Below are 60948 nucleotides of genomic sequence, written 5' to 3'. Positions count from 1 at the left end.
AAATTCTAGATTTGTCATGTAAAATAAAGCATACCAAGAATCATTTCAGAACTTTTTCCACTTTTAATGTCACCCATAATCTGGACAATTCAATTGAAAAATAAACGGAAATCTTTTGGGGTAGAAAAAGAAAAATAACTTAAATAAAGTGACAAATTAACACACCCTTAAACGAATACTTTGTTAATGTACTCTGAATTTATGACAGCATTCTGTCTTTTTGGGTAGGAGTCAACATGGCACATCTAGAATTGTCAATCTTTGCAGCAGCTCCAGATCTGTCAGATTGAAAGGCATCTCCCTATGCACAGCACACTGATCAGGTCAACATGCTTATCAACTGGATTCAGGTCTGGGCTCTCGCTCGGCGATGCCAAAGCTTTGACCATCTAGCGAAGCCATTCTTTTATTGATTTGGAGGTATACTTGGGGTCTTTTGTCATGCTGAAAGGTGACATTTCTCCTTATCTTAAGCTCTTTATAAGAGGCCTGAAGGTTTGGTTACAAAATTCATTGATATTTGGAACTGTTCAAATTCCTCCACCTTAACTAAAGCCCTAATGCCAGCAGCCGAAAAACAGTCCCAAAGTCCAATGCTGCATCCACCATGCTTCCCTGCGGTGGGTATGGTATTCTTTTGGTTGTGGACAGTACCATAACTTTTTTTTTTCCATGAACATAGGTGTAGGAGAGCTTATTTCTTGTTGTTGTGAATGAATTCCCACCGTCATTTTACTGGGGGAAAAAAAAAAAATCCATGTGTAGTGCAATGGTGAAAAGAAAAAAAATGTTTTTGATTTTTGTCCTTCATTTATATGGATTTCATTGTGCAGTAAAAATTTCCTGGCAACATGATTCTTCCTGGTCAGCATAAGTATGCCAATACCAAATTTTAAAGATATTTGATGTTGCAAATTTTCTGCACCATTTCTACACCCATTAAGAAAATTAGGCTACTTGTGGTTTTTTTTAGTACATTGTTTATTGCGTTTGACTCTTGTTGGTATGTCATATTTTATAACCAAATTTTCACGAGGGTAACATGAGAAAATGGACCCCAAAATATGTTGTGCAATTTCTCATGAGTACGCAAATACCCCATATGTAGGGGAAAACTACTGTTTAGGCGTACAGCAAGGCTCATAAAGGAAGGAGTGATGTTTTGGAACCCAGACTTTGATATAATTGTTGAATTTGGAGAGCTCCTGATGAGCCTAAACAATGGAAACCTCCCACAAGTGACCCCATTTAGGAAACTAGACAGCTCAAGGAATTTATCTAGACGTATGGCGAGTACCTTAAACCCACAGGTGCTTCACATAATTTTACAACGTTGATCTTTGAAAAAGCCAAAAAAATATTTTTCTTACAAAAATTTGTTTTAGCCCCAATTTTTTTTAAATTTCACAAGGATAACATGAGAAAAATGGACCCCAAAATGTATTGTGCAAGTTATCCCGAGTACGATACCCCATATGTGGTCAAAAACTACTTTTGGGAACAGTGCAAAGCTCGGAAAGTAAGAACCGCCTTATTGGAGTTCAGATTTTGCTGGAATGGTATGAGGATGCCATGTCACACTGGCAGAGCACCTGAGGTGCCAGAACATCAGAACCCCCCCCCCCCTTAAAAGACCTCATTGTACAAACTACACCCCCTAATGAGTTCATTTAGAGACGCAGCGATCATATTGACAACACACTTACCTCACAGAATTTATACCATTGGGTGGTGAAGAATGAATAAATTAATTTTTACCACTAAAATGTTGTTTTAGCCCCAAGTTTTTATTTTTCTAAGGTCTAATAAGAAAAATGGACCTCAGTTTGTTGTAAAAATTTCTCCTGAGTGTGCCAATACCCTTTCAGGCACAGTGCAAAACTCAGAAGGGAAGGAGAGCCATATTATAGTGCAGATTTTACTATTATGATTTGCAGGTGCCATGGCCCACTGGGGGAGCCCCTGAGGTGCTAGAACAGCAGAACTCCCCATAAGTGACCCCATTTTACAAACTACACCTCTCAATGAATTCATCTAGAGGTGTGCTGATCATAATGACAGTGTGTCACAGAATTTTATACCATTGAGCGGTGAAGAGAAAATAATTAAATTTTGAACCAGAAAAATGTTTCAACCCCAGATTTCCCATTTTCACAAGCGGAAATGGGTAAAAATGGCACCAAAATTTGTCCTACAATTTCTACTAAATGTAGGAATACCCCATATGTGGACGTACAGTACTGCTTAGCCATACGACAAGACTCGGGAGGGACAGAGTGCTATTCGCCTGCTGGAGCGCAGATTTTTCTAGAATAGCTTGTGGACTCCATATACAGAGCTCCTAAGTGCTACAAGAGCAGAATCCCCCCTGAAGTGACCCCATTTTGGAAACTTATCTATAGGTGTAGTTACGATTTTGACTTCATATGTGTTTTTGAGAGATAGTCAGTATTAACACCAAGAGGCCTATGGTATAGTAGGTTGGAAAAATACGACCTTCAATAAAATATGGACCACAGCTCAATTCACAGCCCATAACATACAGAATATTAGATTACCTCCATGTTCTGTATTTTACCTCAGTATTTGTAAGCCAAAACCAGGAGTGGGTGATAAATACAGAAGTGGTGACGTGTTTCTATTATACTTTTCCTCGGATTGTTTTCACTCCTGGTTTTGGCTCACGAATACTGAGGTAAAATACTGACCAAATACTGATTGTGTGAACATGGCCTTACACAGAAAATGACCAAAAGACCAGTCATGAAAGGTGCAAATTCTTCAGGTTTATTTATTAAATCATCAAATCATTTCACCTTCCGGCAATTTATACAGAACCCTTTATTCCTGAGTGAACCCCAATGGCCTGAAGTAAATAAACTATTTGTAAAAATAAACTTATTAAACTATTACCAAACAGCGTCTTAAAAAAATATATAGTTTCCCCAAACATTTTCAAAAAGAATAACAAAAATGGCACAATATATTTTCAGAAAAGGTGCTCCGGAAACAGAAAAGTGTTCCTCTAAGTTTACTGCAGTGCAAACATTTTTTTTTCCCCTGACTAAATATATCCTGCACCTTATCATGCAAGGCACACGAGCTGGAGCCTTCTTATTCCCTGAGTCAATTCGTTGCCCTTTCACCTAAAGAAAGGAGACGGCCATTTTGTAATTTATTAATTTCACTGGGCCCGAAATACAGGGACGTTGTCGCCCATAGCAACAAGATTCCTGATTTACACATGTGAGAAAAAGAAACCTTTCATCTGATTGGCTGCTATGGGAAACTACCTTCACGTTATGTGTGTCTGCACGGAGGCCACAAAATGTCCGCCTGGAAGCCACAAAATGTCCGCCTGTACTGTGTACAGGTTACAGGCACCTACTGCATAGCCCAAGATATGAAAATCAAAAGTCAAATGGAATTAATAAAAACCTTAAAATATATATATAAAAAAAAGCACAATCACCAAGATCACACATTAAACGCCCTTAAACATGAAGGGGGGGAAAGGCTCTTCGGAGAACTGAAGGGCATGAATCATTTATTTAAAAAAAAGGGATTATTATAGAAGTGGAGGAGGAAAATGGTGCCGAGACTGAAGACAAAGATTTTTTTTTTTCTTTTAAGAAATGTCTGACACAAGCAACACTATTTTATTTATGAAAGGGAACATGCCCAAGATTTTTTGGCCTCACTTTATTTTTTTCTGGCATGGATGTACCACAGCAAATAAGCGACTGCTGTTAACCAGGCTCATCAAACTGAGGAAGTGGAGCCATTATCCATTCTAAAAGAGAAATGGAGGAGTCCGCATTCATATGAATGGCCCCAACAAAGAGTGGATGGGGCAGTGACATAGGGCTATATTGCCACAAAGTTTCCTTCATCAGGATTGTTGGGGGTCCCAGAGGTTGTGTCACCACCGATCATTAAGGGATGGAATATCCTAATATTTTCTCCCTTTAAAGAGGGGCGCTCAGTGCCATAAATACGCATTTTTATTCACCTGGGGTAAATGCTGCCGTTCTCCCGAATCTGGCGACAGTTTTTATTTACTCCTATCTCTCCCTTCTTGAAATATGGCCTTCTCTTCCCTGTATGTAAATCTAGGCTTGTTAGCTAAGGGGGCTGGTCCTCAAAAGACAACCACAGAGAAGAGCTATAGACCAAGCCCCCTTGGTCAACAAAACTAGCTTTATATTCAGGCAATAGGAGGCCATATTTCAGGACTGGAAAGGCGTAGAAACAAAAGAAAAACAGCGCATTCAGGAGAACAGCGGCATTTCACCAACTAAAAAAATAAATTTTAATGAGAAATGAAAGGTCCTCATTAGGGCTGGCCTCAACTTGACAATCCATTTTTCATATGCTCTGTTAGGAAATATTGGCCTCATAGATGAGAAAGGTCTCCTTCTCCGGATAGTCTTCTACTGAGCGACTGCATCAGACTACAGTAAGAACTGCTCCCATCCTAAGGGATTATAGTGGCTCTTGTAAGAGTATTTTATACAGATCATAGTCAAAATTCTGTGAGCTGCACTAAACGCAGTAGTTAAAATGGCAAATAATCTATATTTTAAGTGCAAATTGCCATTTTATGACAATGAATGAGGGTATATTCAGGTTTTGGGGGTTTTTTTAGAGGCAGAAAAATCTGATGAGTTTTAAGACTTTTTCTTTCTTTTCCTGAAGCGGTTTTTGCAGCATTCCCCCCACATCCTTTTAACTTGGTGGTGTCAAGTAGTCTACCTCACAGAAATGACACCACTTTTGTTATTTCCACAGCGAGATTTTCAAAATCTCATTGGAAAAATACTAAAAAAAAAAAAAAAAAAAAAAACTTGCTGTATGTAAAGCAAAATGGATTTTGTATACAAAAAAAAAAAAGGAAGAGTATTGGAAGCATTTTTCTTCAGGATTTTGGAGCAGATCAGCTTCAAAACCATTCTCACAATGGTGTCCTAGCGGGTGTCAAAGCTGCACCTTTTAAAAGACACCCACCTCAGCTAGCGTCTAAGGGCCCAGTTGCACAGGTCCGACAACCTTGGAGCTAACCCGATGAGCCTCTCTCTAATGTAGGGGCATTGTAAGGTGCAGTAATGTCTTCAGAAAGCTAAATATGCGAAAACAGTGTAAAATATGTAAAAAAAACAATCAAAAACAAAAAGAGCTAATTGTCAGCATCAGATCACAAGATAAATCATGTATACAGATTATTTCTATAAGTGCATTTTTCCCCCTCAGATCCCAACCACCAGTGAAATCCAAGCCTTCATTCACCACTTCTGTCAGCCTGTATAAGATCGTATATGGTCACATTAGTTCCCGAGAGTGTTGAGAAGAAGCCGAGACAATTTAGGGCGGCAACATCCTGGCTGACATATTGTATTGATGGCTGTAGATAGATCAAATCTGAAAAACAGAAGAAATGTCATTTTGACTAATGTATAAATTCTTAAAAATATAATACCATAACTTGCGAACTCTTCCAAGAGCAGTCTTCTGTTTGGCTAGATCCTTAGCCTCATTCTGTGGGTGCTGGGGGTACTGTGTCCATCTGCCAACAGTGCCCATAAACCTTAGATATCTCCAGCCATAAACTACTTCAACTGACCGCTTTTTGTATCAGCTTTCCCATACATACAAGTGCTTCTCACTAAATTAGAATATCATCAAAAAGTAAATTTATTTCAGTTCTTCAATACAAAAAGTGAAACTCATATTACATAGAGTCATTACAAACAGTGATCTATTTCAAGTGTTTATCTCAGTAAATTAAAAAGCACCTGCAAAGGCTTCCTAAGCATTTAAAAAGTCCCTTAAGGCCCCGTCTCACATAGCGAGATCGCTGCTGAGTCACAAGTTTTGTGACGCAACAGCGACCTCAGTAGCGATCTCGCTATGTGTGACACGTACCAGCGATCAGGCCCCTGCTGCGAGATCGCTGGTCGTGTCGGAATGGCCTGGACCTTTTTTTGGTCGTTGAGGTCCCGCTGACATCGCTGAATCGGTGTGTGTGACACCGATCCAGGGATGTCTTCACTGGTAACCAGGGTAAACATCGGGTTACTAAGCGCAGGGCCGCGCTTAGTAACCCGATGTTTACCCTGGTTACCAGCGTAAATGTAACAAAAAAAACACTACATACTCACCATCTGATGTCCGTCAGGTCCCTTGCCGTCCGCTTCCTGCTCTCCTGCTCTGACTGAGTGCCGCCGTACAGTGAGAGCACAGCACAGCAGTGACGTCACCGCTGCGCTCTGCTCTCACTGTACGGCGGCACTCAGTCAGAGCAGGAAGCAGACGGCGAGGGACCTGACGGACATCAGATGGTGAGTATGTACTGTTTGTTTTTTTTGGTAACCAGGGTAAACATCGGGTTACTAAGCGCGGCCCTGCGCTTAGTAACCCGATGTTTACCCTGGTTACCCGGGTGCTGCAGGGTGACTTCGGCATCGTTGAAGACAGTTTCAACGATGCCGAAGTCGTTCCCCTTATCGTTGGTCGCTGGAGAGAGCTGTCTGTGTGACAGCTCCCCAGCGACCACACAGCGACTTACCAACGATCACGGCCAGGTCGTATCGCTGGTCGTGATCGTTGGTAAATCGCTATGTGTGACGGGGCCTTTAGTCTGTTTCTGTAGGCTCCACAATCATGGGGAAGACTGCTGACTTGACAGATGTCCAGAAGGCAGTCTTTGACACACAGAGTAAGCTACAAAAGGTCATTGCTAAAGAAGCCGGCTGTTCACAGAGTGCTGCCTCCAAGAATATTAATGGAAAGTGGAGTGGAAGGAAAAAGTGTGGTAGAAAAAGGAGCACAAGCAACCGGGATAACCGCAGCCTGGAAAAGACTGTTAAGAAAAGGCTTTTCTTGCCCTGATGAAGTCTGTAGTACTTTGAAACGCGTAGACTAAATAAAGAATAAATGTGTGTACTTTGTTTGGATTTATTACATGGGATGCCAGCAGCGCAGATTATCCACAATTCCTCCTTATCTGTGTTTTCCCGCTCTGAAGACCCATTGGACCTGCAGCAGCTGGATGTATAAGTGATTCAAATGTTGTGTATACACAAATAAATGAGGTTTAGTATCATCCCACCCTGGACAACATCTGCAAGGAGTTTGTATGTTCTCCCCGTGTTTGCGTGGGTTTCCTCCAGGTTCTCCGGTTGTCTTCCACATTCCAAAAACATACTGATAGGGAATCTAGATTGTGAGCTCCATCGGGGACAGTGATGATAATGTGTGAAAAACTGTAAAGCGCTGTGGAATATGTTGGCGCTATATAAAAACAAAAAAAAGAGAGAACCTTAAACAGTTTTATCTCCCTTGGATAAAACCTTATTGCGCTGTATTTTTCCTCCTAGTTTTTTTCTGTTCACTTATGATAGAGTATAACACTTGCACGGAGATACAAACGCACACGCTCCTTGTATCACTGACAAGTCATTTTTACTTGGTTTCTTGTTGTTCCTGTGTAATATTTCTTTATTCTTCATTATCTTCTGCTTGCTGTGGAGTACAGTGTGGATTTTCTTTTAATCATTTTAGCGACACAATAGAAGTCCAATTCTATTTTTATGGTTGTCCAATAGTGCAAAAATCGATGACACTGTCAGACTTCTATTACGGACAGGACACTTCTTCCCCTCAGTCTTTTTAGCTCTGTGAATTCCCCTCCTGTCTTCAATATCACATCCTTCATCCCATTTTGCTTTATAAATCGGCAATGAACAGATTGGTGTAGCACAGGGCATAGGGTTACCTAAACGTGAGGTTTATTATATTGCCCTCCCAGGCTACACATGACGACTGATTGGTAGTAAAGCAATTTTATATGAAACATCCCTAAAAGAATTACAGCATTTGTCGCACCCCACATTCTTGCCATTCTCACCTTATTATCCAATTTCTGGTACTCCCCTGAATTCGGACGCTTTTTGTCTCCAAAAAGTCCTCCTTCCAGTGCAAAAATGAATCTCTGAGAAAGGAAGGAAACAAGCAAGAAGTTACACATTAAACATATCAGCACTAAATGTTACCTGTGATCATTAGAGAAAAAATGATTAGAGGAATACCTGACATGCCAACCCTACAGAGAGTGGGCTCAGATGTAAGAGGCAGAATGGGGCCATGAATAACAGTATTATGAAGAATTACACAAAGAAATCAATGTCATGTACGGAGGAGCCGGGTTCATCCAGAGCGAGAGCCTCCTCAGTGTAATGCATGAGGGGTCCTCAATGGAATACCCCCTGCTAATAATTCAGAATTGGCAAGGCTTTCAACACAACACAACCCGTCAACACAAAAAAAATAAAAAATAAATAAAATTGAGTTGTTCACCTTTTGCTGTGATAGGCGTTTTTTGTGATAGACCATGGACAGCACGGCAACTAGGATTGCTAAGGTAACTAGGAAGGCCCAGAAATAGACGCTTCCTGACTTCTCTGTGTGCTTGTGTTCTCTCATTTCAGGTGGAAAGATTTCTTTTTGGACTGGCCTTTCTTCAAGGACATCATCGGTATCCACATCATCGTCTATGTAAACATCCAATGCATCATACTCATCGGGGTCCTCTAGTCTTTTTTTAGCCTCATCTTGCTTCTTTGTTGGGAACCATTCGAAGTCCTGGGGAATCTTCACTTCTTCACCCCTCTCCCACCAGGGCTCCTTAGCTTTTTCCTCTTCCTCCCACCAGGGTCTTTCAGCTTTGGTCTCTGCTCCCCACCAGGGCTTCATTGTTACAGGCCATGCCCACCACGGAGCCTCATCTGCTACTTTATCCGCCTTCACATCAGACTTTTCCCACTCCTGGGGCTTCTCCCCTATAACCTCTTCCGGTGCTTTTAAGTCCCATTGTGGGCTTTCAGTTTTGGGCACTGCATCAAACCATGTCTCCCACAGGGGCTTCTCCGCTTTGGAATCTCCATCCTCCTTGAGCTCCTTCGCTACAGAATCTGTCTCCATCCAGTCATCCTCTTCTTCCCACCAGGGCTCTTCTGATTCATACTCTTGTTCATCCTCAGAGTTTCTGTCATCATAATCTGCTATTTCTTGTGTGGTGTTCACATTTGTCCCATCTTCTTGGACAATCTCTGCCTCCGGCTGGCTCTCGAGTTGGGTGCCATTTTGTGGCCCAGTCAAGGAATTCTCCTCGACCGCCTTCAAATTTTCCATGTCATCTGACTGGTCCACCTCTACTACCTTCCATTCGCTCAACAGAATTTCTCCATCAGTTGTTTCTATGGGTGCAGCTGTAAAAAAAAAAAAGACAACATAATATATGAATACATAGCAGGCCTCTCGGTAACAAATCCATGATATTAACGTCATCATGAATGAAGAAGCATCAGGCACATTGACCATATAAAAACAGAGACATGACAGGTCACTATTGTATCACTCTTAACATCAGGTTCCATTTAACGTTTAACAAAACGCCCCAACATTAGCCAATACAGCATCGGGGTCTATTTTGCCCCTTAAACAGTTCAATACTGGGCCATTCCCCCCTCACCCCATGTTCATGAGCAAACACATCCCCCCCAGACATGTTTTTAGAAGCTCAAGTTCTTTTTTTATTGCTTGTTTAATCAATTTTTTTTTCCTTTAATATGTGGGGACTTATTTTTTATATTAAATATAAATTTTTACCAAGGGGAAAAAAAAAAGTAATAACCATTGCCGATTCATTATGAACGGAGTTTTGTATACCAGTTTCACTGAATTTGGCAAATCTTAGTCCCGGGCACCTGTCACCAAGAGTCGTGTCCATCTTAATAAATTTGGTGCAGATTTTAGCAGCTGTGCGCCACTGCGGGAAATTATACACCACCTTTGTGATGTAAATTATGATGAATTTATGGGGCGCACTTGGCCAGGACCCAGCTGGGCTACGCCAGTTATTTAAAAAAAAAAAAAAAAGTAAGGCCAAATGTAAAAACATTTAATTTCCTTTTTTTATTATAGCCCTACTTGGGAACGTCTATCAGCCTGATTGCTAATAAGATGCCCTGTAAGAATTTGATTTAATCACTGGACCTAGGGCCACGTTCTCACGGTCAGTATTTTATATCACTTACAGTGCCTTGCGAAAGTATTCGGCTCCCTGGAGCTTTCCAATTTTTTCCCACATATCATGCTTGAAACATAAAGATACCAAATGTAAATTTTTGGTGAAGAATCAACAACAAGTGGAACACAATTGTGAAGTTGAACGAAATGTATTGTTTTTTTAACATTTTTGTGGAAATTCAAAAACTGAAAAGTGGGACGTGCAATATTATTTGGCCCCTTTAACTTAATACTTTGTTGCGCCACCTTTTGCTGCGATTACAGCTGCAAGTCGCTTGAGGTATGTCTCTATCAGTTTTGTACATTGAGAGACTGAAATTCTTGCCCATTCATCCTTGGTAAACAGCTCGAGCTCAGTGAGGTTTGATGGAGATCGCTTGTGAACAGCAGTTTTCAGCTCTTTCCACAGATTCTCGATTGGATTGAGGTCTGGAATTTGACTTGGCCATTCTAACACCTGGATACGTTTATTTGTGAACCATTCATTGTAGATTTTGCTTTATGTTTGGGATCATTGTCTTGTTGGAAGACAAATCTCCATCCCAGTCTCAGGTCTTTTGCAGACTCCAACAGGTTTTCTTCAAGAATGGTCCTGTATTTGGCTCCATCCATCTTCCCATCAATTTTAACCTTCTTCCCTGTCCCTGCTGAAGAAAAAGCAGGCCCAAACCATGATGCTGCCACCACCATGTTTGACAGTGGGGATGGTGTGTTCAGGGTGATGAGCTGTGTTGCCTTTACGCCAAACATATCGTTTGGCATTGTTGCCAAAAAGTTCGATTTTGGTTTCATCTGACCAGAGCACTTTCTTCCACGTTCGGTGTGTCTCCCAGGTGGCTTGTTGCAAACTTTAAGCAACACTTTTTATGGATATCTTTGAGAAATGGCTTTCTTCTTGCCATTCTTCCATAAAGGCCAGATTTGTGCAGTGTACGAGTGATTGCTATCCTATGGACACTGTCCCACCTCAGTTGTAGATCTCTGCAGTTCATCCAGAGTGATCATGGGCCTCTTGGCTGCATCTCTGATCAGTCTTCCCCTTGTTTGAGATGAAAGTTTAGAGGGACGGCCGGGTCTTGGTAGATTTGCAGTGGTATGATACTCCTTCCATTTCAATATGATCGCTTGCACAGTGCTCCTTGGGATGTTTAAAGTTTTGGAAATAATTTTGTATCCAAATCCGGCTTTAAACTTCTCCACAACAGTATCACTGACCTGCCAGTTGTGTTCCTTCGTCTTCATGATGCTCTCTGTGCTTCAAACAGAATCCTGAGACTATCACAGAGCAGGTGCATTTATACGGAGACTTGATTACACACAGGTGGATTATATTTATCATCATTAGGCATTTAGGACAATATTGGATCATTCAGAGATCCACAATGAACTTCTGGAGTGAGTTTGCTGCACTGAAAGTAAAGGGGACAAATAATATTGCACGCCCCACTTTTCAGTTTTTGAATTTCCACAAAAATTTAAACTAACCAATAAATTTCGTTCACTTTCACAATTGTGTTCCACTTGTTGATTCTTCACCAAAAATTTACATTTGGTATCTTTATGTTTGAAGCATGATATGTGGGAAAAGGCTGAAAAGTTCCAGGGGGCCAAATACTTTCGCAAGGCACTGTATATATAAGTCAAAACCAGGAGAGGAACAATCAGAAGGAAAGTATAATAGAGACACGTCACCACTTCTGTGTTTATCACCCACTCCTGGTTTCAGCTTACAGATACTGATGGAAAATACTGACCAAATAGTGAACGTTAAAACCCCCTACAGATCATGGGAAAAGCTCTGCGTACTATGGAGCATTAGACATTATGATTCAATGCCATTACACACCTATCCGTGCTCGGCTTCACTCCCAGTCTCACAGCTCTATGCTTCTAATCTGTGCTTGTTTGATCACAGGCTCCATGAAATTGGCGGCCATGTCGGCAGGAATAATTATTTTGTCCCAAATTCATCATCCTGGCTCATTATCCTAGATCTTCAAATTAAGCAAGTTGTCCAATATAATACATTGTCTAAAATAAAATCAGCTCAACATGTGTCACCGGCAAAAGACAAAATTCTGGGCAGCCCGCTACGTTTCTACCAAGTTTCCATCCTCCTGTACGTCTCTTCATACCGAAAAATAACATAATAGAGGGCATGCTCTTCTTTCTACACACTGAGATGGTGTACGCACACTCGCATTAGCCTGACCATTATACATCACACAGGGAGAAGAGCAGCAAGCGCGGCCCCACTAATCCCCAGCTGAGGACCCTGTAGGGGAAGCACAACACCTCCCTGTGACCTGAAGAAGGCGGCTAATTCCTGCCATGGCCCATCCTGGTGGTACCAATGGGATCTCTACTATGTGCATTGAGCTGCAGGAAGAAGTCACCAAAGGTCGTAATAAGTGCGGGAACATGCTCTGATAAGGTGTTATCTCAGCATGCTCGGGTGTTAACAGAGTGTCTTCGGCGCGCTCAAAAAATATCTTCGAGTCTTCGAGGCAGAATTGTCTGTTCGACAGCTGCAGGGACTCTAACATTTTTTCAAGCACGCCGAAGTCACTCAGTTAGCACATGAGCATGCTTAGATAACACCTTATCCCAGCACGTTCGCTCTTCACTAGTCATAATACATATACATGTATATCCAGGGCCGTAGTTCTGTTTTGTTTGTTTTTTGTGGACTGGACAAAGGGGCTTGTTCTACTCCAAGTAATAATAGCAGCCATTGTACTTTTTCACTTCCCCAAATCAGAAGAGGAAGAAGTAGAATAACTGCATTTATATCAGTAGATAAATCAACAAACATGCGGTCATAGGAACTCTCGTTCGTTCTCGTTTTATTTGGGCGATCAAATCTTTCATATATTTTGATGGTACAGTATAAACATTATAGGCAGCACATTTCTCCTCCCCTTGGACACAGGGAATGTGCTGCCGATGACATGATGCTGTACAAACGCTCGGTTATTCTGTCCCCACGATTGATCGTCTATAGCGTAAGCAGGCCAATAATCCCGGTTATCAGTTGGCTATAATCCATAAACACTTGTTAGCCTTGCACTGACGGGCCAACGTCGGCATATCTGACTGCACCATTAGCCAATACAGACTGTGGAGCGATGCTGAGGACACTATAATTGCTGATCGTTCTCCCCATATACAGTATCACGTTGTCGGCAGCACATCCCCTATATTCACTGGGTGATGTGCTGCAGATAACCAAACAGACTATGAACTCCGTCATGTTTACACCAGCGGACAGACGAGAGCGAAAGTTCCTATAAACGCTCTTTGGCCGCGCACCTACGGTTGTAAATTCCTTTTCCTCTGGATGTTTGCAGACATTTCACTCTTCCTCTGATTTTCTTTCCTTTTGGACCTTAAAGTTGGAGCGGGGGTGGGGGGAAGCTTTCCTTATGGCTGTAGAAGTTCCAATTTATCTACTTCCGGACTACCCATAGACTAGAAACATCCGGGCGGTCTACACTTTTCCCTGCACTGACGATTTAAGCCTGTGTTTACATGTAGCGTTTTTTTCTTCTACAACCAAAACCTGTTTTCTTGGCAATAAAAATTCTGCTTTTTTCACAAGTTTTTTGTGCATTTTTGCAGGATTTTTTTCTGTGCAGATTACATGCAACTTGTCTGTAGTACATGTTTAAAGGGAATCTGTCAGCAGGATTGTGCTCAGTAACCTACACACAGTGTCAGGTCGGTGCCGTTATATGTCGCACCTGCTCAGTAGCAGCTATCGGATCGCCAACAGCAGCTACTGCGCAGGCGGCACCAAACAAATGTCTCCACTAAGATGCCGCTGGGCACGCCTGCACAGTAGCAGCTATCGGTGCAATCTTGGAAGAGGCAAACAAGTGGGTGTGAGAGATTTCAGAAATCTCATAGGCCTTGCTGGTTCTGGAAAATTAGCTTTTCTGCATTGAAAAAAAGAAGAAATAACACTGCATGTGAACACAGCCTAAGGCTACATTCCCACCATGGGCAGTTTTTGAGTTGCACAATTTCTTAGTATTCAAACTAGGTTACTTGTGATATTATTGCTTTTTTTTTCTCTTTTGTTGGCTGCACAAAACTCAGCGTGCCCGCAAGAGAAAAATATAGTTCTTACCGATAACGGTATTTCTCTGAGCCCATGACGGCACCACGGAGAGAGGGGATCCGCCCACCAAGGACAGGAAACCTACAGATAAAAAGGCGGTACCACTCTCCCGCATCAGTTGTTTACTAGAGAACGATGGGAGACTATGGAACAGCTTATTAGTTTCAATATTACTTAACTTAATTGAGATACCGCGTGACTTATAAAATAACCTATGGCACTATATTAACGTGCACACCCATAAGTGAAGGGAGGGAATGTACAGGTGCCGTCATGGGCTCAGAGAAATACCGTTATCGGTAAGAACTATATTTTTCTCTGACGCCCATGACGGCACCACAGAGAGATTTCATAGATTGTACATTCAGGGAGGGAACACCGCTTCCAGAACCCTTTACCGAAGGTAAGGTCTGAAGAGGAGATAAGGTCCAATCTATAGTGCCTATAGAAAGTGGAAGGCGATGACCAAGTAGCAGCTCTACATATCTGGTCAATAGAAGCTCCGGCCTTCTCCGCCCAAGAAGCTGCCACTGCCCTCGTTGAGTGAGCCTTGACATCTCCCGGGACGGACATTCCACTTGATGAGTATGACAGGCTGATAGCGTCAGTGATCCATCTCGCCAGAGTGGCTTTGGAGGCTTTTTTCCCCTTTCAGGGACCCTGAAAGCACACAAAAAGAGAGGCATCCTCCCTACTCTCTCTGGTGGCTTCTATGTACTGCATGAGGCATCTCCTGACATCTAGTGTATGTAACGATTCCTCCTCCTTATTTTTTGGGTTAGGACAAAAGGAGGGAAGTGATATCTCTTGAGATCTGTGGAATCGGGATGCCACTTTCGGGACGTATGCTGGGTCTATTTTGAGAATAACTATCCTCTAAAAACTGTGTGTATGGAGGGTTAGCAGATAGTGCCTGTATGTCGCTAATTCTACGAGCAGATGTGAGGGCGACTAGCAGGGATGTTTTGAGGGATAGGAGTTTTAACGGGACATCCTCCAAGGGTTCGAAGGGTGGTTTAGTCAGTGCTTTAAAGACCAAATTTAAATCCCATTGAGGGGCAGTTTTTATTGGAAGTGGCCTCGATCTACCTGCTGCCCTGATGAACCTTGAAACCCATCGATTACCTGCCAAATCATAATTAAACAGGGCTCCCAATGCTGCCACATGGACTTTCAAGGTACTCGTGGCTAAACCGATCTCCAACCCGTTTTGTAAAAATTCTAATATGGTTTTAAGGGGGACTTCTTCCCCTATTTTGGTGCCTGATGATGACAGGAATTTTTTCCATATTTTCCCATATTGCTTTGTTGTTACCGGTTTCCTACTTTGTAAAAGAGTGGATACTAGTCCTGGCGAAAACCCTCTATCTTCTAGTAGCTTCTTCTCAAATGCCAGGCTGTCAACTGTAAGCTCGTAACTTGTGGATGGTTGACCGGGCCTTGGGAGAGTAAGCCTGGAAGGTCTGGGAGTACCCACGGGTCGGATATTGACATTCTCCTCATTAAAGAGAACCAAGGTCTCTTCGGCCAGAACGGGGCTATTAAGATTACATGAGCCCCGTCCTCCCAAATCTTCCTCAGCACTGCCGGAATCAGAGCAAATGGGGGAAATGCGTAGGCCAGCTGATGCAGCCATGGGATCAGGAACGCATCTAGAGCTACTGGATTCCCCCGAGGAGTTATGGAGCAGAAGGAGGTTACTTTTTTGTTTGTGTTGTTGGCAAAGAGGTCTATGTCGGGAACCCCCAATTTTTCTGTAATCTGGGTGAATACTGTCTGATTTAGCTCCCATTCCCCTTGCTTTAGACTGGAGCGGCTCAGAAAGTCTGCTTTGTAGTTGTCCACTCCCCTTATATGCAGACTTGTCAGGGATAGAAGGTTGCCCTCGGCTATCTGAAAGATTTCCTCGGTTACTTCCATCAGGTTTTTGGAGCGAGTCCCCCCTTGGTGATTCAGGTATGCTACTACCACCCTGTTGTCTGACATGACTGATGTGGTGAGAGTGAAGGGCCCCCAAGGATTCCTGCAGGGAGAACTTGACCGCTAGGAGCTCTTTCATATTGGAAGATTCTTTCCGCAGGGATGTCGACCAGGTGCCTTGAGCTACTAGGTCGCCCAAATGAGCCCCCCACCCGCTGGGGCTTGCATCTGTTGTCAGTATTTTTGAGATTGGGATTACCCACGGGACTCCCTGGGAAAGATTCTTTTGCGATGCCCACCAGATTAGTGACTGAGTTGTGTTTGGAGATAATCTCAACCGACTTTCTAAACGCCCTCCCAGAGAGATCTCCTCTGACAAAATCTGCCATTGAAGGTGTCTCGAATGGAGCTGAGCCCATTGGACCGCAGGTATGCATGAAGTCATGGACCCCAAGAGGGACATAGCCTGACGTACAGTTATAGAGGGGAGAGCTTGTATTTTGGACACTAGCCTTATTATTCTCTGTATTTTTTCCCTGGGAAGCCGGCATTCTTCCTTTATAGAGTCCAGAGTGAGACCTAGGTATTCCTGGACCTGGGAAGGCACCAATCTGGACTTTAAGTTTATTAGCCAGCCCAGTTCCTCTAGAGACCTCGTTACTGTTTCCAGCTGATTGCTGCAGTGTTGGGGAGAGGAGCCTATCACCAAAAAGTCGTCCAGATATGGTACAATCAAGGTGTCTTGCTCTCTGAGATGAGCCATCACCTCCGCAATTAGTTTTGTGAATATTCTCGGGGCTATTGCTAGTCCAAAAGGTAGGGCTGAAAATTGAAAGTGACATAATATCCCCTTGATATGAACTGCTATCCTGAGAAACCTCTGGTGATCTAGGTGGATAGGGACATGATAGTAGGCATCCTTTAGGTCCAGGACTACCATGAAACACCGAGGAAACAGCATTTTTATAGATGACTTTATTGTCTCCATTTTGAACGGTTGAACCTCTAGGTATTTGTTTAGGCTTTTCAAGTTTATGATAGTCCTGTACGACCCATCCGGTTTTTTTCTCAGAAATAGAGGGGAATAGTAACCTTGCCCTCTTTCTTGTGGGGGAACTTCCAGAAGAACTCCCTTGTCCACTAGTCCCATGACCTCGCTTTCCAAAACCAATTGCTCTTCCACTGAAGACCTTGGAGATGTTATCGAAAAAGAGGGGCGAGGGTTTTTTTAGAAATGTTAGTTTCAGCCCTGATTTTATTATGCCCAGGATCCATTGGCTGCAGGTAATCTTTTCCCAGGCCGGGAGAAAGAGTGACAATCTCCCCCCCACCTGGGGCCAACCTTCATTGGGAAGGTTTCTTGTTGTCGCTGGGGTTTTTGTTAAACAGGTATCCTTTATTTCTGTTTTTCTTATCTTCCCATTTTCCCTGGTTTCTCCCTTGCTTTTTACGGAAAAAACCTCTTGCTCCGAAAGGGCCGTCTATAAGCGGGGAAGCCCAGGGAGGGAAAAGATTTCTTCTTATCTCCTGCCTTCTCCAGGATGTCATCCAGGGTGGGACAAAACAAAAACTCCCCTTCACAAGGAATGGTACATAACTTAGATTTTGTCTGTAAGTCCCCCGGCCAGCACTTAAGCCAGAGGGCGCGCCTACCTGCGTTAGGGTACCGTTACACAAAACGATTTACCAACGATCACGACCAGCGATACGACCTGGCCGTGATCGTTGGTAAGTCGTTGTGTGGTCACTGGAGAGCTGTCACACAGACAGCTCTCCAGCGACGCCGAAGTCCCCGGGTAACCAGGGTAAACATCGGGTTACTAAGCGCAGGGCCGCGCTTAGTAACCCGATGTTTACCCTGGTTACCATCGTAAATGTAAAAAAAACAAAAACCGTACATACTCACATTCCGGTGTCCGTCAGGTCCCTAGCCGTCTGCTTCCCGCACTGACTGAGTGCCGGCCGTAAAGTGAAAGCAGAGCACAGCGGTGACGTCACCGCTGTGCTCTGTTTTTACTTTCCGGCCGGCAGTCAGTCAGTGCGGGAAGCAGACGGCTAGGGACCTGATGGACACCGGAATGTGAGTATATATGGTTTGGGTTTTTTTACATTTACGATGGTAACCAGGGTAAACATCGGGTTACTAAGCGCGGCCCTGCGCTTAGTAACCCGATGTTTACTCTGGTTACAAGCGAACGCATCGCTGGATCGGTGTCACACACACCGATCCAGCGATGACAGCGGGAGATCCAGCGACGAAATAAAGTTCCAAACGATCTGCTACGACGTACGATTCTCAGCGGGGTCCCTGATCGCTGCTGCGTGTCAGACACATCGATATCGTATGGATATCGCTGGAACGTCACGGATCGTACCGTCGTAGCGACAAAAGTGCCACTGTGAGACGGTACCCTTAGAGGAGACTGCTGATCTAGCAGCTAATCTAATAGAATCAGCAGAAGCATCTTCTAAAAATGCGGCCGCCCCTCTTAATACAGGCAAGGTGCTCAGTATGGAGTCACGGGATGTTTTCCCCTTTAGCTGGCTCTCCAGTTGGTCTAACCAAATCATTAGCAAACGGGACGTGCATGTGGCTGGCGCTGCGGCTTGTGCTGCGGTTATTGCTGTGGCTGGTGCTGTGGCTCGTGCTGCGGCTCTTTTTGCCCATGGATGGCTGGAGCAGCTTGCTTTTTATGCGGCAGTGATTCCCGCCGCTTATTTTGAATTTGCGCCTGCACAAAAGCACCTTGCCTGCCCACCGGCGCCTGCGCAGAAGCGCCGGCCTCCGTACAGAGGGACGTTATCGTCTCCTAAATCCCACGCACGCGCAGTTGACGCCGCGCATGAGACGCTGCCCACCGGAGCTCCCGGTCTCCTGCAGCCTGCTCTTAATGCACGGTTCCTGCACGCCGGGCGCTATGCAGTGTGCAGGCTGACGCTCTGAAAGGGAGGGCCGCGCCGCTCCTCCCGCAACCACAGAGGGACCCCCCCTGGATGTTGCCGCTGCTGCACCTTACCTGGGGAGGTGACTGCAAACTCCATGTCACCTCCCCCGCACACCCTAGAGGCCCACTAGACCCAGCGGTGGCGCCTCGGGTCACCACACCAGCCGAGGCAGGGGGACCCCCGCTGCCTGAGTCGGACTGATTGGCCCCGGAATCCCACGACGATCTTCTTCTGGTAAGTCTGTAGGTCTCCCATCAAGGACAGGAAACCAACTGATGCGGGAGAGTGGTACCGCCTTTTTATCTGTAGGTTTCCTGTCCTTGGTGGGCGGATCCCCTCTCTCCGTGGTGCGGTCATGGGCGACAGAGAAATTGGCATGTTGTGGATATGAAACACGAACCGCAGGTCAATTAACGCAGCAAAAAAAAAAAAAAAAGCACAGTGTGTATGAGATCTCTATATATCCCATCCACTTTGTTGGAGCTGTTCGGGTAGGTGCACACGGTCAGTATTGGCAGTGCTTTGGATACAGCACATGTCCGCTTCGTCCAAAACGCTGTCGGCTTATGAATGCAGGTGATTCTTCATGTGTTCATTGAACCGTACGAAATCACCGTGCCCAATACATTGTACGGGTAAGATTTATCCTGTGGAGACTGAGCGTCTCCACAAGATAAATAAACATGCTGTTGTCTGGAAAGACGCGCCGCATGTCCGTCTCCACAGGGAAGCCGATGGCATCCGTGCGTACATAGTGGAGATGGCTTTTCTTGCAGTAACATCCAGACACCGCAGCGTCCAACCAGCAGCGTTTATTTAATGTGGGAATATACCCCAAGACGCTGCGTTTTTGAAACAGAAGCTCATCATAAAGGCGTGTGAGCAGCTTGTATAAAATGGTGAACCTGGAGTCACACACAACCAGGCTGACCAGATAGAAGAAAAACAAGGTTTATTACCATGTTTACTTTTCCAATCTCTGTATATACAGCCCTGAACCTTGTGTATATAGATTAGGAATCACTGCCGGCGCCTCTTACTCTTCAGACCCAGAACATGTGATCTCTGGGAGTATGGCAGGAACAGGACCTGCTGGATCCTAGACCGGTTATCTCAGCTATACAGCCGGGAGGCTGAAATTCTGCAATAGCTAAGTCGAATATATAAAAAAGGATTGATATGTTAAAGGGTCTGTCCAGGATTTTCACAAAAGTCTGCAGTCACTATATGTAAGCCATCAGGATTCTACAGTGCCACAACCGGGAAAAGTCGGCCAGTCTCCGGCGCCGAGTCCTTATCTCTCCCGACACGACAGCTGATCTGATCAGCTGTCATGAGCCCCTAACAGCTGCAGGTGGAATCACGATCCACTAGCGGCTGTTAAATTTTGCCATCAATCTCTGACAGCATCAAACCCCCACCCATTGGCGCCCGTGTCACATGACAACCAGGTGCTGATGGGTTTACATTACAACCGGGGGTCTGCAGAAAACCCCCGTGCTTGTCATTGCTGATCTGTTATGAACGCCGGCTCGTGACCGGCGTTCATAGCAGATGATCATTTCTGCTACACACAGAAGAGCTATGGGAAGAAAGGGAGCAAAAAGTTAAAACGCAAAATCCCAAGGTCGTGGAGGGGTTAATGAAAAGCCTGGACAACCCTTCAAAAGCCCTATTAAAGGTCACGTCCTTATAAAAGGGCAGAGTGTATAAAATAAATAGGAAGAAAAAATATATAGAATAGAAAAAACAGAAGTATAAAAAAAAACTAAAGACACTGGAAGTTGAAATAGTTGCTTCTTGCCCTGTCCCCGTTGAGACAAAAAATGTCCAGTATGTTAAAATTATTTCTGCTGAACAGCAATTTAACCCCTTAGTGACAGAGCCAATTTGGTACTTAATGACCGAGCCAATTTTTACAATTCTGACCAGTGTCACTTTAAGAGGTTATAACTCTGGAACGCTTTATCGGATCCCGCTGATTCTGAGATTGTTTTTTCGTGACATGTTGTACTTCAAGTCAGTGGTAACATTCCTTCGATATTAATTGCGATTATTTATGAAAAAAATGGAAATATGGCGAAAATTTTTAAAATTTTGCAATTTTCAAACTTTGTATTTTTATGCCCTTAAATCAGAGAGATATGTCACAAAAAATAGTTCATAAATAACATTTCCCACATGTCTACTTTACATCAGCACAATTTTGGAAACAATTTTTTTTTTGTTTGGGAGTTATAAGGGTTAAAAGTTGACCAGCAATTTCTCATTTTTACAACACCATGTTTTTTTTAGGGACCACATCACCTTTGAAGTCATTTTGAGGGGTCTATATGATAGAAAATAACCAAGTGTGACACCATTCTAAAAACTGCACCCCTCAAGCTTCTCAAAACCACATTCAAGAAGTTTATTAACCCTTTACGTACTTCACAGGAACTGAAACAATGTGGAAGAAAAAAATGAACATTTAACTTTTTTTTGCAAACATTTTACTTCAGAACCATTTTTTTTAATTTTCACAAGTGTAAAAACAGAAATGTAACCACAAATTTTGTTGTGCAATTTTTCCTGAGTACGCCGATACCCCATATGTGGAGGTAAACCACTGTTTGGGCGCACCGCAGAGCTTGGAAGTGAAGGAGCACCGTTTGACTGTTTCAATGCAGAATTGGCTGGAATTGAGATTGGACGCCATGTCGCGTTTGGAGAGCCCCTGATGTGCCTAAACAGTAGAAACCCTCCACAAGTGACACCATTTTGGAAACTAGACCCCTTAAGGAACTTATCTAGATGTGTGATGAGCACTTTGAACCCCCAAGTGCTTCACAGAAGTTTATAACGTAGAGCCGTGAAAATAAAAAATCGCATTTGTTTTCACAAAAATGATCTTTTTGCCCCAAAATTTTTATTTTCACAAGGGTAACAGGAGAAATTAGACCACAAAAGTTGTTGTGCAATTTCTCCTGAGTACGTCGATACCCCATATGTGGGATTAAACCACTGTTTGGGTGCACCGCAGAGCTTGGAAGAGAAGGAGTGTCGTTTTACTTTTTCAATGTAGAATTGGCTGGAATTGAGATCGGACGCCATGTCACGTTTGGAGAGCCGCTGATGTGCCTAAACAGTGGAGACCCCCCACAAATGACACCATTTTGGAAACTAGACCCCTTAAGGAACTTATCTAGATGTGTGGTGAGCACTTTAAACCCCCAGGTGCTTCACAGAAGTTTATAACGTAGAGCCGTGAAAATAAAAAAATCAAATTTTTTCTACAAAAATGATCTTTTTGCCTCCAAATTTTTATTTTACCAAGGGTAACAAGAGAAAATGGACCCCAGAAGTTGTTGTACAATTTGTCTTGAGTACGCCGACACCCCATATATGGGGGTAAACCACTGTTTGGGCGCATGGCTGAGCTCGGAAGCAAAGGAGCGCCATTTGACTTTTCAATGCAAAATTGACTGGAATTGAGATCGGACGCCATGTCGCGTTTGGAGAGCCCCTGATGTGCCTAAACAGTAGAAACCCCCCAAAAGTGACCCCATTTTGGAAACTAGACCCCCCATGGAATTTATCTAGATGTGTAGTGAGAACTTTGAATGCCCAAGTGCATCACAGAAGTTTATAATGCAGAGTAGTGAAAATAAAAAAAAAATTTTCCCACAAAAGAGATTTTTTTGCCCCCAAATTTTTATTTTCACAAGGGTAACAAGAGAAATTGGACCCCAAAAGTTGTTGTCCAATTTCTCCTGAGTATGCTGGTACCCAATATGTGGGGGTAAACCACTGTTTGGGCGCACGGCAGAGCTCGGAAGGGAAGGAGCGCCATTTTGAAATGCAGGCTTTGATAGAATGGTCTGCGGGCGTTATGCTGCGTTTGCAGAGCCACTGATGTACCTAAACAGTAGAAACCCCCCACAAGTGACCCCATTTTGAAAACTAGACCCCCCAAGGAACTTATCTAGATATGTGGTGAGAACTTTGAATGCTCAAGTGCTTCACAGAAGTTTATAATGCAGACTAGCGAAAATAAAAAAATATTTTTTTTTCCCACAAAAAAGATTTTTAGACCCCAAGTTTTTATTTTCACAAGGGTAACAGGAGAAATTGGACCCCAAAAGTTGTTGTCCAATTTATCCCGAGTACGCTGATGCCCCATATGTGGGGGTAAACCACTGTTTGGGCGCACGGTAGAGCTCAGAAGGGAGGGAGCACCATTTGACTTTTTTAGCGCAAAATTGGCTGTCGTGTTTGGAGACCCCCTGATGTACCTAAACAGTGGAAACCCCCAAATTATAACTCCAACCCTAACTCCAACACACCCCTAACCCTAATCTCAACCCGATCCATAATCCTAATCACAACCCTAATGATAATCACAACCCTAACCCCAAAACAGCCCTAATCTCAACCCTAACCATAACCCTAATCAAAACCCTAAATCCAACACACCCCTAACCCTAATCCCAACTCTAACCCTAACTTTAGCCCCAACCCTAACCCTAACTTTAGCCCCAACCCTAACCATAACTTTAGCCCCGTCGTCACAAAAAGAGTTCAATGTAACCTTTTTTTTGTACGTCGCGTCCACCATTTCCGCGCATGCGTGGCCGTAACTCTGCCCCCTCCTCCCCAGGACATAGACTGGGCAGCGGATGCGTTGAAAAACTGCATCCGCTGCCCACGTTGTGCACAATTTTCACAACGTGCGTCGGTACGTCGGGCCGACGCATTGCGACCGCCCCGTACCGACGCAAGTGTGAAAGAAGCCTAAGGCTACTTTCACACTAGCATCGTACTCGGCCCATCGCAGTGTGTCGGGCCGACATACCGACGCTAGCGTTGTAAGCGCCGCACAACGGGTGCAGCGGATGCTGTTTTTTCAACGCATCCGCTGCCCCATTGTTAGGTGCAGGGAGGCGGGGGCGGAGTTCCGGCCGCGCATGCGCGGTCAGAAATGGCGGACACGTCGCACAAAAAAGTTACATGTAGCTTTTTTTGTGCCGACGGTCCGCCAAAGCACGACGCATTTGTCGCACGACGGATGCGACGTGTGGCAATCCGTCGCAATGCGTCGCTAATGCAAGCCAATGGAGAAAAAACGCATCCTGCAAGCACTTTTGCAGGATGCGTTTTTTCTCCAACGACGCATTGCGACGGAAGCCAAAAAACGCTAGTGTGAAAGTAGCCTAACCCTAGCCCTAAATTTAGCCCTAACCCTAGCCCTAACCCTAAATTTAGCCCCAACCCTAACCCTAATTTTAGCCCCAACTCGTCTCTCCTGCCGGCTAGCAGATGGCGGGCGCACTGCGCATGCGCCCGCCATAAGGAAAAAGCCGGCCGGCAGGAGGAGACAGAAGAGGACCCAGGGACACCGGGTGAGTATGTTAGGGTCCCCGAATCCCCCTATTTCTCTGTCCTCTGATGTGCGATCACATCAGAGGACAGAGAATTACAGATCGTTTTTGGTTTTTTTTGCGGTCGCCGGTAAACTGTTAATTACCGGCGATCGCAAAACAGGGGTCGGTAAAAACCGACCCCGATCATGTTCTTTGGGGTCTCGGCTACCCCCGGCAGCCGAGACCCCAAAGAACTTCCGGGCGGCGGGCGCACTGCGCGTGCGCCCGCCATTTTTTCCCGGAAAAAAGATGGCGGCGCCCATCGGGAGCCACGAGGAGCACCGGGGGAGGTAGGTAAGTATTGGGGGGCTATTGGGGGCCATCGGGGACCACATTTCTCTGTCCTCCGATGTGCGATCACATCGGAGGACAGAGAAATTAAACGGCAAATCGGTTTGTTTGTTTTTGTTGCGACCGCCGGTAAACGGTTAATTACCGGCGATCGCAACTCGGGGGTCGGTAAAAAGCCCCCGAATCATGTTCTCTGGGGTCTCGGCTACCCTCGGCAACCGAGACCCCAGAGAAAATCCGACTCTGGGGGGCGCTATTCACTTTTTCCACAGCGCCGTTAATTAACGGCGCTGTGGTTTAAGTACCCTTAGCGGCCGCCGTTAAAAGGCGTATCGGCGGTCGTTAAGGGGTTAAAACGGTTTAAGGGTCCTTTGCAGATGTAAATAAAAAAGTGAAAAATAGAAAACATAGAACATTTGTCTTTACCATTTCCAAGACAAAAAATTAAACAGAAAAATTAAGCCCCATTATGTCGTAAAAAAATAAATATAAATAAAACTTGTTTGGGAGTATCTGAACGACAAAAAAAAGACCTGAGGCCACGTTCACACGTTCAGTATTTGGTCAGTATTTTCCATCAGTATTTGTAAGCCAAAACCAGGAGTGGAACATTCAGAGGAAAAGTATAATAGAAACACGTCACCACTTCTGTATTTATCACCCACCCCTGGTTTTGGATTATAGATGTAACATACTGACAGTAAACATGTTCACGTGGACAAAAAGTCCCTTGTCATGAGGTGGGGAGGGGGTGATGGCCCAGTCACGAGCTGATGGAACAGGTTTGTCCTCATACATCACCTGCAGTCTCTGCACGGAGTGTTGTGGCCACATACACGGAAATCGCCACATTAGATAACGGGCGCCAGGGCAATATTGGAAGACATGGGTGAGGGGAATATACTTTATTTTGATATTTTTAAACATTCTTGACATTAAATAAAAAAGCAGCACACAGTCCCTCTAAGGGGAAATGTCAGACAGGAAAGTTTATGATTATAAGGCCGGGGGGTCACACTTGTGAGAAACTCGCAGGTGTCTCAATACTTGGCACTGCCTCCGGCACTCAGGACCGGAGCACTCAGAGGCAGAGAAATACATGGAGCTGCACACTCCGGTCCCCAGTGCCGGGTATGGAGACGCGAGACTTGTGCAAGTTTCTCACTAGTGTTATACTGGTGGGGGTCCGATAGCCGGGACCCCACTGGTAAAAAAAACAAAACAAAACTGGGGAGGGGCGTACAGATAGCCGGGACCCCACTGATCAAAAACTGGGGAGGGGAGTACAGATAGCCAGGACCCCACTGATCAAAAACAGGGGAGGGGAGAACAGATAGCCGGGACCCCACTGATCAAAAACTGGGGAGGGGAGAACAGATAGCCGGGACCCCACTGATCAAAAACTGGGGAGGGGAGTACAGATAGCCGGGACCCCACTGATCAAAAACTGGGGAGGGGAGTACAGATAGCCGGGACCCCACTGATCAAAAACTGGGGAGGGGAGTACAGATGGACGGGACCCCACTGATCAAAAACAGGGGAGGGGAGTACAGATAGCCGGGACCCCACTGATCAAAAACAGGGGAGGGGAGTACAGATAGCCGGGACCCCACTGATCAAAAACAGGGGAGGGGAGTACAGATAGCCGGGACCCCACTGATCAAAAACTGGGGAGGGGAGTACAGATAGCCGGGACCCCACTGATCAAAAACAGGGGAGGGGAGAACAGATAGCCGGGACCCCACTGATCAAAAACTGGGGAGGGGAGTACAGATAGCCGGGACCCCACTTTTCAAAAACTGGGGAGGGGAGTACAGATAGCCGGGACCCCACTGATCAAAAAACAGGGGAGGGGAGTACAGATAGCCGGGACCCCACTGATCAAAAACTGGGGAGGGGAGTACAGATAGCCGGGACCCCACTGATCAAAAACTGGGGAGGGGAGAACAGATAGCCGGGACCCCACTGATCAAAAACAGGGGAGGGCAGTACAGATAGCCGGGACCCCACTGATCAAAAACTGGGGAGGGGAGTACAGATAGCCGGGACCCCACTGATCAAAAACTGGGGAGGGGAGTACAGATAGCCGGGACCCCACTGATCAAAAACTGGGGAGGGGAGAACAGATAGCCGGGACCCCACTGATCAAAAACAGGGGAGGGGAGTACAGATAGCCGGGACCCCACTGATCAAAAACAGGGGAGGGGAGTACAGATAGCCGGGACCCCACTGATCAAAAACTGGGGAGGGGAGTACAGATAGCCGGGACCCCACTGATCAAAAAACAGGGGAGGGGAGTACAGATAGCCGGGACCCCACTGATCAAAAACAGGGGAGGGCAGTACAGATAGCCGGGACCCCACTGATCAAAAACTGGGGAGGGGAGTACAGATAGCCGGGACCCCACTGATCAAAAACTGGGGAGGGGAGTACAGATAGCCGGGACCCCACTGATCAAAAACTGGGGAGGGGAGTACAGATAGCCGGGACCCCACTGATCAAAAACTGGGGAGGGGAGTACAGATAGCCGGGACCCCACTGATCAAAAACTGGGGAGGGGAGTACAGATAGCCGGGACCCCACTGATCAAAAACTGGGGAGGGGAGTACAGATAGCCGGGACCCCACTGATCAAAAACTGGGGAGGGGAGTACAGATAGCCGGGACCCCACTGATCAAAAACTGGGGAGGGGAGTACAGATAGCCGGGACCCCACTGATCAAAAATAGCAGGGGGGGGATTTCCTGCCCTCAGAAAGACGATAATATGTCGTTTACACTGGCCACATATAAGTTATAAGTAATAGTCTGCATTACAGCCGCCATATTAGTGCACGGCCTCTATCACAGGGCGACCAGCACACAGTGACCACCAGGTGACAAGTATCAGGGACCCCCGACCGGAAGTGCCCGCATGTCTCCCACCCCTCCGTCAGTCACTGCAGCACTAGCTATAACGGTTGCTACTTCTCACCCCGGCCCGGAGACACGGCCGCCGCCAGCAGCACGGACAGGAGCAGCACGTAACACACACGGGCAGCCATCGCTTTGCAAACTTCTCTGACACTTCCTGTTAATCTTCCGGCTTCCGGTGAAATACAGGCCGCCATTTTGGTCCACTCGAAGGTGGGAGGTGAATAAAGATGGCCGCTTCATTAACAAATAGTGTTTTCGGACGCCATCTTGTGGTGGAGTGTGGAAAAGATGGGAAAACCGTTTCAGAAATGTATAAGTCTTTTCCACAATAACATGACTTACATTTTTTTTTCATGTAGGAACTGAGTTTATATCAGAGTCAGTTGCTATTTATTGCTGAAATTAGGAAACTCCCCTAGGGAAGCCTGTGGCTTAGGCCGGCGTCACACTAGGCGTAAGACAATACGGTCCGTTTTTTACGGCCGTAATACGCAGAAAAGTCCCCAAAATATTGGTCCGTATGTCATCCGTAGGCAGGGTGTGGCAGCGTATTTTGCGCATGGCATCCTCCGTATGTAATCCGTATGGCATCCGTACTGCGATATTTTCTCGCAGGCTTGCAAAACCGACATCTAATGGATTTATGTGCTCAAATGTTCGGTAAAACATATATACAGTATATATATATATATATATATATATATATATATATATATATATATATATATATATTTTTATTTTTTTCACAAAAGCAGGCAGCACTCCATGGTCTTTGAGACAATGTGTAGGTGTTTATTGAACCCACATCTCCATGCAACGTTTCGGCTCAACTGAGCCTTTCTCAAGCCGAGAAAGGCTCAGTTGAGCCGAAACGTTGCATGGAGATGTGGGTTCAATAAACACCTACACATTGTCTCAAAGACCATGGAGTGCTGCCTGCTTTTGTGAAAAATATTGACAGGAAACAACCAAGGACAGGTTGTCTGGGCTCTGCACCCGAAGATAAGTAGTGAATTTGTGCTGTTCCAATTTTTTCTTCATTATATATATATATATATATATATATATATATATATATATATATATATACACTCACTGGCCACTTTATTAGGTACACCTGTCCAACTTCTTGTTAACACTTAATTTCTAATCAGCCAATCACATGGCGGCAACTCAGTGCATTTAGGCATGTAGACATGGTCAAGACAATCTCCTGCAGTTCAAACCGAGCATCAGTATGGGGAAGAAAGGTGATTTGAGTGCCTTTGAACGTGGCATGGTTGTTGGTGCCAGAAGGGCTGGTCTGAGTATTTCAGAAACTGCTCATCTACTGGGATTTTCACGCACAACCATCTCTAGGGTTTACAGAGAATGGTCCGAAAAAGAAAAAAAATCCAGTGAGCGGCAGTTCTGTGGGCGGAAATGCCTTGTTGATGCCAGAGGTCAGAGGAGAATGGGCAGACTGGTTCGAGCTGATAGAAAGGCAACAGTGACTCAAATCGCCACCCGTTACAACCAAGGTAGGCCTTAGAGCATCTCTGAACGCACAGTGCGTCGAACTTTGAGGCAGATGGGCTACAGCAGCAGAAGACCACACCGGGTACCACTCCTTTCAGCTAAGAACAGGAAACTGAGGCTACAATTTGTACAAGCTCATCGAAATTGGACAGTAGAAGATTGGAAAAACGTTGCTTGGTCTGATGAGTCTCGATTTCTGCTGCGACATTCGGATGGTAGGGTCAGAATTTGGCGTAAACAACATGAAAGCATGGATCCATCCTGCCTTGTATGGAGCATCTTTGGGATGTGCAGCCGACAAATCTGCGGCAACTGTGTGATGCCATCATGTCAATATGGACCAAAATCTCTGAGGAATGCTTCCAGCACCTTGTTGAATCTATGCCACGAAGAATTGAGGCAGTTCTGAAGGCAAAAGGGGGTCCAACCCGTTACTAGCATGGTGTACCTAATAAAGTGGCCGGTGAGTGTATATATGTCATTGAGACACATATATATTATATTCTGTATTTATATTCAGTTCAGCGCGAGATATGTGAAAAGCCGGTAATTCAATTGCCGGCTTTTCATTTCTCCTTCCCCAACCCGACAGGATATGAGACATGGTTTACATACAGTAAACCATCTCATATCCCCTTTTTTTTGCATATTCCACACTACTAATGTTAGTAGTGTGTATGTGCAAAATTTGGTTGCTGTAGCTGCTAAAATAAAGGGTTAAATCGCGGAAAAAATTGGAGTGGGCTCCCGCACAATTTTCTCCGCCAGAGCGGTAAAGCCAGTGACTGAGGGCAGATATTAATAGCCCATGGTTATTGGCCCCCGCTGGCTACAAACATCTGCCCCCAGCCACCCCAGAAAAGGCACATCTGGAAGATGCGCCTATTCTGGCACTTGGCCACTCTCTTCCCACTCCCGTGTAGCGGTGGGATATGGGGTAATGAAGGGTTAATGTCACCTTGCTATTGTAAGGTGACATTAAGCCAGATTAATAATGGAAAGGCGTCAATTATGACACCTATCCATTATTAATCCAATTGTCTGAAAGGGTTAAAAAACACACACACACACACACACACACACACACACACACACACACACACACACACACACACACACACACACACACACACATTATTAAAAATTATTTTAATGAAATAAACACACCGGTTGTTTTAATATTTTATTGCTCTCGCAATCCACCTGCAGACCCTCGCTTGTCAATATAATAAACCCACAATATACAATAGCAAGGTGGCATTAACCCTTCATGATGTGCCTTTTCTGGGGTGGCTGGGGGCAGATGTTTGTAGACAGGGGGGGCCAATAACCATGGACCCTCTCCTGGCTATTAATATCTGCCCTCAGTCACTGGCTTTACCATTCTGGCGGAGAAAATTGCGCGGGAGCCCACGCCAATTTTTTCCGCGATTTAACCCTTTATTTTAGCAGCTTACAGCAACCAAATTTTGCACATACACACTATGTATGTAGTGTATGTAGGGTAGTATTTAGTAGTGTGAAATATGCAAAAAAAAGGGGATATGAGATGGTTTACTGTATGTAAACCATGTCTCATATCATGTCGGGTTTGGGAAGGAGAAATGAGAAGCCGGCAATTGAATTACCGGCTTTTCACATATCTCGCGCTGAACTGAATATAAATACAGAATATAATATATATGTGTCTCAATGACATATATATATATATATATATATATATATATATATATATATATATATATATATACTGTATATATGTTTTACCGAACATTTGAGCACATAAATCCATTAGATGTCGGTTTTGCAAGCCTGCGAGAAAATATCGCAGTACGGATGCCATCCGGATTACATACGGAGGATGCCATGTGCAAAATACGCTGATGTAGCGCCCCCACTGCCGCAGGGCCGAGGGGTACCCGGTACCGGGCCTCGGAGTCTCTGCTCTGGGGTTGTCACGGTGGCTAGGCCCGATCAGTGACCCTGCCGAGGGGCGCACAGTCAGTGGTAGATATGATGGATAATGGTGGTGGTGCGGTGCAGTAAATAACGAGGACACCAGGTTGCAGTCTCTTTACCTCTTTACTGAAGATCTCTGGGTCCTCAGTCCAGAATACGGTTCACCAGGCTGCGCAAGTCCGGCCGGTCCGATGGCACCTCCAGAGTTCTCTTTGCAGGTGGAAATCTGTGCCTTCCTTCTTGCGCTATGTGTTGCGGTCCTTCCCTGCTGTGCTTATGGAAAGTCCCCACAACTGTTGTGTCTGTTTCTTAAGTTCCCTCACAACTCGATTAGATGATGTTCTGCTAATCATCCGTCCCTCCCTGATGTTACGGTTAGGACGGCACCCGTTTGACGGGTAGGCTCGGAGCTCTTCCGGGACCCTAGAGTCGCCCCTCTCCACAAGTTGCCCCCCAAGACTGCATAGGTGATTTAGGTGAGACAGCCCGCCTGAGACTGACTGTCCTGCCGTAGGTTCGAAGTATTGCCTGAAGCTGTATATAGAAATACTTCCTTCGGCGTTCCGGCCACCGGTTGTTTGCGCCTCAGTAGGATGTTGCCTCGGTCTTACAGCACGACTCCTACTGGTATTCTCCTTGTTGCTTTGATCTCGTTTCTCACTCAGCACAATCTATCTCGCTTCTAGTCCTTCCTTGGGCCCCGCCGCTATACTGAGCAGGCGCGGTCCCGTTACGTTCTCTCAGTTTGCCAAGCCTCTGTCAGGATCCCACCCCTGACAGAGACCCTACCGAATCTTCCCCTGCAACACCCTCTGCCACAAGGTGTTGCCTGGTTCCAACCCAGTCAGCTTTCTGCCTAACTTCCTGCCTGACCCCCAGTTTTACCAGTGTGTGGAGAGTGGCCTAGTAAATAGAACCCTTAGCTCCCCCTGGAGGCCCGGCTGTGAAATGTATTGGTGTCTGTGATACCTGGTCAGATGAACTCCTTCAGTGCCATCACACGTACCATAGCTCCTCTTAGTGGCGGAGCCACAGTACTGCAACGACCAGGACTCTGGGGCGCTGCACTGACACACCCTGCCTACGGATGACATACGGACCACTATTTTTGGGGACTTTTCTGCGTATTACGGCCGTAAAAAACGGACCATATTGTCTTACGCCTAGTGTGACGCCGGCCTAATTGTGCCGTTTGTTTGGCAAGTTTTTCGGACGTATTTTCTGCGCTCTTACGTCCGTAAAACTCAGTAGTGTGACGCCGGCCTTAGACTGATGGTATGTTGTATGAAGCCACCAGCATTGGCGTGTTCCACAGACGGTGTACGGGGCGCCGGCCGACTGGTGGTCGGGGGAGATGTCGATCGCACATGTCTGATTTCGGACTGCCGATCACATTGTTCTCCCAGAGATAAGCCGCCTGCCGACGTGTCAATCAGCAGAGAACACAGGTGCGCTCAGCCGAAAGAATGCTCCTGTGTATAAGAAAGTGGGAGTCGATGGTTGTTGGCTGAACGACCTTACAGCCAACAGCCATCTGAGGCCGACGTCACACTAGCGAGTTTTACGAACGTATGAGCGCAGAAAATACGTCCAGAAAATACGCATTACACACGGCCCAATGATTCTCTATGGGGTAGCTCCTATCTGCCTTATATTACGCATCAGTAATATACGGCATGTTACGGGCGTAGAAAATCGCAGCATGCTGTGTTTGTCAGCGTATTGCGCAAAAAATCCGCCAATGAAAGTCTATGGGGGCGAGAAAATTACGGATTACACACGGACCAGCAGTGTGACTTGCGAGAAATACGCAGCAGTGTTCTATAGAAAAGCCGGTAATTCAGTGCGGTGTACAGTAAAATCACACTGACAGAATAGAATAGGTAGAATAAATGTGTACACAAAGAATAGGTATATATATATATATATATATATATATATATATATATATATATATATACATATGCCAGTGAGACACCTATATATATATATATATATATATATATACTATATATATATATATATTTATATTTAATTCAGCGCTAGATAGCATAAAAGCCGGTAATTCAATTGCCGGCTTTTGCTCTCTCCTTCACAAACCCGACAGGATATGAGACATGATTACATACAGTAAACCATCTCATATCCCTTTTTTTTGCATATTCCTCTTTACTAATGTAACAAGTGTCTCTGTGTAAAATTTGGGGTCTCTAGCTATTAAATTAAAGGGTTAAATCCCCGAAAAAATTGGCGTCGGCTCCCGCGCAATTTTCTCCGCCAGAGTGGGAAAGCCAGTGACTGAGGGCAGATATTAATAGACTAGAGAGGGTCCATGGTTATTGCCCCCCCCCCCCCCGGCTAAAAACATCTGCCCCCAGCCACCCCAGAAAAGGCACATCTGTAAGATGCGCCTATTCTGGCACTTAGCCTCTCTCTTCCCACTCCCGTGTAGCGGTGGGATATGGGGTAATGAAGGGTTAATGTCACCTTGCTATTGTAAGGTGACATTAAGCCAGGTAAATAATGGAGAGGTGTCAATTATGACACCTATCCATTATTAATCCAATAGTATGGTAAATAAAACACACACACATTATTAAAAAGTATTTTAATGAAATAAAGACACATGGTGTTTTAATATTTTATTATACTCTTAATCCACCTGAAGACCCTTGGTCACCTGAAATAAAGTTAAACAAAACAAACAACAATATACCATACCTTCCGTCGTTCAGTCTTGTCCCACGCTGTAAATCCATCTGAAGGGGTTACATAAACATTACAAATCCCCTTAAAGACCTTTCTCTTTAATTGGGCACCCAGGGCCACGAACCGGGTCGCAGCCACCGTGACATCCCCTTTAAGACCGGACCCGGTACCGAGTACCCCGCTGCCCTGGTTGGGGCGCTCCACCAGACTATGCCTGGGTGTCCATCTCCAGTAGGCGTACATGCCCAAAAATGAAGCACGACAGGACAACGATGACTCAGACAGCACCATTATATTCAACGGCCCTGTCACCTCATATACCCAATTCCTGTTGCAGAGGGTTCGGATGTAGCTCCGACAGGACCAACTTAAGGTAGGACAAAGCATAGTGTTAAAGGGCAGTGAGGATATATTGGTTAAATTAGTCCAACCCTTTAATTGATCTACGTAAACCATAATCAGTATAGTCCATGGTGTGGATAAAAACCACAGTTGTATCAAACTAATTATTATTGTTATTACTAATAATTGACATAAGGATTGCACCTACATTTGTAAGAGGTGTGGACAATGACTGTCTCTTTCCTATGCCTGAAGACACCAACCTCATCATGTGAATAAGTGTTATGCATCTTGTACATATATTGTGGTACAGTTGTGTGAAAAGTGTTTGCCCCGTTCCTGATTTCCTATTCCTTTGTCACACTTAAATGTTTCAGATCACCAAAAAAAGTTAAACATTAGACAAAGATAACACAAGTAATCACAAAATGTAGTTTTTAAGTGAAGTGCTTTATTATTAAGGGAAAAAGAAATCCAAACCTACAGGGCCATGTGTGAAAAAGTGATTGCCCCCCCACCTTTTAAAATCTAAATTAACTGTGGTTTATCACATTTTTGGGAAGCTGAGTTAAAATTCCCTAGCCACATGGAGGTCTGATTACTGTCACACCTTTTCTCAATCAAGATATCACACTTTTTTCATCGTTTCTATATCAGTATCATGTCTGTCCATCCTGTGCTTTTTATAATTCCACTTTTCCTTCTTGGTGTTGCAAGTTTCATTCAATGCTGAGTATAAATAAATGTTTAACAACAAAAGTACATCTTTAGGCCGACCATTGGAAAAGAGCATAAAATCTTCTGTATTAAATAAAAACATGTAACAAAATAACATCATACAACATATCTTACGCCATGATTAAGAGCGGGTTAATCGCTCGAAACACATCTGCTCGGTGTCTCATTTTATGATGTTACTCTGTTACAACATGTTTTTATTCAATATTCAATGAAGATGATTTTATGCTCTATTCCTGTGGCTGGACTAAAGATGCATTTTTGGACTTCCGGTGTAATGCTACACGGGAGCATGGTCTGCACTGAATATTCAGCCTATCTACATCCAGTGAGCTTGTTCATATTTATGTTTTTTGGGACTCAGTATTAGAACATTGGAAAAGAAATCCTCCAGTGATGGAAGATTCCTTTTCCAGTGTTTGGCTTGCTGAAGTACGGACGTACACTGCTCCGTGCAATGACATTTGTACCAAGTGCTGATGAGCTGACTCCCCTTCCTCAATTTCCCTTCTCTTGCTATAATAATAAAACACTGATATTAATAGTAGGGAAAGACAGTGAAGTCACATTTTATTTTACAACCCCAAATGCATTTTTACTGGCAGATGATGGCTGATTTATTGAGCCATCATATGCCTCTAACAGCCGTGGGTGGAGAGGAGCTCCTCCCACAGTTAAAACCTGTTAAATACCGCTATTAATCTCTGACATCGGCACTTAACACATGCCGGCAGGGGGAAGGTTCCGTGATGTGATCATTGTGATATTTCTGTGAAAACCAACATTTAGCTGGCCTTCATAGGAGACCGTGATTTTAGCTGATACACTGATTACGGTAACTTTTTTTCACATTTTAAAAACATTTATTTTCACTGTTTACTGTATTTATTGGTCCCCTTGAGGGACTTGAAGCTGCGATCATCCGATCGCTTGTGCTATACATACCAGTGTATCAGATAAAATCACAATTTCCTATGAAGTAACACATTCACATCAATGTAAGGCCATTCTAACCCCTCCATCATAATATTGGTCCGATGGATGATGCTATCCATGCCATGTTTCATCCGTATAGAAAGGAAAAATCGCAATAGGAAACATGACAATACCACCTGGGACCTCCAGGATATCCTGGAAGTTAGGGATCTCATAAAATTCTAACAGACCTAGCATACTCCACATCCAGCCCCATTCATCACTCGTAAATCAATTGCGTAATTGTCCTAACAATTGGCGGCAGCAGAGTTGTGTTTCCCTGACAGCTACCAAATTATAACTCACCAATTTTCACTGGTACAGAAATACAGGGATGTTGTTAGCAGCATGATTACAGCTTTAGGTGAGAAAATGAAATCAGTCATCTGATTGGGTGCTATCACAGTTCCACCCCTCAGAGTTTCTGGGATGCAGTTACTGACAGCTCGGCTGTCCAATCTGGTAAAGGGGTGTGCTGAAGCTGTCAGTACTTTGATTGACAGCTTGGCCATTCAATCTGTTACAAGGGCGTGCTGAGCTGTCAGTGTGTTGATTGACAGCTCGACTATCCAATCAGAGACTGGGAAGCTTCGACTGTGTCCAACTGTTCATTATTCCAGGTGATTGCCATGCTAGTTAACTGAGCTGTGTCTCCCAGACCTCTGCCAGATGTACATTCAGCTTGTGAGGCTTGTGCCCCTGTACCTTGAGTTCTGTGTGCTTGATCTGTTGTTGCCTGACCTTGGACTTCGTTCTGACCATCTGTCTGTTTAACCCCCTCAGCTCTGATCTGTTATCCTCCCGGTACTCTGACCTCGGAACGTTACCTGACAACACTTTTGTCTCTTCCTTCTGTTTATGATGTACCCTCCTGGCTTGTGACCTTGGACTCCTTGACCATTCTGACTCAAGGCTTGGCTATGAGAAGTGACTAGCATCACATTACGTCTGGCCATTTTTCTTTTTCGCCAGTATCGATCCTGTTCACACACTTTGTGACCAGGTGGCGAATTTGACACAGATGACTCAGGATCTGACGAAGGATTGCCAGAGTCTGAAGTCAACACAATATCAGTTGCAGGGTCAGATAAATAACCTGATAAAGACCCCCCATAGCTTCCCACTGCTAGCAGTGGCTGTGACGTCAATACCCTCTGATGTACAGTTGGTCTCTCCCAAATCTGTAATATCCCTCCCTGATAAATTTTAAGAAGAGAAAGACCAGTTTATGGTTTTCAGGGAGAGCTGTAGGTTATTTTTTACCATACGCCACTGGTCGTCAGGGGAGGAGTTTCAGCGAGTGGGGATAACCTACTGTGAGGGGGTCCTCAGACCTGGGCATTTTATTTGTTCCCACAAGCCCCAGAATGGTTATCTGTTGATGCCTTTTTTGACAGTTAAGGTCTGATATACAACAAACCCGACAGAATACAGGTCGCTGAGGCTATGATCATGAACTTGGCACAGGGGGGTCGTATGGCTGAGGACTACTGTACTGAGTTCGGGCGGTGGTCCACCAAAGTTCAAATGGAATGATGCTGCTGTCAGGTGCCAGGTCCAAAGTGGTGAACAGCAGGCTGCATGTAATACTTTCCCTGAGCAGGTCCATTTACCCGAGCTTAGAGTTGCCAGTCTTCGTGTTGCGGAGAGAAGATGGAGACAAGATCTCTGACCCTGTCTTGTTGTGAATTAGACTTTTTTGGCTCCCTCTAGTGGTTACTAGTGATATGACTCTGGGATTTCCTTCCCTCTGTTTGCACCCAGCTGGGTCGTTACTTCAGGGGTGTTGCTATATAAACCTCCTGGAACCTTAGTCCAGTGCCTGGCATCGGTGTTATCAGACACATTCTGTTTGCTCCTGTTTGCTGGTCCTGGTTCGTGCTAAATTAAGCTAAGTCTTGCTTCTTTGTTTTTTGGGTTATTTGTTTGCTATCATTTTTGTCCAGCTAGTACTATATGTGATTCCTGAGCTTGCTGGAAGCTCTAGGGGGGCTGGTGTTCTCCCCCCGGGCCGTTAGACGGTTCGGGGGTTCTTGAATTTCCAGTGTGGATATTTTTGATAGGATTTTTTGCTGACCATATAAGTTATCTTTCTATATTCTGCTATTAGCTAGTGGGCCTCTCTTTGCTATATTCCTAGCTCATTCTTATGTTTGTCTTTTCCTCTTACCTCACCGTTATTATTTGTGGGGGGCTTCTATCCAACTTTTTGGGGTATTTCCTCTGGAGGCAAGAAAGGTCTTTCTTTTCCCTTCTAGGGGTAGTTAGCTCTCCGGCTGGCGCGAGACGTCTAGGATCTACGTAGGAACATTCCCCGGCTGCTGGTATTTGTGGTGCTAGGATTAGTTATATGGTCAGCCCAGTTACCACTGCCCTATGAGCTGGTTTTCTGTATTTACTGACTTAGCATTATTCCTGAGACCCTCTGCCATTGGGGTCATAACAGTATGCCAGGCCAATATTGAATGTTTAAAGCATTGCAGAAGTGGGATAATAAGAAAGGAAATTCTGAGTTTTTTTTTTTTTCCTTCCTTCTCTTCCTCCCCTTTACCTTTGAGTGGCGTGTGCTTGCTGCAGACATGAATGTGCAGACCTTGATTACAAGTGTTGACCAGCTGGCAGCTCGTGTGCAGGGTATACAAGATTTTGTTACCAGTAGTCCTATGTCTGAACCTAAAATACCTATTCCGGAATTGTTTTCTGGAGATCGATTTAGGTTTAGGAATTTCAAGAATAATTGTAAATTGTTTCTTTCTCTGAGACCCCGTTCATCTGGAGATTCTGCTCAGCAAGTTAAAATTGTTATTTCTTTTTTACGGGGCGACCCTCAGGATTGGGCTTTCTCGCTAGCGCCAGGAGATCCGGCATTGGCGAATATTGATGCGTTTTTTCTGGCGCTCGGATTGCTTTACGAGGAACCCAATCTTGAAATTCAGGCAGAAAAAGCCTTGCTGGCTATTTCTCAGGGTCAGGATGAAGCTGAAGTGTATTGCCAAAAATTTCGGAAATGGTCCGTGCTTACTCAGTGGAATGAGTGTGCTCTGGCCGCAAATTTCAGAAATGGCCTTTCTGAAGCCATTAAGAATGTGATGGTGGGTTTCCCCATTCCTACAAGTCTGAATGATTCTATGGCGCTTGCTATTCAAATTGACCGGCGTTTGCGGGAGCGCAAAACCGCTAGTCCTCTGGTGGTGTTGTCTGAACAAACACCTGATTTAATGCAATGTGATAGAATTCAGACTAGAAATGAACGGAAAAATCATAGACGTCAGAATGGGTTGTGTTTTTACTGTGGTGATTCTACACATGTTATATCAGCATGCTCTAAACGCCTAACAAGGGTTGTTAGTCCTGTCGCCATTGGTAATTTGCAACCTAAATTTATTTTGTCTGTGACTTTAATTTGCTCTTTGTCTTCTTACCCTGTTATGGCGTTTGTGGATTCAGGTGCTGCCCTGAGTCTTATGGATCTGTCATTTGCCAAGCGCTGTGGTTTTGTTCATGAACCGTTAGTAAATCCTATTCCTCTTAGAGGTATTGATGCTACGCCATTGGCAGAAAATAAACCGCAGTTTTGGATGCAGGTGACCATGTGCATGACTCCTGAACATCGGGAGGTGATTTGTTTTCTTGTTCTGCATAAAATGCATGATTTGGTCGTTTTGGGTCTGCCATGGTTACAGACCCACAATCCAGTCCTGGATTGGAAGGCAATGTCTGTGTCAAGTTGGGGCTGTCAGGGAATTCATGCTGATTCCCCGCCGGTGTCTATTGCTTCCTCTACTCCTTCGGAAGTTCCTGAGTATTTGTCTGATTATCAGGATGTATTCAGCGAGTCCAGATCCAGTGCTCTGCCTCCTCATAGGGACTGTGACTGCGCCATAGATTTGATTCCAGGTAGTAAATTTCCTAAGGGAAGATTATTTAATCTGTCAGTACCTGAGCATGCCGCAATGCGTTCATATATCAAGGAGTCTCTGGAGAAGGGGCATATCCGTCCATCCTCTTCCCCTCTTGGTGCAGGATTCTTTTTTGTGGCTAAGAAGGACGGATCTTTGAGACCTTGTATTGACTATCGGCTACTGAATAAAATCACTGTAAAATTTCAGTATCCTTTGCCTCTCTTGTCGGACTTGTTTGCCCGGATTAAGGGTGCCAAGTGGTTCACCAAGATAGATCTTCGTGGTGCATACAACCTTGTGCGCATTAAGCAAGGTGATGAATGGAAGACTGCATTTAATACGCCCGAAGGTCATTTTGAGTACTTGGTGATGCCTTTTGGGCTTTCTAATGCTCCCTCAGTATTTCAGTCCTTTATGCATGATATTTTCCGGAAGTATCTGGATAAATTTATGATTGTTTATCTGGACGATATTCTGGTTTTCTCTGAAGATTGGGACTCACATGTGGAGCAGGTCAGGATGGTGTTTCAGGTTTTGCGTGAGAATGCCTTGTTTGTTAAAGGCTCAAAGTGTCTCTTTGGAGTACAGAAAGTTCCCTTTTTGGGGTTTATTTTTTCCCCTTCTGCTGTGGAGATGGACCCAGTCAAGGTCCGAGCTATTCATGAGTGGACTCAACCCACGTCAGTTAAGAGTCTTCAGAAGTTCTTGGGTTTTGCTAACTTCTACCGTCGTTTTATCGCTAATTTTTCTAGCGTTGTTAAACCTTTGACGGATATGACCAAGAAAGGTTCTGATGTTGCTAACTGGGCTCCTGCAGCCGTGGAGGCGTTCCAGGAGTTGAAGCGCCGGTTTACTTCGGCGCCTGTTTTGTGCCAGCCTGATGTCTCACTTCCCTTTCAGGTCGAGGTGGATGCTTCTGAGATTGGGGCAGGGGCCGTTTTGTCACAGAGAGGCCCTGGTTGCTCGGTAATGAGACCATGTGCTTTCTTCTCTAGGAAGTTTTCGCCTGCTGAGCGGAATTATGATGTGGGCAATCGGGAATTACTGGCCATGAAGTGGGCATTTGAGGAGTGGCGTCATTGGCTCGAGGGTGCTAAGCATCGTGTGGTGGTCTTGACTGATCACAAAAATTTGATGTATCTCGAGTCTGCTAAACGCTTGAATCCTAGACAGGCCCGCTGGTCATTGTTTTTCTCCTGTTTTGACTTTGTGGTCTCGTATTTACCAGGTTCAAAGAATGTGAAAGCTGATGCTCTTTCAAGGAGCTTTGTGCCTGACTCTCCTGGAGTCACAGAACCTGTTGGTATTCTTAAAGAAGGAGTTATTTTGTCAGCCATTTCTCCTGATTTGCGACGTGTGTTGCAGAGATTTCAAGCTGGTAGACCTGACTTTTGTCCACCTGACAGACTGTTTGTTCCTGATAAGTGGACCAGCAGAGTCATTTCCGAGGTTCATTCCTCGGTGTTGGCAGGTCATCCGGGAATTTTTGGCACCAGAGATCTGGTGGCTAGGTCATTTTGGTGGCCTTCCTTGTCACGGGATGTACGGTCATTTGTGCAGTCCTGTGGGACTTGTGCTCGAGCTAAGCCTTGCTGTTCCCGTGCCAGCGGGTTGCTCTTGCCCTTTCCTGTCCCGAAGAGGCCTTGGACACATATTTCCATGGATTTCATTTCTGATCTCCCGGTGTCTCGGGGTATGTCTGTCATCTGGGTGGTATGTGATCGCTTTTCAAAAATGGTCCATTTGGTGCCTTTGCCTAAGCTGCCTTCCTCTTCCGATCTGGTTCCTGTGTTCCTTCAGAATGTGGTTCGTTTACACGGCATTCCTGAGAATATTGTGTCTGACAGAGGATCCCAGTTTGTTTCCAGGTTCTGGCGATCCTTTTGTGCTAGGATGGGCATTGATTTATCGTTCTCGTCTGCCTTTCATCCTCAGACTAATGGACAAACTGAGCGAACTAATCAGACTCTGGAAGCTTACTTGAGGTGTTTTGTTTCGGCAGATCAGGATGATTGGGTGACCTTCTTGCCGTTGGCTGAGTTTGCCCTAAATAATCGGGCTAGTTCCGCTACTTTGGTTTCGCCATTTTTCTGCAACTCTGGTTTCCATCCTCGTTTTTCCTCGGGACATGTGGAGCCTTCTGACTGTCCTGGAGTAGATTCTGTGGTGGATAGGTTGCAGCAGATCTGGAATCATGTGGTGGACAACTTGAAGTTGTCACAGGAGAAGGCTCAGCGTTTTGCCAACCGCCGCCGCGGTGTGGGTCCCCGACTTCGTGTTGGGGATTTGGTGTGGCTGTCTTCTTGATTTGTTCCTATGAAGGTCTCCTCTCCTAAATTTAAGCCTCGCTTCATCGGTCCTTACAAGATATTGGAAATCCTTAATCCTGTGTCCTTTCGCTTGGATCTTCCGGTTTCGTTTGCCATTCACAACGTGTTCCATAGGTCTTTGTTACGACGCTACGTTGTACCTGTGGTTCCTTCTGCTGAGCCTCCTGCTCCAGTGTTGGTTGAGGGCGAGTTGGAGTACAAGGTGGAGAAGATCTTGGATTCTCGTCTCTCCAGGCGGAGGCTTCAGTATTTGGTCAAGTGGAAGGGTTATGGTCAGGAGGATAATTCCTGGGTGGTTGCCTCTGATGTGCATGCGGCCGATTTGGTTCGTGCCTTTCACGCTGCTCATCCTGATCGCCCTGGTGGTCTTGGTGAGGGTTCGGTGACCCCTCCTTAAGGGGGGGGTACTGTTGTGAATTAGACTTTTTTGGCTCCCTCTAGTGGTTACTAGTGATATGACTCTGGGATTTCCTTCCCTCTGTTTGCACCCAGCTGGGTCGTTACTTCAGGGGTGTTGTTATATAAACCTCCTGGAACCTTAGTCCAGTGCCTGGCATCGGTGTTATCAGACACATTCTGTTTGCTCTTGTTTGCTGGTCCTGGTTTGTGCTAAATTAAGCTAAGTCTTGCTTCTTTGTTTTTTGGGTTATTTGTTTGCTATCATTTTTGTCCAGCTAGTACTATATGTGATTCCTGACCTTGCTGGAAGCTCTAGGGGGCTGGTGTTCTCCCCCCGGGCCGTTAGACAGTTCGGGGGTTCTTGAATTTCCAGTGTGGATATTTTTGATAGGATTTTTTGCTGACCATATAAGTTATCTTTCTATATTCTGCTATTAGCTAGTGGGCCTCTCTTTGCTATATTCCTAGCTCATTCTTATGTTTGTCTTTTCCTCTTACCTCACCGTTATTATTTGTGGGGGGCTTCTATCCAACTTTTTGGGGTATTTCCTCTGGAGGCAAGAAAGGTCTTTCTTTTCCCTTCTAGGGGTAGTTAGCTCTCCGGCTGGCGCGAGACGTCTAGGATCTACGTAGGAACGTTCCCCGGCTGCTGGTATTTGTGGTGCTAGGATTAGTTATACGGTCAGCCCAGTTACCACTGCCCTATGAGCTGGTTTTCTGTATTTACTGACTTAGCATTATTCCTGAGACCCTCTGCCATTGGGGTCATAACACTGTCTATACTGTGATCTCTGGGGATTTTCTTAAGAATTGCCCAACGTGTCCTCAAGCTATCAAACCATTGGGAGAATGTCTGAGTCTGGGTAGCGGCCGAGGTCACCCAGACTCCCAAGTACATTTTTCTTCCTCTGATAAATACGATGAGTTCCTTCGAGAAACAGGTGTTATTAACATTGGCGTTCATTGACTGTGGGTCTGCTGCTAACTTTATTGATTCAGGAATGGTTCTGAAGTTAGGGTTAGGGACAGTTAGTTTAGAAAGACCCATTCAAGTCATTGCCCTTGACAAGGCACCGTTAGCTCACAATTTGGTCAAGAGAGCAACGGTGGATTTCACTCTCCAAATGAGAGCACTCCACTCTCAATCCCTTCCCTGTTTTTTGTTGGATAATTTACCTGCTGAATTGGTACTGGGTAGAGTTGAGCGACTTTTAGTTTTTTCAAATCGAGTCGGGTTTCGCGAAACCCGACTTTGTCAAAAGTCGGGTCAGGTGAAATCAGCCGATTATTGCAAAAAGTCGGGGGCCGAATGAAACACGAAACCCAATGCAAGTCAATGGGGAATCAAAGTCGGCAGTGAGTGGAGGACAGGAAAACACCAACAGTCCCCATTTTAATGCCAAAAACATCAATTCTTATTACTGAAGCTTGTCAATCTTAATTTACTTTATTATAATAGTTAGGCATTGAAAACTGAGGGTCATTTGGCTAAAGTTGTGGGGGGGTAGGGCTGGCTCAAGATTTTCGTGGGCCCAGGAAACGCGGAATACGTCACGGTGGTGGGGCAGGGAGAGATAAGTATTTAAACTTTGCAAGTGCTGTGATCCTGAGCAAGCAGGGGGGCCCACTCGTTGGCATTGGCACTGGCACAGGGCCCCTCATAGTACAGCGGTGTGTTTGACGGCGGGTGGCGCCTCCCACCGGCAGAGACACTTTTGCGTACTATGAGGTGCCCTGTGCCAGTGATGTCGCCAACGAGTATGCCCCCCCACCTGATGAAGGAACCTGCACTTTCATCTGCACCTTCCTCTTTATCCCCGACTTTCAGCAGGGTCAGATTCTGGCTGTGTAGAGTGCAATGGGAATGTAGTGGTCTGGGTCAATGTACCAGCAGACTCATCTAGCAGAGGCTGGGCAATGGGCAGGATGAGGAGGAAACACAGATATAGGCCCAAATAATAAAGTAGCCTAAATGCAGTTCAAAATTGGTAACAGGACTAAACAAGCAGCATTACTTTGTTCAGCGGAGGACAACTGTAATGAGTGGCAGACACAGTTAGTAGGCCCAAATAATAAAGTGGGCTAAATGCAGTTCAAAATTGGTAACAGGACTAAATAGGCAGCATTGCTTTGTTCAGCGGAGGACAACTGTAATGAGTGGCAGACACTGTTAGTAGGCCCAAATAATAAAGTAGTCTAAATGCAGTTCAAAATTGGTAACAGGACTGAACAGGCGGCATTGCTTTGTTCAGTGGAGGACAACTGTAATGAGTGGCAGACACAGTTAGTAGGCCCAAATAATAAAGTAGGCTAAATGCAGTTTAAAATTGGTAACAGGACTAAACAGGCGGCATTGCTTTGTTTAGCGAAGGACAACTGTAATGAGTGGCAGACACAGTTAGTAGGCCCAAATAATAAAGTGGGCTAAATGCAGTTCAAAATTGGTAACAGGACTAAACAGGCGGTATTGCTTTGTTCAGCAGAAGACTACTGTAATGAGTGGCAGACACAGTTAGTAGGCCCAAATAATAAAGTGGGCTAAATGCAGTTTAAAATTGGTATCAGGACTAAACAGGGGGCATTGCTTTGTTCAGTGCAGGACAACTGTAATGAGTGGCAGACACAGTTAGTAGGCCCAAATAATAAAGTGGGCTAAATGTCTGCCAAAAAATTGTTCATAAATAAATAGGTGGCATAGCTAGGTACAGGGGTGGGCTCCTCTGCTGATTAGCAGACAGTGGTAGTAGGCGCAAAGTATTAACTGGTCTAAATGAAGGCCAGGGCCCCTGTATATTTTAGCTATCATCTATCATTTCAACAAATTTGTATTGGCAGTGCCATTCAAGGATTTAACAGCACAGACTACACAGTGGTGGAGCAGGGAGAGGTAAGTATTGCAAGTGGTAGAGCACTGTTCGAGCTGGGGGGAAACTCTCTCGTGGGCGGCGGTACTGGCACAGGGCCCCTCATATTACGATGGTGTGTCTGACGTTGGTTGTGCACCACCACCATCAGAGACACTTCATTGTACTATGAGGGACCCTGTGCCAGTGCCGTCGCCCAAGAGTGGGCACACCCACCTGTCCAGGCAAACGGCACTCGCACGGGTGCTTGCGCCAGGTGGTGACCACGGCCCTGTGGGGGGAGTCAGCCCATTTAGGGAGGTATAAAAATGGCCTATGGTGGACATTCAGCAGCTGCAAATGGAGGAATTGGAGAAGTCAGTAAGAGGAGGCCAAAAGCAAGACATTTTTGAGGCAAGCTACGTGTCAGCAGGGGAAGGTGGGGCAAAATAATTTGAAATCCATGATTGGTTCATTTTAATGAAGGTTAGATGATCCACATTTTGGGTAGCCAGACGTGTCCTTTTTTCGGTCAGTATTGAACCAGCAGCACTGATGACTCTTTCTGATAGCACACTAGCAGCAGGGCAAGCAAGCTCCTGTAATGCATATTCTGCCAATTCAGGCCAGGTGTCTATTTTAGATGCCCAGTACTCAAAGGGGAATGACCTGTGAAGGAGAACATCGATAAGGGAGGAAAAGTAGTTCGTAACCATACTGGACAAATGCTGTCTCCTGTCACTTTGAATCGATGCAGCAGTACCTGTCGTGTCAGCGGTCATTGCGAAATCACTCCACAACCTGGTCAGAAAACCCCTCTGTCCAATGCCACTTCGGATTTGTGCACCTCTAACACCTCTGCCATGTTGCCCCCTACGGCTCGTGTGAAAACCATCACCGCCGCTGTGTGCTGGGAATGCCTGAACCAAACGGTCTACAAGAGTCGCTTGTTTGGTAGCCAATATTTGCTCAAGGTTCTCATGTGGCATGATATTTTGTAATTTTCCTTTATATCGTGGATCCAGGAGGCAGGCCAACCAGTAATCGTCAAAAAAACAATCGTTATATGGTACTGTAAAACAAGGTAGAAGGTGTATATAAACTTGTTGAGAATTTAAATCTCCATTTTTTGGGGGGGAGACTGAACCAAAACTCATGCCCTGTGCATAAAACAACACAATGTAAGTGGCAGAAAGTGGCTGGCTGATATACGACAAACTAACAGGACTGAAATATATCCACTTTGTGAGAATTTGAATCTCCCTTTATTTGCGGGAGACTGAACCAAAACTCAGGCCCAGTGTACAAAACAACGCAATGTGAGTGGCAGCAAGTGGCTGGCTGATATATAACAAACTAACAGGACTAAAATATATCCACTTTGTGAGAATTTGAGTCTCCCTTTTTTGGGGGGTAGACTGAACCAAAACTAAGGCCCAGTGTATAAAACAACGCAATGTGAGTGGCATCAAGTGGCTGGCTGATATATGACAAACTAACAGGACTGAAATATATCCACTTTGTGAGAATTTGAATCTCCCTTTTTTGGGGGTAGACTGAAGCAAAACTAAGGCCCAGTGTATAAAACAACGCAATGTGAGTGGCAGCAAGTGGCTGGAAGATATATGAAAAAATACAAGGACTGTAGTACAATTTCAATCTCCCTACAATGATCTCAGGACAAGAATGGCAGCAATAAAAAGGACTGCTGCACACAAAAGTGTGGACAAATAAACAAGATAACTGTGCAGAAAGGAGCAACAGGATTTTTGCTTTTAAAAAAGCAGTTGGTTTGCACAGCAGCGTACAAACAGCAATGCAGCTATCAGGGATCCTTATAAGGCAGCCTAATAAGCTACAGAGCTGATGCACAAAAATATAGCCTCCACTGTCCCTGCAAAAAAGAGGTGGTGTTGGACAGTTGAAATCGCTACAGGACAAGCAGTTTGGGGGTGAATCTTCCCTCCCTAACTATATCCCTTCTTCTGATGAAGCTGCAGCAATCTCTCCCTATGCTACGATCGGCAGAAGTAAGATGGCGGTCGGCGTGCACGCCCCTTTATAGCCCCTGTGACGCCGCAGAAAGCAAGCCAATCACTGTCATGCCCTTCTCTAAGATGGTGGGGACCGAGACCTATGTCATCACGCTGCCCACACTCTGCGTCCTCCTTCATTGGCTGAAAAATGGTGCTGAAAGCGTCATACGAAACGCGACTTTGGCGCGCTGATCGCCGACCGCATGGCCGATCCCACACTTGGATCGGGTCGGGTTTTATGAAACCCGACTTTGCCGAAAGTCAGCGATTTTTGAATTTGTCCGATCCGTTTCGCTCAACGCTAGTACTGGGGTTTCCATGGTTGCAGATTCACAATCCCATTATTGATTATTGTCAGAAGGAGATTGTGAAATGGAGCCCCAATTGTTATAAGAAATGTCTAAAAAATGTACAATCTTATTCCTAGCACCAAATTACTAATAGCTCGCCTTTACAATTTGTCGGGGTCTGAATGGATCGCGATGAAAGAATATGTTAACGTAAGTTTACAGAAGGGTCATATCTGTCCTTCCTCCTCCCCTATAGCTGCTGGATTTTCATTTGTTAAAAAAAGATGGGGGTCTCCGTCCTTGCCTTGATTTCCGAGAACTAAACAAGATCACGGTTAAAAATACTTTCCCACTTTCACTCATCCCCAACCTATACAATCAGCTTCTGGGGGCCAGGGTGTTATCTAAACTAGATTTTAGAAAGGCTTACAATTTGATACACATCCGGATGGGTGATGAATGGAAAACAGCGTTTTTAACATCTGAGGGTCTTTTTGAAAAACCTTGTCATGCCTTTTGGATTATCTGATACACCTGCTATGTTTCAAAATGTTATGATTGATATTTTCTCTGATTGCATTGGAAGATATGTTGTGATTTACCTCGATGACATTGTAATTTTCTTGCCAGGACACTCACCAGGAACATGTCCATGTTGTGTTATAGAGATTGAGGGAGAACGCTCTGTTTGCTAAATTAGAGAAATGTATATTTTATTGTTCAGGAAATCTCTCTCTTGGTTTATCCTGTCAACAGAAAGGTTTAAGATGGACTTTGGGAAGGTGCAGGTCATAATTGACTGGGTTCAACCTCGTGATCTTAAGGCTTTGCAGCGTTTTGTGGGATTCACCAACTATTGTAGGAAATTTATCAAGGGGTTTTCGCAGATTGCTAAACCACTTACTGACCTTACTCGAAAGGTGTCGAATCTCAAGGTTTGGTCACCGGGTGCTATCAGGGCTTTCGAAAGATTAAGGCTATGTGCACACATTCAGGATTTTTAGCGTTTTTTTAGCGTTTTTCCGCCGAAAAACGCTAAAAAAATGCTTACATAAGCATTCCAGAATTTTTAATGCATTCCGCATTTTTTGTGCACATGCTGCGTTTTTTCCCACAGCGGAATCGCATTCTGGAAAAAACACAGCATGTTCATTCTTTGTGCGGAATCACGGGGATTCCGCACACATAGGAATGCATTGATCCACTTACTTCCCGCATGGGGCTATGCCCACCATGCAGGAAGTAAGCGGATCATGTGTGGTTGGTACCCAGGGTGGAGGAGAGGAGACTCTCCTCCAGGCCCTGGGAACCATATACCTGTTAAAAAAAAGAATTAAAATAAAAAATTGTGATATTCTCACCTTCTGGCGGCCCCCGCAGCCTTCCCGCTCCTCGCGATGCTCCCGTTCCCAGTAATGCTCTGCGACAATGACCTGTGCTGACGTAGCAGTCTCGCGAGACCGCTACGTCATCTGGAGTCATTGCTGTGAGGCATTACTGGGAACGGGAGCTGCTGGGAGTATCACGAGGAGCGGGAAGGCTGCGGGGGCCGCTGGAAGGTGAGAATATCACGATTTTTTATTTTTTTTATTATTTTTACCATTATATATTTTTACTATTGATGCTGCATGGGCAGCATCAATAGTTAAAAGGTGGTCACACTTGTCAAACACTATGTTTGACAAGTGTGACCAACCTGTCAATAAATTTTCCAAGTGATGCTACAGATTACTTGGAAAACGCTAGCATTCTGCAAGCTAATTACGCTTGCAAACCGCTAGTGTTTACCGGAAATACGCGTGCAGAATTGGCATGCATATTTCCCGCGGCAGGGAGTTGCAGAATTGCCGCGGAAATAGGGAATGAGAGTGTTAGGATAAGCATAATTAGCATTAGGGGTTGTCCAGGCTGGGAGGAGTTACAGATGGGGGTAGTGCAGAGCAGTGGTTAGTAGTTAGTTGAGATGCAGCAGTGAAAGAAGGCAGTCAGACCGCCCAGGGGGTGAAGTTGCTGAAGCAAGAAGGGACCCCAGGCTAAGGAGCGTGCATATGGTCACCCACCATCTTAAACGGTAACCATTCCAAGGAGGCCTATGGCTGGGACTAGGCAGAACTGAGCATGCCTTTTACCTTTTCCTATTGAAGCCGGACAAAGAGAATGGGAGGAAGTTGGTGGACCAAAGGCATGGACGCCACAGAAGAGAAAGAGGTATCTACGGGGCAGAGATTGACGGGAGTGACAGCGATTGTCAGGACAGGCAGAGATTGCCGAGAGCAGCAGAGATAGTCGGGACAGGCAGAGATTGCCGGGAGTGACAGAGATTGTCGGGACAGGCAGAGATTGCCGGGAGTGACAGAGATTGTTGGGACAGGCAGAGATTGCCGGGAGCGACAGAGATTGTCGGGACAGGCAGAGATTGCCGGGAGAGACAGGGATTGTCGGAAGAGACAGAGAGTGCCAGACGAGACGGAAGTTGTCAGAGAGGGAAAGGAAATCTCTAGGAATTCCTTTGTGTGTGAGCTGTGCGGCAACTGTAATAAATACCCTGCTGTCAAGTAAAGTTGAACTGTTAAGTATGGACATGGAGTCTGGAGTCATTTGAGCAAACTCGGAACTGGAAGTCAGGAATATGGAGCCAGATGGTACTCTGGTAATTAACCCCTTACTGCCATCGGATGTACTATTACGCCAATGGCAGTATCCCCCACTTTGATGTGGGCTTCGGCAGTAAGCCCACCTCAAAGCCGGGACATGTCAGCTGTTTTGAACAGCTGACATGTGCTCGCAATAGCCATGAGTGGAATCCCGATACACCTGCAGCAATTAACTAGTTAAATGCCACTGTCAAACTCTGACAGCGGCATTTAACAAGCGCTTACCGCCATCGGGCCGGAAATGCGCACACCGGTGACCTGTGTCACGTGATCACGAGTCACCGGTGTGTCGGCATGACAACCAAAGGTCTCCTTTAGAGCTCATGAAGAGCCGATTAAGTTGTGGCAGTTTCTAGCTTCCCATGGAGGCTATTGAAGCATGCCAAAAGTAAAAAAAAAATGTATTTAAAAATATAAAAAAAAAAAAAAACTATAAAAGTTCAAATCACCCCCCTTTCGCCCCATTCAAAATAAAACAATAAAAATAAAATCAAACATAGACATATTTGGTATCGCCGCGTTCCGAATTGCCTGATCTATCAATAAAAAAACAAAGGATTAACCTGATCGCTAAACTGCGTAGAGAGAAAAAAAATCAAAACACCAGAACTACTTTAAAATACATTAAAATTACATTAAAATGCAATAATGGGCGATCAAAAGATCGTATCTGCACAAAAATGGTATTATTAAAAATGTCAGCTCGGCATGCAAAAAATAAGCCCTCACCCAACCTGAGATCACGAAATATGGAGACGCTACGGATCTCGGAAAATGGTGCCTGTAGGAGGACTGTTTAGTGACTGTAAACTGGAGGATATGGTTCCCGGCTGTGATCCAGAGGATATTGTGTACTGTGTAATGCTGTGAGTAGAACATTAACACGGTGATGCAGTCGCCGATCGGCAACTGGTCTCAAGAGGAGGACTGGCATGTTTAGTGACTGTAAACTGAAAGATATCGTGTACTGTGTAAAGCTGTCAGTAGCACGTTAACATGGCGGTGCAGTCGCCCACTGCAACCGGTCAGAGGTGGACTGGCGTGTTTAGTGACTGTAATCCAGGGGATATTTTTCCCGGCTGCGATCCGGAGGCTATCGTGTGCTGTGTTTTTTTGAGTTGAACATTACAGAGACGTTTTTGTTTTGAACTTTGCTGGGTCATTGCCTCATCACTGCATAGTGTGCTACCGTGGCACTACACAGGTTACAGTGAATCCAGATGATGCCTTCATATGAGAATTATGGGCTGTAGACATGGATCACTTGAAATTGTAATGATTTATTAATGTTTACCAATGTGTCCATAAAAGGTAAGCTGTCCATAAAAAAAATAAAAAGTCAAGTTGGCAACCCTGCTGTCCACACAGATAGGAGAACCCCGTGGTCTAATCTCTCCCTTTCAATATACATCCAAGAACCCTTCTCACACCTTCCCATCACGAATAGGATGTAGGCCTTTTCCCACCTCTCTCATTTAAACCCTTCCAGTCCCTGCCCTCTCCTTATACAATTCACAGTCTACAATTACCAATGTCTTACGAGAAAATAAAGTAATAAACAAAGTAATGTACTAGATATGCAAAAGTAAATAAATAAGTAAACCAAAAATATATAAATATATTTGATTCAATCACAGGGAGAGGTACTGCAATTGCCAGCATTATTTCACAAGAAAAGTCAAATATACAAAAAATTCCTTTAGAAAAAATATAATAATCATAATAATATTTTCTACTTATATCACATAATAAAGCCCCTGAATTCATTATTTTCATCGACCTGTTTCCGATTGTCTGTGGTCATTTCTTGATACTGGAATTTCCCCCAATTTATGGTGAGCATTAGTTGAGTGTTGAGTGGAATCGGAGACAATTTAGGGAGGCAACATCCTGGCTGACAAATTGCACTGACAACAGCAGATGGATGAAATCTGAAAAGAAATGTGATTTTGATTGATGAAAAAGTCTCAAGACTTACTACCGTGACTTGCGGACTCTTCCAAGTAGAAGTCACGTGCTTGCTAGTTTACGACTAGATCCTGAGCTCCATTCTGTGGGTGCCATCTGGGGCGCGGGTATTGTGCCCATATACGGTACCTTTAGATAACTCAGCTCAGTGCTACTTTGGCTAATAGTTATTGTACTAAATCCCCTATACATATGTGAACTCAGTGTTCCTAATTTTTCAACAGGGAGAGAGGAGTGAGTAGTTGTCAGATATGTCAGATGGCAACTTATCTCCTGGGAAATAAAAGGATCAGGAAGTGAAATTCAATATGTCCAGTTCTCTTTTAGTGGTTTCTAATACTGGTGACATAGAAGACTATGGAAGATTTTTCTATAATGTGTATGAGGGCTTACATCATGGACACGGCTTTCCCTTTCCTCTCTCCCCAGAAATGTCATGGTCACTGTCCTTCATTTTCTGCGGTGCTGTTTCCAATTCGCAACATGTCAATTTCTCTTGCCAGCACACTGAGTTCTATGTGCAATTTTCAATAAAGATTTGTCAAAACAACAGACAGGCTCTCCATGCATGTGATGTGACTGTGACACAGCCGCGACACTTGCACCTGCGGCGCCGATCAGCTGATGAGCCGGCGGGATCCATGAAGCCGGTTCCCTCTGCAGCTTATTCTATAATCAACACACCTCATGAAGACAAAAAGAAGATCACAGAAACTAAATTAATAAAATAAAATAATGCATATACTGTGATACATGTTTACAAGGACATGTTTATGGAAAAAGTCGCAAAGCTAATGCAAAACACAAAAAAAACACGACTATAAACTCCCAAATATGATTTTAAATAATCCAAAATAAATTTATTGAAAAAACAGGTAAGGGTGACAACAAGAAAGAGGAAGGGGTACACCCCCTAGCACATGCCTGAAACGGTCGCCCATAGGGACATATAATATATCGAAGGACTAGGTAAGTATAACTAAATACATGTATTGCACAATTGCCACCTAGCCTAACTTGTTATAACACCCAGCATCCAGGTAGAGAGGGAAACCATAAAATTCCTACATACATAGAAAATATTACCCGTATTTAGCCAGGGAACTGTCCACAAGCGTCCTCCCCGACGCGCGTTTCGGCAATGTAGCCTTTCTCAAGGGGTGAGAAGGGAAGGGAATGTGCACGAATTAAAAAGCCCCACGCTCCAATCAGATTACAGGTTCTTAATGACCAGGTGGCCCAGGCCGTAAAGGCGGCATATTGTTGTAACAGACCATACTACTGAGGGCCAATCAGAGCGAAACGTCCCACAATATCGCCGTCGCTGCATGTGACGCGGGCGTTACCATAACAGCAGGACGCACGGCAGTAGCCGGACAGCACGGAAATGATGCAACCTCGCCGTCACTTCCTGTGACGCGTGCGCTACCATGACAGCAGGACGCTCGGCGGCGGCGGAGTCATGTGTCAGGTGATGTCATTGCAACTGACTATCACAAGAACACATGGAGACGCCGCGGGCCGACGAGGGAACCGGGACCATGAAGCGCATGCGTACTTTGACCAGGCGGACATGGTAATAATTGAATGCAGAATATCACATACAGTACTGGCACTAGACAAATATTACATACAGAAAATAATCATAATAGAAACAAATGTCTAAGTAACCAAGAAAAGACAACATATACAACCATAGCGCTGCAAGTAATAATTCTCGAGAAATTAAAGATATCATAGATAAGACCGCTAGGCCAATTAAGAATACATATTATATGATATATAAGAGCATATAAAGACAAATGTCAAAGCAATCAAGACGATCAGCCGAGAGGTTGTATACAGTTCAATTCCCACATCCATTACTGCGAGGATGATGCAACATGTGCAGATGAATAGAAGTCCATATAGGAGGCAATACCCATGCCCGGCCGTAACATGTAAGCTGTTTCATCGTGAAGGGAACATCAGATGGGGCTACAGAATAAAAACACATATAAATAAACAATAAAAACACATGTGCAATACCAACAGTATTTTATAAAAATGGTACAAAACTAATCCGAGTGCCAGAAAAAACGCATCAATATTCGCCAATGCCGGATCTCCTGGCGCTAGCGAGAAAGCCCAATCCTGAGGGTCGCCCCGTAAAAAAGAAATAGCAATTTTAACTTGCTGAGCAGAATCTCCAGATGAACGGGGTCTCAGAGAAAGAAACAATTTACAATTATTCTTGAAATTCCTAAACCTAAATCGATCTCCAGAAAACAATTCCGGAATAGGTATTTTAGGTTCAGACATAGGACTACTGGTAACAAAATCTTGTATACCCTGCACACGAGCTGCCAGCTGGTCAACACTTGTAATCAAGGTCTGCACATTCATGTCTGCAGCAAGCACACGCCACTCAAAGGTAAAGGGGAGGAAGAGAAGGAAGGAAAAAAAAAAAAACTCAGAATTTCCTTTCTTATTATCCCACTTCTTCAATGCTTTAAACATTCAATATTGGCCTGGCATACTGTTATGACCCCAATGGCAGAGGGTCTCAGGAATAATGCTAAGTCAGTAAATACAGAAAACCAGCTCATAGGGCAGTGGTAACTGGGCTGACCATATAACTAATCCTAGCACCACAAATACCAGCAGCCGGGGAACGTTCCTACGTTGATCCTAGACGTCTCGCGCCAGCCGGAGAGCTAACTACCCCTAGAAGGGAAAAGAAAGACCTTTCTTGCCTCCAGAGGAAATACCCCAAAAAGTTGGATAGAAGCCCCCCACAAATAATAACGGTGAGGTAAGAGGAAAAGACAAACATAAGAATGAGCTAGGAATTTAGCAAAGAGAGGCCCACTAGCTAATAGCAGAATATAGAAAGATAACTTATATGGTCAGCAAAAAATCCTATCAAAAATATCCACACTGGAAATTCAAGAACCCCCGAACCGTCTAACGGCCCGGGGGGAGAACACCAGCCCCCTAGAGCTTTCAGCAAGGTCAGGAATCACATTTAGTACAAGCTGGACAAAAATGATAGCAAACAAATAACCCAAAAAACAAAGAAGCAAGACTTAGCTTAATTTAGCACAAACCAGGACCAGCAAACAGGAGCAAACAGAATGTGTCTGATAACACCGATGCCAGGCACTGGACTAAGGTTCCAGGAGGTTTATATAGCAACACCCCTGAAATAACGACCCAGCTGGGTGCAAACAGAGGGAAGGAAATCCCAGAGTCATATCACTAGTAACCACTAGAGGGAGCCAAAAAAGTCTAATTCACAACAGCCGACGGCCGCCTCAATACAATACAATATATTCTATAAGCGCTATAGCTTGCCGAATAAGAGGGAACCTGAACATATTCGCTCAACAATACTTACGACGTCCTTTTATTTTTGTACACCGTAAGCTTTACTCCATTACTTTATTTATATGCGTCTTCATTTCTCGCCTTGGGTTCTCATATCTCTCTCACACTTTCCTTGTTGGTGGTGTGTTGTGGCTTCCCCTCTGGTATCTCAGGAGGTACGAGAAACCCCTCAGCAGCCTTTTAGAGAGCCGGGTCCGAGATGGTGCTTTTTTAAGTTGTGTAGCTCGGGCCTTTCTAGTCTGTAAAGGAACCAGTTGGGTGTAGGCGCGGCGTTTCTTTGGTGTGAGTGTGAGCATGTTCATAACATCAAGCTTCTCCTATCAAAGTGGGTGAAACAAGGATGGCATACGAGTGCTATCTGATTTTTTTCACACACCCATAGACTTGAATTGGCAATGTTGATTCAAGACTCGGATCAAAATTTGACATGTCTCTGTAATTTTTGTGCAGACCAAGTCCACAAAAATACATGTACATGCAAACATTTCCATAGACTACAATAGGTATGAGGTCTATCCATGAAAAACCCGGATGGAACTGATACAAGAAAAACTGACGTCTGAATAAGCCATTAGGGTTTATGTACACAGGCAAAATATGGCACAGGGTCTTATTTGTACCCCTAAATGGCAAAAATAGGTATGTACCAGATACTAATTGCTTTAATTATAACTTATGCACAGCACTATATAATAGATCCTTGTGTTACAGGTCCATCTTCTATGGCCCATATTGTACCTCTGTGAATTGTAATTTTTTAACCAGACAGAGACAGAGATTATATGCTCAATAAATAATGCAAAAGGGTAAGTCTGTAATACATCCATAAAAGGGTTTTCTGTTTTCAGAATATCCCTGTCCAAGAATGGGTTGTTTTACATAAACAAGCTGTGCTGCTCCCGGTACCTGTTATTGTCTGACATCAAGATGACAGCACTGCAGCCAAATAAGTTTGGTGGCTCTGTCCAGATTAATAGTACAAGTCACTCAGAACAGCTGGACTCACTGAATGGCTGCAGCGCTGTCTATGTGACGTCAGCACTGCAGCCAATCAGTGAAATGAGCGGCTTGTGCTGCCTACCTAAGCATACTATGATCAAACTCTGTGTGCAAATGTGAGCCGCCTGCATGGCCTAAATATGCTACCACAGCCTGCAGCATATCCACCCTTGATCACCCATCCCACACATCTGGGACATAAATTGTCAGCAATTGCAAAGGGAGCTGCCAGCAGCGGATCTTGATGATTTGCACAAGTGCATTCAGGGTGGCAGAACATTTGTGGTGACCCAGGGTCCTGGTCGTCAAAGTAGCATTGCAGGCAGCGGTCTAGCGCCGACGTCCATCCCAGGCATTTCAGCGCGGACTCGCCGGCGAATGACAATGACATCATACGCCGGTGACGTGCATGCTGATGTCAGCTGCCAGCCTCCGAATGGCTGGCGGCTTCAGGGCCGGCTCCAGGTTTTCATAGGCCCTGGGCGAAAGCGTCCCGGTGGGCCCCTTTAACACATACCACAATTCATAATGCACAGATATGGCAGAGAAATATAGATACAGTACAATGCCAAAGATTTCACTTACTTCTTACATTACATGAGTGATATCTATTGTACATTCTACATTAGCTCAGAAACCGGACAGTATAGTCCTCTATACAGAATAATGAGCCCCATATATTGCTCCAAACAGAATAATGAGCCCCATATATTGCCCCATACAGTATAATGGCCCCATATAGTGCTCCATACAGTATAATTGGCACCACATAGTCCTCTATACAGAATAATGAGCCCCATATATTGCTCCAAACAGAATAATGAGCCCAATATTATGCTCCATACAGAATAATGAGCCTCATATAATGCTCCATACAGTATAATGGGCACCACAGAGTGCTCCATACAGAATGAGCCGCATATATTGCTCCATACAGAATTGACCCCATATAATGCTCCATACAGTATAGTGAGCCACATATAATTCTCCATACAGTATATGGGCCCCATCTATTGCTCCATATATAATGGGCCTCATATAATGCTCCATACGGTATATGATCGGCCCCAAACAGTATACTGAGTCCCATATATTGCTCCATACAGAATGGTTCCCATATATTGCTCCATACAGAATGGGCCCCATATGATGCTCCATACAGAATGGGTCCCATATAATGCTCCAAAATAATTGGCCCCATAAGATGCTCTATGTAAAATGGGCCCCATATAATGCTCCATATATAATTGGCCATATAAAATGCTCCATATATAATTAGTCCCATAAGATGCTTCATATATTATTGGCCCCATATACGGCTCCATATGTAATTGGTCCCATAAGATGCTCCATATTAAATTGGCCCCATAAGACGCTCCATATTAAATTGGCCCCATATAATGCTCCGTATAGAATTGGCTTCATAAGATGCTCCCTATATTATTGGCCCCATAAGATGCTCCATATTGAATTGGCCCCATAAGATGCTCCATATTAAATTGGCCCCATATAATGCTCCCTATATTATTGGCCCCATAAGATACTCCATATAGAATTAGCCCCATATAATGCTCCATATATGGGCCCCTTCTGATGGTCCCCATATATTGCTCCAAATATGAAAAAAAAAAATGAAATACTCACCTCTCGTTGCTTGACGCTGCTCTGGACTCCTCACCATCGGCGTCTTCCTGCTCTCTGTGCTGCGACTGCTCAGGCAGAGGGCGCGCAGTGGTGACGTCATCGCGCCCTCTATCCTGAACGTCACAGTCAGAGGATGGAAGACGCTGCAGCGCTGGAACCGGGAGAGGTAAGTATCGCAAGTGCCGGGGCCCGGAGCAGGCGGGGGGGTCCACTCGCGGGGGCCGGCACTATAGCGCGTCAGTGTCCCCAACGGCGAGTGGGCCCCCTGCCTGCTCAGGGCCCCGGCACTTGCCCGGGTGCGCCGGGTGCTGACGCCGGCCCTGGGCGGCTTTTAACTAAGGCCGCTGGGACCCGATGGGCAGATAAGACCTCTGAGCACCGGGCCCCATATGCCAGTCAGAGCAGTAATGCCCTGATAGCAGCCCTGTGCACAGGTCTTATTATTTAGAATAGAAGATGTGCACGATGCACCCAGCAAAACACATCGGGAGCTTCCCTTGTCTCCAACGATATGTCGTACCACTAACCAGTAAGCAGGAGTCCTATTTCCCAAATCTCCAATTCTGTGTCCTTTTCCCCTTAGGGGAGCTACTTCTGTACTATGGCCGTTACTTAGCTTCTCGGCTTGCCGACACCTTGGAACTACCACACGAGGCACTCGCTCTCTTCGTACCACTTTCCCTCTTAGCGCAGCTCCATCCCTTAACTGTCAAATAACTCCATACTGGCCTGATAGGCTTCCTGAGACAGACCTCATCTCCATAGAAGCACTCACTCTTTCTTATGCTCTTCCTTACCTCCGCTCTGGATCACGCTATCCATTATCTCGGTCTCCACTCACTTTAGGACAACCAATCCATGTGGCCTTGCTGAGTTCTCAGACCAAAGGTCTGCTATAGCTGTTGGCTAGGCTCTATCTCCCTCTTTGCCTTCACTTTATCTCCTCCCACTCGGGGCTAGTCCCAACCATTAACTTTACCTGTCCCTATCATCTATCTGGGGTTGGGCAGAACACAACCCATCAGTAATAACGCACATTACTAAACACATTGCACATCAAAATACATTGCAGCAAAACACGTGTTTTCTAAGGAGAACATGGCCAACACACCCACCACTGTACACAGCACCCACAGAATGGAATTCCCATTGTCATGAACTACTGGTGGGAGAATGAGGGTGGTAGTCCATGTTGCAGATGTGGATGCCAAGAAACAACAATATGTGTTCTTGCAATTTATTTTCTACGCATTTCGAAGTTGGACCAACTTCTTCCTCAGGAGAACCACAGTATTGAATTACTGAAAAAATGCAGTTACATTACGACTACAGCATGTTACTGCTGCAGCCAAATATTCGGCTCAGTGGTGATGCTGAGGTAGCTGGCATGAGACTGCTTTTCTATTGCTGCACCTCCTAAAAAATGCAAATGTACCCCAGAATGATGCCATTAAAAATCAACTGCAACCCATGCACCCACCTGTCTATGGCTCATACACTGGTATAGGGGCATTAATGGCTGGCATATAATGGGGCGTGTTTGGCTGATACATTGTTATGTTCCTGGCAGGCTCAATACTAGGGGGCAGATGTGGCTTATACTGGAGACATCCATTATAGCCGGAGTGTGACCTTCATATAAGTATGTATTCCGGATATACGGATGTAACTGTATTCTGCATTGGAAAGGAAAGGGTTATACCGACAAGTCAGCGCCTTGTTCCTAATCTCCAGCTGACATTTGAACATTTGGGGCTTTGTGCTGGGATTCACGCTGCAACGCACTGCCACATTACTAATGCACTGAGTAGCAGGTGAGTTAAACCCTTTGGAAATATGTAATTATTCACAGAAATTAATTTTGCTAACGAAGCTTTTATTTGCCGCGCTCCCAGTGAAGCATGCTTATTTCTTACCTTGTAAAACAGATTAAAGCTAACTCAACAAGCAATAAAGACAAGTCAGTCAGCCATGTAATCATTCTGATTAACCATTACTGCCAAGACACATTGTCCTATTAGTGGCTAATCACTGTGTATATAGCTGTGCTCTACATGTCCACTGTCATCGTGGTACCGAGCACCATATGTCCAATTGCGACCACATCTGGTGCCCCGCTATGAACTTCATGTGACTATCGATTTTGGAAAGCATACTTGTCAACTTTTGCCCATTGTTGTACAAGAGATAATTGTCTTCATGGCCCATTTGGAAGACTATGTCCATTGCAAGCCTTGTACCCTTGCATCTTTTTAACTGTACCATTATCGTCATAGGCACAAGACCTACTGAAATCAGAGGTTTTGCATACTCGTCTCGGTGGGAACAGGATGATTTGCCGCGCCAAAGAGAAATATCAAGTATGGTAGAAAATAGTCCTGATGGGACAACCGATTTATGTCAGCATTAAAGTATTGTGTCTGTTAGGCTTTCTTCACACCTTGCAAAATTGGAGTAAAACTGCATAATTTTTTTCCAGGTCTATTTGGAATACATACAATACTCATTATTCACAACACCTCTGGTACAGAACTTCGTAGAGAATACAGAATCACCTTAAACATGTTTTCTAAAGCACCAAGAAAAAGGTC

General features: G+C 44.8%; 1 protein-coding gene across 1 annotated transcript; it reads right to left on the bottom strand.

Annotated features, from left to right (window-relative positions):
* Positions 1–2766: 2766 nt before the first annotated feature.
* On the bottom strand, positions 2767–27897 carry LOC143774987 (uncharacterized). Its single transcript, XM_077262801.1, has 4 exons — positions 27741–27897; positions 8356–9266; positions 7907–7990; positions 2767–5418 (listed from the first exon to the last, which is right to left on the bottom strand). The coding sequence occupies exons 1-4, from the start codon at positions 27874–27876 to the stop codon at positions 5413–5415; spliced, it is 1137 nt and encodes a 378-aa protein (XP_077118916.1). The 5' UTR covers positions 27877–27897; the 3' UTR covers positions 2767–5412.
* Positions 27898–60948: the final 33051 nt, after the last annotated feature.

This window comes from Ranitomeya variabilis, chromosome 5, assembly GCF_051348905.1.
Source record: "Ranitomeya variabilis isolate aRanVar5 chromosome 5, aRanVar5.hap1, whole genome shotgun sequence".
Taxonomy (NCBI): Eukaryota; Metazoa; Chordata; class Amphibia; order Anura; family Dendrobatidae; genus Ranitomeya; species Ranitomeya variabilis.
This window is presented reverse-complemented; position numbering and strand designations above follow the sequence as displayed.

Coding starts and splice junctions, on each gene's coding strand:
- LOC143774987 (XM_077262801.1), bottom strand. CDS start 27,876: ATGGCGGCCTGTATTTCACCGGAAGCCGGAAGATTAACAGGAAGTGTC. Junction 9,267..27,740: donor GGCCGTGTCTCCGGGCCGGG/GTGAGAAGTAGC, acceptor TTTTTTTTACAG/CTGCACCCATAGAAACAACT. Junction 7,991..8,355: donor AACGCCTATCACAGCAAAAG/GTGAACAACTCA, acceptor TTCCTTTCTCAG/AGATTCATTTTTGCACTGGA.